The sequence below is a fragment of the Aristolochia californica genome, unplaced genomic scaffold, assembly GCF_029961685.1.
Source record: "Aristolochia californica isolate CCGP_79_NKW_82.1479 unplaced genomic scaffold, dmAriCali1.0.hap1 SCAF_7, whole genome shotgun sequence".
NCBI classification, from domain to species: Eukaryota; Viridiplantae; Streptophyta; class Magnoliopsida; order Piperales; family Aristolochiaceae; genus Aristolochia; species Aristolochia californica.
In genome coordinates this window covers 6,121,466-6,182,413 of record NW_027182268.1, presented here as the reverse complement: position 1 = coordinate 6,182,413, position 60,948 = coordinate 6,121,466, and the positions used below count along the sequence as shown (strand labels likewise).

Sequence of the window (60,948 nt, the reverse complement as noted above, 5' to 3'; positions counted from 1 at the left end):
TCAAGGAAATTAAAACTGAATCCAAAAGGTGAAAGTCTGGAAATTGAGATAAGGTTTGTATAAAAAAATGGAACATAGAATACCCTTTCAAGGTCTAATACAAAGTCAATATTGAAGACAAATCTGTAAGTTCTGTCCACCTCCACATGTGAACCCATCTTGTTTCCTGAATAGATGGAGCATTTACTTGGCGTCGGATTTCGTTGGTTCAAGAAACCCTGCATGGTGTTGGCAACATGGATTGTAGTACCATAATCAATCCACCAAGTGTTATAAGAAGTATGAGTCATATTAGATTCAAAACGCACTAAGGATAAGATTTCCTTTATTTTCAAGTCAATGCTTGAACTTGGGACAAGTTTTCTTTATATGTTCTTTTTTCTTGCAGAAGAAACATTTGACATCGCCCTTATATTTTTTATCAAGAGGTTCCTCTTCCTTTTCTTAAAAAGTTTTTTGCCCCGAGTTGTCAAATGCACACTTTTGATCCTCTCCTGGTTGAACATCCCTTCCTCTTTACACACATGGTCAAAAGTTTATTAATTGACCATTTTCCTTATGTGTATTATAAGATATTTTGAAGGGTGCATATTCATATGAAAGTGAGTTATGGATGAAGTGGACCAAAAATGACTCGGACATCTCAATCTCCTTCGATTTCAATCTTGCGGCCATATCCCACATTTGCATGATGTGGTCACGCACACCCTTGGTGCCAGTAAATTTCATAGAACACACTTGAGTTATCAGGGTGTCTGCTAATGCCTTATCGGAAGTCTCAAATTGTTCTTGAATAGCTTGAAAATATTCCTTTGAATGGATCCACATATACTTTTCCGAATATGAGACTTAATAAACATCAAACTTAATCGATTGGATCGCTCCCAAAGTTCAAATGATGTTTTCTCAATTTGGGTACTGGATTCTATGGGATTTGGAAGTTCATCCACTCGAAGTACAAGTTAAAGGTCCATGCACCCCTATAACAAGAGCATTTTCTCCTTCCATTCAATATAATTCTCTCCATTCATAGGAATAATAGAGGAATCAGAGTTTGGGACAAACAAAGTTTGAAGAACTGCAAAATAGACAACAAGCTTACTAAACAATTAATGAAGCAATTTTTTTTTTGAATGTTTACCCATGTAAATAATTCAAACAAATTAATCAACGTATCATTATAATCTTTCCTGTGAGCTTAGATTATAACACATATGTGATTTATGTTTCTTTACAATGGGATCCCGAAAATGTTTTTGTAAAGGAATATTCTAGGCCTGTGGGCAACTAATTATTTTTTAAAATATTTCTTTCCCATCTTGTTTAATCACGTAAATATAACATTTACCCTGTGGGGTTAAATTATTATATCTTCATGATTAATCACAATTTTTTATGTCATTAACTTTATGTGACTAAACTTAATGTCACTAGATATTTTCATAATCAATAATGATGGGGCAATTACTCAATTATTCAAATGTATACCAAAAATATGACATAAAAAATAATTGACTAAAATTTATGTCAATTATTAATTCCTTATATTTAGGTTAATTTAAAATATGCATAAAACCTAAATAATTCTTTTTCAAAATTAAAAATTTGACAAAATATGCACAGTAACTATATGTGCATGCACAATTATGTAATTCATATGAATTAAAGGAGAAAGTGCATAAAATAGATATATTGAAATTTAACTTTATATTATGTGTATCAAATGAAAACACAAAAAGGCCAATGGGCCTAATGGTCACTGGGGCCATATCTATAGCAATCGCGTGTAGAGGGAAGTTCAATGGTGACCACCGTCGACCCCCCGCCAGACGTCGGCCTACGTCGTTGGCGTCGTTGGCACACCCCGCGCTGATGAGTGCTACCCTTTCGTCACAGAGGCTCGAGAACCTTCGTCGGCCTCTATCAACAACTCAATGCTGGCTTACGATGGCGACGTCGGCTGACGCACAACACCCACACTGACCTCCAATGCATGATTCCCATGTGTGAACCCTTGGCCAACGTGTGCAGAGAACACCGTCAATGCTCTGGCACTCATACGACTCGATCGGGATTGTCAGAGAATGCATAAACTGGCGCTCCCAACCTGGTTTCGTTCTTCCAAAAACCTTCCTAATGTTGGCGCTTACAACGTCGGTCGGCTTCGTAGCGCAGACACCGAAGAATGTACACACAGAGCATTGCTTTATTTTCTCAATGGAAATGAAGAAATGATCGAAGAGTAAAGCTCTAATACAAAATGTAAGACTTCATATGAACTTCTAAACATCACAAAATTCATAAACTTAAACAGAAACTTACCTCCCGTCATGGCGATCAATTTTTGGCGATGATCGGAACGTCCCTTCTATTTAAGAGGCTTGTTAATGGCAACATCCAGGCATCCTTATCTAAACTAGGTTGTAACTGCTACTAGTTACAACCGACGACCACCATCCACCAAGGGAAACCACTCAACGAATGGGTCAGTTATGGAAATTGACTTACACGATATAGTATCTTTTAGGGTATGTTTGGAACCCCTAGAAAAGAAAGAAAATAAGAATTTGACCATTATTATTCCCAAAAGTAGTTACTGAAAATGAGATAATGATAAAATTCTTATTTATTTTGGAATAATAATGGTCAAATTCTTATTTTCTTTTCTTTTCAATGGGGTTCCAAACAGACCCTTAAGGAATTATACATGAAAGAGACCCACTCCTATACCTGTCTAAAGAAAAGGGTGGTAAAAGTTGATTCAATCATTCTATAGAATAATAGGCCAAACTCAATTGAGCATGCTTGTTAGTCGGTTCAATCGATGAACAATCAACAAGCTCATTATTCCTTCCATAAGGTGCCTACGATTCACACAACTCGATATCATCAACTAGCTTCTAAGGCAAAACGTAATAGGGTCTTTAAAAAAGAGTATTTAAAATTAATCATGTAATTTAGAGGATATTAATAATCTTGTTATCGAATTGGGTTCCACTAGACTTGTTTATGTAGCTAGGTCTTACAACTTAAAAACCAGAGAGGGGTAAAACCCAACTAACTTAATTGGGTTTTGCAATTAAGCTAACAAATTTGTTAATTTGATTATTCAGCTACAAAGTTAGGGAGTAAAGGAGAAGGGAGGTGAAGTGCTCGTATTCAATCAGATCTGAATAGTCAATGAAATTTTTTTAAGATATATTTAAAATATTTTTTAATTATTATTATTTTATATATTTAAAATTTCTTTGAGAAATATCTTTAAGAAAACTTTTTAGATTTTTATTACTCTTAATTACCCATTATTATATTTAAATTATTTAAATAAATAAATATAAATGTATACATTTTCTCTCCATTTTGTGTAAAATAAAAAATTATCTACGATTTTGTTTTATGAATTATTTAAAAATAATAAAATTTACGTATATTTCTTCTGTATATAAGACGCTGAGAATGAGGACACGGATGTATTTTCAATGGAAGTGAGGGGCATTCTCTTTCCGTCACCTGCTTTTGAAGATTGAGTGCGTTTCCGCGTCTTAATTGGCAGTTAGTGGCCGCCTCTCCCATTCTCCTGATATAATTTTCCTGGTTTTTTGTTCTCTCGCTCTTTGAAAGCCTCGTCCATTTCAGATCTCGGTTTTTTTTCTCACCAATGGCGACTGTTTCACCTTTGGCGAAGTATAAGCTTGTTTTCTTGGGGGATCAGTCCGTTGGTAAGACCAGCATCATCACTCGATTCATGTACGATAAATTCGACACATCGTATCAGGTAATTATCCGTTTTCATTTTTTTTCCTTATTCATTTCGATTGCTTTGGTGGAGATCCAAAGTCTTTTTCTACGATTGATCATTCGGAAGAGTTTTTTGGTTTGTGCATGAGATTCTATGGTTTACTCTATTTCCAATTTGCTCTTATCTTTAGATCTTCAGCATAGGATGCTTGAAACAGGAGTTCGTGGACCATGGCATGGATTTTAGTCCGCGTTTCCCTTTATTCTTTTTTGTAACTTCTCAACGTATTGCTATCTTCTACTGATTATTTTTCAAAAGAAGGAGTATCTATTGATCTACTCCGTTCTTTTCCGTAATGTCCTGTTCATTTGATTTATCGGTTTTTTCCTGATTTGCATCATCATTTGATTTATCTATGTCAATCACTTCGTACGTTCAAATAATAGTTTAATTTATTTGACTTACGTTTTCTACGAGACGATGATAGAAAATCATTGGATTTCATTGGAAAATTATGATCTAATCGAGATTCTAGCACAACATTTTTTAATGGTACTATATCATTAATATATGGTTTTGATTTTTGACGTGTCCAATGAATGAATGCTGGTCAGATTTGTTCTGCATCTCCTAGATTGTCTGTGTATAACTATATATTTGGAAGGAAACCAAAATTGAACCTTGTAATAGTGAATGGAATGAAGTTGTACGAGTTCTAGTTAACTCAAAAGGTAAATGCATGTATTAGTTTATCTATTGATGCAAATAAGCATATGGCTTTTACATGCCATTACTAATTTCTTTTTTAACATTGAATTGCCAAACCTTTATGCCCCAGAATGTTGATTTAGTGAAGAATGTGCACATTAGAAGCCGATGTTGTTTGTGTCAGACATAATTGGATTTTCATCAGTCTATGAATATTTAATGATTATTCAACATATTCAGAACTCTGAGCTGAGTTGCTGGAGTTGAAGGTTTTGCATGTCACTGAATTATGAACGATCAGCTTTATAAACAATCTGACTTCTTGTTTGTCACTGTAGTGGATGAGTTTGAAGTTAGTTGCAGTATATTTAGAATGAAAAATACTGACACATTTGGCTAGAAAAGTGGATAATGCATGATTATGTTATAAGAGCACAGAGATGGATTTAACTCCACCCACTCTTCATACTTTTGTGATCTACTTATATAGGCTGCATAAAAAGAATAACAATAAAGCCCTGCTTGTTACCCTGTGTAAAATCTCCATAAAGAACTGGATGTGTTTGTCTATTTATAAGATCCAGAACTGGTAAGTTCTGCCTGTGCCTTTTTCTTGGAAAGTTTGACGTGATGAGAACAAAGAAGCAAAGAGAAATAGGCAGAGCTGTGGCCAGAGGTTAAGAACAAGATTATTGCAGCCAAACACCGTGGCTTAAACACATTTTTCTCTTTGGGTAGAACCTGATTCTACCATTTGGCTGTTGGACATATTAATGGGTGGAAATGCCTGTTAGGTTACGTTTGACATTTTTTGTCATCAAAGACATACACACACAGAAAATACATTTTGGGGCAGAACTTTAATGCTACTCTTTGGCTGTTGGGCTTATTGATGAGCCAAAATACCTTTCAGATCACAATTAATGTTGTTCATCATTTGAGCAGGCTACTATTGGCATCGATTTTCTATCAAAGACAATGTACCTGGAAGATCGAACGGTTCGTTTGCAGCTTTGGTAGGGTATCTATTTCCTGTTCCTTTTTCTATGTTTTTTTCTAATTTAAATGCTTATGGAAACTGTTGATTATGTAAAGCACACTGACAGAGAACTTCAGTTGGAGTTTTATTTTTTTTTAAACACCTATCATGGTTATACTTAAATTACTATATATGCTTTTGAACAGAAGATGATAATCATAGTGGCAAGACTACATGCTACTGCCTTGCGTAAATATTTGTGATTAATGGTGCATTTTCCCTTTCATGTGATTCTTTTTTTTTTCAAATGTCCATTGTATGTGTTTCTTACGATGTCATAATTACTTGAGAGGTGTTAAACTTTCATATTCTTCTATGCTTGCTAATGCAAATGATTTAGTAGGTTTATGCTTCTTTTGACACTTTTTAAGAAAACTCAAACACCAAACTTGTTGGTGACAAAAAAATTCAGGGATACTGCTGGACAGGAGAGGTTTAGAAGTCTCATTCCTAGTTATATCAGAGATTCTTCTGTTGCAGTGATTGTCTTTGATGTTGCAAGTAAGTGGTTTTTTTGTTTTCTTTAATCATTTTGTTTCATTTATGAGTGTTTTCAACTATATGCTGAAAAATACTAAAACAGTGTTCATGCGACCATTAATGAATGAATGAGAATTGAAATTGTGCACAGATTGATGCTTTTGACGACCTTATGTATTGAACAACCAGACTACAACATTCTGATTTTAATATTTTGCTTGACATGGTGCAGATCGACAGTCATTTTTGAATACTTCCAAATGGATTGAGGAAGTACGCACAGAACGTGGGAGTGATGTTATTATTGTGTTGGTTGGAAACAAAACAGATCTTGTGGATAAGAGGTGACAAGGATTGATTTTTCCTTTTTCCTTTTTTTACATGTTTCATTTACCATCTAATCATAATGATATTTTTGGCCCTGTTATGGTTTTCATATAGGCAAGTTTCAATAGAGGAAGGGGATGCAAAGGCCCGTGATTTTGGTGTTATGTTCATCGAGACCAGTGCTAAAGCAGGATTCAACATCAAGGTGAATGATGTTTGATTCTATTCTCCCTCTTTCTCTGGTTCCTGATCTACTCTACCAGTGCCTTTTTAACATTTTTACTGTGGAAATGTCCAGCCACTCTTCCGTAAGATAGCTGCTGCCTTGCCCGGGATGGAGACCCTCTCATCTACAAAACAGGAAGATATGGTCGACGTCAATCTCAAACCCACAGTGAACGCCTCGCAGACAGAGCAGCAATCTGGCGTATGTAGTTGCTAAACATGAACAAATTGAGTCCTTTTTAATCCATCTCAATACCAATAGAAAAGGTGAGTCTGCAGTAGCTGCTCAAGATGTGACGACATAGCGGATTCTACAAAATGGGTTATTTCCTCGAAACATGTTTAGTTGTAATACGAAGCCTTTTTATCATGGTATAAAGTATCGATTTTTTCGTTTATTGATTCATTTTTAAGTGGATGTATCTGTTAGTTAATTTTTATTTTTATTTCTCTGTGAATCTCTTAACGCATTTAAATGGAGGCTAAGAAGAACGAGAATAACAGTTCTCCAATCAAATCAAGGTTCTAGCATCGAGAAAACTGAGAATTACCCAAAACCCTAGCTTCAGCTCCATAGCAATTTACCCACACCCCAGTTCAGATTCTGAAGCAAACCAAAACCACCTTGAAACCTTAAGGTTTTCCGACTTTGGGTTCTATGCTCCATTGCTTAGTCTTCACTAAAATCTCCTAAAACCCTAAACCCCTAAATCCAAAACTCCCCATAATGGCAAAGTGTAAAAGAAAAATATTTCTCTTCAAAAAGCAAAACCAACTAATACACAAACCAAATCAAAACAGATAGTAGATATACCAAAGAGAACATAAATCCTATCTCTATTTCAAACCTCGTCTTCATGAAGCAACATATTGGGGACCCCCCTATTGATCGGGAACTTCTGGTCTCCAGACAAATCAGTACTCCTTCCTTGACACGAAACTCCAACAATGCATGGTGAATTTTTTTCAAGAAATAGTCAGAATTGAGCATAGAAGGCTCAGTGTCATCTGGCAGCCCACAACAGCCTCTTTTGGCCTCTTTCTCCACAAAATTTTCGATTTCAAGACGAAGAGGGATGCCATTAGAGATGCCTTTGATGTAACTTTGCCTCTTTCTCAACAAAATTTTCGATTTCAATACAAAGAGGGATGCCATTAGAGATGCCTTTGATGTTACATGACAGCATGTTGTGAGTCAGGACCCTCATTTCGCTGCTCCATAGGAAAACTATTATAAATTACTTAAAATAAACATAAACCCGTCACAAAATTTTCCAAAATTGCCCTCTTTCTTAAAATGGTGGTCCTTGCGGATTCACACGGGATTCCATGTGCCCCATGCTACCCGGGTCAGAGCATAAGCTAGTGAGGTTTTCGGCTAAATGTGGCAAAAAGAAGAGAAATCCATGGACCGAACCCATAGGAACTACGAGATCACCCCAATGGATTGGTGTGGTTCCTCTACGCCTAGGACACAAGAATATCGAACCAGGAACCAAGAAAGGCATATAAGCAATGAAAACAAAAAACAGATTGTACTTTCCTGTCATAGAGAAACACTGGGAAGCTATAATAGAATATATAATTCCAAGAACAAATTAATAAAAGCACGAATATTTTTGTATTCCTATGGATATGGAACAGACTGTTTGAATCAATTTAGGGTGATTTGGAACAAGACTACAAAGTAAGTTAGATATCCAAGAGTATCTCATGCATAAATTATTGCAGGTTTCTCGATTCTAGTCTAAGAATCTTTTTCCTCTGCCAAGTTCAAAAGAAATTGCAACAGAGCAAACGTTGTGGTCATAGCATACAGGTTGGCTTTCACAAATCTTAAATCTCGTTGGCAATCCCAGCTTAATTCTACTGATATCATCAAACAAAGGAACAATATCAATGTGAACTGGTGGCCTAATGACTTCTGGTCGAGCTGTCTTGAGCATGAGAACTTCAAGATAGAACAAAAGATACTAGCTGAAGCGTTCCTCTCTACCTCAAAGTTGCATAGAAGAATGTTAACATTTATCTGAAACATAACCAGAGTCTTTCTCTATAACGTAGGGAGTCAAAATCCCCCTCTCTACTCTCTTCTTTCTTCTAAATTTCTAATACTGGTGAGATTAAAAAGAAATCAGGAATAAAAAGTGAAGAACTCATGTGAAATTGAAGGAAAGCTTCTCTGATAGGTCGTCACTCATCGCCGGAGCCACTCTAATCGTCACCGAAATCCTTGCACTGGACGATGACATCGAATAAAAAAAAACACAAAAAGAAGGGAAACCAAAGAACAGAGAAACACTTACCTGATTCAGAGAAGATTTCGATGCTGCACGTCCATAGTCGCTAAGGAGTCGTTGTTCAATCTATGGAAGATCGTCGCCGGGAAGATTCAGATTCCAGTGGAGGGAGAACGGGGGAGAATGACGGTAGGAACGAAAAAATCGAAACAAACCTAACCTCCTGATCCCATACATGTTTGTTTGTTTTTTTTCCTGCATTAAGACCGGCCGATTTACACAGTTCGGCAATTTAAGCCGGTTTTCAGTCTCCCTCTGCCCTCTTATATTACCACCAAATTACCCGGACAGCGTTTCGGTTCCCATCGAAACTGATTCATTCGATCAGTTTAGTCTGAGTTTTATAACACTGCTTGTAACAGAGATGACCACCCAATGTAATTTTTGTCTCTTTTTTGGACCTGAAAAAAGTAAGTCAATCAGTCCAGTTTGCCTCTCCATTCAATTTGTGAACCAGACTGACCTGACCAGACCAGCTCATCATCAAATGGAACAATTTTCCCACAATCACCTCCTCTCTAACAATGACTTCTTCACCGGTGCCAAACAAAAAGGAGGATCTCTCCCTCATGGAAGAATCTTAAAATGAGGTAAAAGCCCAAGAGACCCCTCAATGAGTTACCATATGAAATCATACAACATGAACCTCGGTCAACCAGGTTTAACAACAACCCATCACCTCATAGGGTCAGTTTTCACAATACTGCATTATACCCTATTACTCATATATTATGCAAAACCAAAATATAGGATCCAAAAATTATATTTCCAAATACAAGATTGTCACATTTAAGTGCTACCCATGTACCTATTGATACATTCCAACACGCCAGGCCTTGCCTTCAAGCACAACATAAAATGGGTAAGGCAGGACAAGAAAGTCTTCAAGTCTTTACTACCAGCAAATCTGCTTTCACAGTTCAGAAAAGAAACAGTTATAACTTCTGACAAGAACAGAAGGTTGAAGCTCAATTCGGAGAGTTAACAAAATAGGCTCTTGATTTCCCCAGAAGGGAGCACTTGCATTTCTGTTGTAAAATATTCAATAAGTGAAGAATACAAAGGTAATGTCTTTGAAACTCCCAACACCATTTACACTCTTTCTTATTGTTGAAAAAAACATTAGGGTAGTGCTTCCTTCGACACCATCCCATCCTGTACATGAACATCACCTGAAAATCTCCACATCTCATCTCACTGACCATGATCACTGAGAGCTCTCCATATAAAAGAAGAAATGAAAATGAGGAAAAGTGAGGAAAAAACACCCACCATGACAGAAACCCAATCAGCCCCCTTCAACTCTTGTTATCTTGGCTCTCGTAGAACAAGATATAGCCATGATCCGTGTTACTAGAGTACTCCTGTGCAGACCCAAAAAATGTCTGCACGGCCGACTCATCAATCATTTCCACGTTTTCATCGTCAAAAAAGAGCCAGTGGTTATGGCTTTTCACTAAGCTAACATAGTGACCATGGTTTGGTCCACTGCCTACATGGACAACCACTGCAAAGAGAGAGTACTCGGACTCAGCATCTTCCATGGTGTTGGTCAGCTTCAGTTCTAAAGGAAACACAACTCGGTACGATAGTTTCTTGTAACGACCAAGCTGCTCTATATATTTGAAACGCTTCAGATGAATGACTAAGATGTAAGGAGGTTTCTTTATCTTCATCCTCTTCTGCGCTTCTTGTAAACTGCCATTGCAGAAATATGACCCATCACAAAAATGACAACAGTCAATTAATTAGAAATCATAGGTGGCATGATGCAAGAAAACAATATAGTGGAAAACCGAGGCGAAAAATTGTTTTTCCATACACAAAGTAGAAAAAAAAAACACTGAAAATCATGAATGGCAGTAAGCATGGACAACTATGCTCATATTTGCAGAGACAGAGAGAGAAATTAACCTGCAACACTTGTCACAGAAGAATTTATCCTCAGCATTCAAAGTCTCAGTAGAACTGAAGTTCTTAAGGCAGCTGGTGATCGAGCTATTTTGTTCGATGTCAAGGCTCAAATCTAGAAATGTTTCATCCCGTGCTGTCACTGTTTCACAGCGTAAGCATCTTGTTTCATTGGTCAGTATACCCTGCAATTAAACAACATGAACATCCTACTATAAAAAAATGATAACAAAATTATCAGAAAAGAAAGAGTGTAGTCATATCATGTAGGTAAGATGCATTTTGAATTTAAGAAAATACAGTAGTCAAACCTGAAAATTTTTGTGAACCCACGTAACTAGTGGCTCCTTTGGTGTTCCATTAGCCACTGCAGCACGAGACCCATTTGGAACCTTTTCTGGTGAGGAGATCTCTGGGGAACTTTTTGCAGCGTTGTTCTCTTTCTCCAGGATATCAACAAGCTCATTGAGTAGGAAGTTCAAAAATTCATGAGCATCCTGCCAAGAAAAAGGGAAGGTAAAAAAGGGAGATTGATGGGGACACCGGTATGCCTATTGGGCCCCAGTGGACCCACCATTTATGGTTAAAAAAAATTTATTTTATCTTTTTAGAGATCTTATCTATTTTGAATTTTAATTTTTAATTTTAACTTTAGTTTATCTTTTATGATTTTATTGGATTTGATCAGATAGTGATCTTATCTATTTTGAATTTTAAATTTAAATTTTACTTATTTATAGGCTGTAACAAGATGTTGAATGGTGTTTTAATGATGAATTATTAAAATCTCCCTCCCCTTTCTTCTTCTTCTTCCCATTCTTTCTTCTCTAATCTTCTTCTTCTAAATTATTCTTCTCAATTCTCTAATTTCTATTGCCCAATTCTTCTCCTTTCTCTCTATTTTCTTCCTTTCTCTTTCTAATTCCAGCAATTAACCGATATCCGATACGACAAATACAATTCGTGCCTCGTCCCGCATCAATTTGGTATCAGAGTCCTCTTTGCCTTTTTCTTTCTTCTCTCTTCCCACAACCCCCAATTACCATCGAAGCACTTCCCCCCAAATCAGAGAGAAGATTCTAGCCTTCGTCGTTCCAATTCAGATCCGACACTTCAAATACCAGCTAGAATCGATGTCATCAACTGTCGCTGATAGAGAAGTCTACAAGCTTTAATCTATCGTCCAACTTTCCCGTCGTCGATTCTTCCCACCTTCACCGTTCCAATTCAGATCCGACACTTCAGATACCAGCTAGAATCGATGTCATCAACCGTCACTGATAGAGAAGACTACAAGCTTTACTCTATCGTTTTCCCGTCACCGGCTGTCCGACCTCCTTCACATTGCCAACGCCACCCAACCTGTCACAACCTCCACATTGTTGCCAAATCCACGAAATACAGTTGACATCGGGAACCGACTGTTGCCAGCCTGCTTGCGACCCATTTGAACCCCTCAACATAGTCGACACCAACATCGACTGTTCAAGGCTGAAAATGTTGCAGAAAGATTATCCGTCAACCCATTTTCGCCGCCCGAAGGTTCTGACACCTTTTCCCCCGGCACCGAAACACCTTCCTCCCTTTGCACATTTTTCGTTGATTCTGAACTTCATCCCTGCGTCAACTCCGCCGAACACCGCGTTGAACGTCCCCCCATTTGCAATTTTTTGTTTACATTCAAATAAATCCAAGACCCCATTTAAATATGCCCATCGGCCCCAATGGGGTCAAGTTCTCCAATAGTGAGAGAATTGATGGGGACACCAATATGCCCATCGGGCCCCAATGGACCTACCAATTATGGTTGAAATTATTTTTATTTTATCTTATCCGATTTTAATCAGATAGTGATCTTATCTATTTTGAATTATAAATTTAGTTATTTATAAGCTTTGACAGGATGTTGAATGGAGTTTTGATGATGAATTATTTAAATCTCCATGTTTCTGGTCTCTCCCTCTCTCCCTCCCCATTCTTCTTCTTTCTCCCATTTTTCTTTCTTCTCTATTCTTCTTCTTCTAAATTATTCTTTTCAATTCTCCTATTTCTCATTCCCATTCTTCTCCTTTCTCTCTATTTTCTTCTTTTCTCTTTCTAATTCCAGCAATTAACCGATATCCAATATGACAATTACAATTCATGCCTCGTTCCGCATCAGAGATAGAAGCAAGTTAAAAAAAAAAAAAACAGCTCAGGATGGCTCTAAAACATCAGCAATGCAACTCTATTTTGCTTCAAGAAGGAAAAAATGCAGCTTCTTTCTTTCCAAATCACATAGGGAATATGTACATTTACTATGTTATAGACTGACAAACAGAATTTCTCTCTCTGTTTATATATAATTATTGTTCAACAATATTGTCTTTCTGAAAGTACATTTTTCTATCCTTTGTGAGAAAACAATAGTAGAATAGAGATGTCTACCATTTGAAGACAATGAGATATGAGTTTCCATCAAGGAAAAAGTGACAGAAAGGTCACCAAAAGGAAAACCACAGGCAAACTCCTGCAGAAATTAAGGCCAAGACATGACATGATCAATCACAAAGCTAGGACAAGACAAACACAGATCATCATACCAAAAATTATCAGGTGATGAACATCCAGAGGCTTCTAATATTAATTACGTAAAATTAACCTCATAGCTGCATTGCATCAGCCAGTAATGTTTCTGTGATCTTTCTTCAGTAGAAATGCCACAGTCAGGCAGTCAAATATAGTGCTGTAACTCTAGTAATACTTGCCCCAATCTTATAAGTGTTAGGTCAGGGGCTTTTCAAATCAGGGATTTACAATCAGGAATAAATTTCATATAAAGTTTGGGTTGACCATTCAGCTTAACCACACCCCAGTGTGTACCTAAAAAACCAGTATTGCATGTATGCAACAGTATAATAACCATTGCAAAATGACTAGCTAAAGTTAGAAGACCTTTTACCCAACTTAATAACCACAAGATTTTTCCTAACATTAATCTATGAAATTATTCTCACTAACACTCCATCTCAAGTTCTCGCCTAAACAAACAGATAATGGGAATGAGACATGGATAATGCAAGCAGGATACAAACTAAACAGGGCATGAACTAGACTTAACAGAACAGATGTCCCACTCTAGCACTATACTGAAGTCAGAGTGTGGCCCATCCTGAAATGACTAGCCGAAACTCCCAACTAATAACCACAGGATTTTTCCTAACATCAACCTATATAGGATCATTCCATTAACAAATAAACAGCTCAGCTCAGATAACAATCTCACATTCAGAAATCAGTATGTTCAGTACAGTCTGAAAAATATGAAGTCATAACCAGGTTCATCCCATCATGATGTCAGGTAGCATTAGATGTTGGGGTTACAGTCCTTTATCATGCAATAGCAGAGTCAATTACAGTCTGCTAGGCTCAATCAAACCCCTAGTTAGACACATAGGCATCCACAAGCAACTAACTTATAATGTTTGACAAAAATATATCATGGTAAGGCAGTTGAACTCCCCAAAAAGTTTTTCAACTCTTTTAGATAAGCTTATTGGTATCTCTAATGGTCCCATATCTTACCATTCTTTTACAGAAATGAGCTAAAAAATAAACCTTGAGAGCAATGTTAGCTAAAAATATTGCGCAAACCCAACCTAACCTCATAAACCTTCTGGACTCTTGTGCACAAACTTATGTACTCTTTGTGTGTTTATGGCTTTTTGGCCTTATGTGCCATGACCTAGGATGGGTTCATCTCTCCCACATTCTTTTGAGGCAAAAGTACCACCATGTGTGTTTAGCAATTTAGTGCTCTGGTTGCCCAGAAGAACAACCCCATCTTTCCGTGCAATACAAGTCAATCACAGATAGATAGATATACCTGGTGCATGTAACTACGAAAGAGCTCGTTTTGTTTCTTCACTCTTTGTACAAAACGCTTAGGAGCAATGACACCAGTTTTCTTCTTCTGTGAACTTATCTGCATACAATGACAAGAAATATTTGTTGGCTATAAATTATGTGTCAATGTGTATAGAGACTGACATGAAATTAATGGACTGTGACTTTCCTAAACTGTACAAAAATGTACCACACAGATAAAGAGAGGTCAAAGGAATCATCCCCCAAACATTCAGAATCCCAGACAAACCAATTCTTAACTTGGTAGCAGCAAAAACTCCAGAAACTTTCCACATAATTCAACAAAGCAAAGTATCTTAATGTTCGGTTCAGAGAATTGAGATGTTTCAGAATGTTAAAGCCTCCTCAACTAAAATCTTTAAAAAAAAGATAGTTCGAATTTAAAAGTTTAAATCTTGGCCAGGTTGACTGGCACCTAACTAAAATTTTGACAAGCAGAAAACTTAGCTAGAATTCCTGCAAGAATTTCCACATAGCTAGAAATGCAAGAATTTCCAAATAGATAAAAATCTTCACCAAACGTACATAACTTTTTTGTTGTACCATTTATAAAAGTAAAGCAGTAAACACCTCAAAACATGAAAATCTTTGCTAAAACTCTTTGAGTTGAACAGACTGAAATCACCAAAGGTCCAGCAGAATCTCTTACAAAGGCAAAAAAATATGATATTTAACTGTAGACCAGGCAATATGAGGAAAGCATCAATCAAGGTGGTCCCAAGCTATATTATGAAAATATTTTCAGAAAATCTCACAAGCAACTGCACTGTAATACCATCACTTTGCAAAAAACAAAACATCTAAATATATCATAGAACCATAAGGTTGCTTTACTTCCAATTATTTACTAATTAAGACCTCATACAGCTGAGGATTGGACCTTTGGCTCAATGGTCACATGGGGGCATCTCTAGTTAGAGATTTTGAATTCAAGTCTCACCAGGAGTATAAAAAAAATAAAGAAATCTGAGCTACCAGACCACTAGTACCATATTAAAATCAGTAAAAAAATTCAAGAAATCTTTTTTTTGTTATGATTATTTAATTTCTTACACAGACAACCAAATACTCAATACTGGTGAGACTTGAACCCCTAGAGTTGAACAGTGAAACCAATCCATTCCACCCACCCTTCAACTTCAACACCCCCCTCCCTCCCCTCTTTTCCCCTTCCACCTGGTACCATTGAGCTAAAGGCTCAATCCACAAGCTATTAGAAAAAAAAATCTCAACTACAAAATGGTTTAATCACCAAATGTGAAGGAAGTTGCCTCTGATGACTAAGCAGTTAGGTGACAAGCAAGATGGAACCTCTCAATTTCTTCTTGCTAGGGATTTGTCCCTTGTTTCTTTTTAATTCTTTTTGTTAATATATACATCCTTTCAAAAAAAAAAAAAAAAGTGAGATGGAACAATAAGAATGAATAAAAACTTCATCTCGCCACAACACAACCTGTACATACAATTTTCGATACTTACAAATAATTGATACTGGGAAGATAAGTAACTGGCAGAGGAACCAGCAAGGACCAACTGCACCAACCAAGTAGAGCAAATAGGTAGTATGCTAACTTCTTGTCTGCAACTATTTCCTCCAAAAGTCTACAGCACCATATAATGCATGACCCTTTTGTGTCTTCATTAAAATGACAGTCCCTTTTGATTTTGTTATGAAACTTAAAAAAAGGCAAAGACAACAAAATGCTTGAAAAAGAGAATTTTTTTTAAAAACAATGGATCTTTCTAATCATTTAAAAAGGAAAAAAATAAAAAAATAAAAAACTGATTTCAAAATCCAATAGTCCCATGAAAAAACAACTGAAGCCTCATAGATTTCTTTTCAATGTCTACTCTATTTGCAATGTTTAATTAGTAACCATGCTAGGTGCTGAAGAAAGGGAGTTAGTGATTGTGTGGCACATTACTTTCCAGAAAGACAACAGATGCTCATTTACCAAAAACATTAACTTTCGAAGTATTGAGAGAAGCTTTATACAACATTAAGAAAAAGCTCAACAGTCATAAAACCCTATAGGATGATAAAATCTAGTAACTTAAACTTGAAATATCTCAGACAACCGACTGACCTGTCTGAGTCACAAGTAGCAAACATTTTTTTTAATCTTGAAAGGCAACGACAACTCATATGTGTCACCCAAATAATTCAGTTTCAGTAGTAGTTGATTTTTGGCCTGTGAGGTCCACCAGATAAAGCCGAAATCCAAACACACATGGTAAAATCAGGGGTTCAGACCATTTAGTTCAGACATTTTAAGATACTCTTGCTAACAAAACAACCCTGGCTACAGCAATTCCTTTGGAACAGAGCTGAGTAAAACATAAACTAAATATTGGCCAGACGTGGGGTATTCTGTTCTTGAAACAAGGAAAGATTACTAAAGCCATAAATATAAAGGAGCAAAAGGGAGAAGTATACAGAGTCAGCAAATCAAAATAGAGCTGTATACAGATGCCTCAGAATTCGGTACTCAATGACACTTTTATTTAAGCGTGTAACAGTCTAACAGAGTGAAGCATAACTGATACAGAAGATTACATGGCCTCACCTATTATGCATGTAAAAGTTATATGTCAAGCTGCAAGTCAAATTTTAATTTCAGTGCCAATGGCATCTCAGAGCATACATTGCTCACCCAAGAGCATAAGAGGGTCATCTGCCATTGTCACTGTTTGGCCAGCAGCAACTGAGGATTTTTCAAGGCATGGAAATCCTAAAAGGATTGCATAAATGAGAGAGACTCACCCACCATGACAAGTTTTTAAGTAATTATCTTTTAAAAAATTTCAAGATCCCTTTATGGAACTTCTAAATCCTCTAGTAATAGAAAAGTAAATTTGTAGATTTGAATCTGAAAGACCCAACTAAATCCAGCATTTCAACAATATTAATAAAAGAATTCCTGACTAAATGTCAATATACATGTGCAGCCAAGGTTTTCTGGTATCATTGCCCTAACCAACAAATTGGTAGACCATTGCAAGCACAGTGATTGAAAGCGGGACCAATTAAGAAACAATAACAGTTTTCTACTTTGAATTTAGAACCGTGGTTCGAATGGAACAGAGTGCACCAATAGAGAAAAGGAAGTGCATGAAATTATCAGAAAATCCAGGGGAAGCAGTCTCAATTGCATCAGTTATGAGCTATTAATACTAGATATACAAAGAATGTCTGAAAAAGATAGGAAAAGAAAAAGGCTCAAAATAAAGCATGCCTTCTAAGGCTACCAACAAATAATGACATGTTATAGTACCTACTTGCAAAATAATATCCTTGCTCTTGATACTTTTTGGACATTACAGACTGTTGAATGTCTCTTGAGATGTCTCACAAAAAAAGACTGTCCAACATCCAAATGAGATATCATACTCATACAAAAATCAAGGTGGTACACGAGTTCACAAGCTTTAAGACTCTGCCACAAGGCATGGATTCTCTTCTGACTGTCTAGCATAAAGTGATTTCCTAAAATAACGCCGGGTATCAATCCAATCCACACACACTTGCATTCAAGGTAACCACAGTTGAGATTTGAACCCAAAACCCCCATTAGGAAAAGCCCTAACTTCACAGACGAACCCCCAACTTAAGAGGGATTCAAAAAACTAAAGATAAAGGTAATAGAGTTAATCAAAAGCATTATGTCTTCTACCTGACTGAAAAGATCTGCTAAGCATGTCAAAAGGTTTTCTTCTGCATCTGCAACATTCTTGTTATTTGCATAATACTCCAGTAACTGTTCCCGGAAAGGGACACAAAAATAGAGAGCCTGGTGTCCAATAAGAAAAAACAAAAAAATAAAAATCTGTAATATAAAGAGAATCAGAATATAGGCCAAACATAACTTAAAAAGTACCAAACGACCTCAAGGGTCGTAGCACAATATAGTCAAGTTAACAATGAGATAGACATAATTTTGAAAATAAAGAAAAAAGCCTCCTGTTTTCGGAGGCTTCTAAAATTTTGACCTATGTGAATGAAATGCCCGCAGACCATGAGAAGAGGCATAGCTCAAGGCAAGTATAACATATAATTCAACTAAAGTTTGTTGCTAGTACATGCTAGCCCTTTGGGTCCGTGCTACAAAAATGGATGATCCCAACATCTCCAATGATAAGCCAAAGATAATGCCTTTCTAATAGACAATTTTGTTCACAAAGAAAACATTAGGTCCAAAAGAAAAGTGAACAAGTTGCAGTTTAACCATGCAAAAATAGCAGTCATGATTATTCAAAAAATAAAAGAGTCATGAAGTAACAATATCTCTTTTAAAAGTCACATCAGAGTATTCAGTGCATCCCAGGATAACACATAAACACCGAAAAAGAGTCTGCAAATTGATAATACTCTAACAGAACTCGTCCAAATTCACAGGACCAGCTAGCCACAACTTAGGTAACGCTGCTGAATTGTCCACTAAAAAAATCACTACCACCGGTGGCCGCAGTCACGAACCAACAAATCAACGGAATATCTCCTAAAGCATAACAAACAGGAAATACAAAGAGAAAAACGAGCAGAAACGATATATCAAAAAGAGTAGTTTTACGTTCCTGTGGCTCAGTAGCTCATGTATACTGATGTGAGCCAATTTCACATCAAAACTCACTACCATAGTTAATTGTTTAAACGAGATGTAGAATGAAATAGAACACCAAGCGGACCTTGATCAAAACAAAATCATAACACAGCTAATCACATTTAAGAAAACAGAATAAACAAAGAAGAAAAACCGAACAGATTAAAAACTACATGAAGGAGATCCATCACCGACAACGAAACAACCTAGAAATACGAACTTCAATAAAATTCCGGTCAACAAAACAGAAGGAAAACGCGAGAACAGGGAAATCGACAATCAAACCAACGGATTGGAACCACACCTGCAGAACGCTGTTGCAATAGCACGTATTACCAAAATTCTCCAACCCGAAATACCTCTCGCCTTCGGGAAACTGGTCACCGAGCGCTTTCTCGAGTTTTGAGCCCGCGGCTCCCATGACCATAAACAACGTCAGAAGAGCACGAGAAAGAATCGATTTCCCTCAGCAGCAGCGAGTACCATTCACCATGAAACCAGAGACAGACATCCCTCGCCGTTTCAGATTGGGGTTTTAGGGTTTCAGTATGAGCAAATCAACAATGGGAGTCGGGCGGAGGAAGAGAGAGATTTGGCCGTGACGGAAAGAAACGGTGAGTTGAGAAATGGAATTGAAGAGAAATATTACCAACGGCGAGAGATGACCTGCCTGCCTTCGTCTTTCACCGGCATCGTTGACTATATACGTATGCGCATACATGTACAAGGTTTGTATTGTCACAGATCACATAACCAAAACATAAGACTACGAATGCTAATACGTATAAGTATGAGTATTTTAGCCTTGGGCCTTATCAGGCGATACATCTACATGTGAGATTAGTCAATAAAGCCCGATCTTACTAATTAGGTTTTTATTCCAAATATAACTCTTAGGTTAGGTTCACTCGTACTAGGAACTCGGTCCAATTGAACCTAATTTGTGCCTAGTCCAATAAGCCGACAAAAAAAATAAAAAACGATAAGCAATGTCAAACACTAGTGGAGACATTTATAATTAATATTTGGTGAACATTGAATAAGCATAAGATAATTATAGTTTTTTTTTCCTTATTTGAGTTTTATTTTTCCAAACTGAATATCCAATTAATTGATTTTTTAAAAAACTAATTAACATGACATTGTAGTTAGGAAATAATCAAATATTTTTAAAAATTTTAAAACCCCACATACCATAAAAAATCCAATTAATGACAAAAAAATTATTTTCTCCTTTGTTAAAAATCGTTTAAATATGGTTTATCAAACAATCAAAATTCTTAATTTGACCTCATTAAAATGGAATTTTTTTAATATAATTTTTATATCCAAAATATTTTATGAAAAATTCTTACCCTTCCTATATATCTTTATCTAGTTAATAAATAAAATAAAATAAATGAAACTAATATTTCATTTAACTATAGTTTATTATTTGGCCTCTTCTTAAATGAAAATGTTTATATTTAATTTACTTGATTATGTATATTTATCATGAAAATTATAAATAGATTATTTCTAAAAAAATAGAAGAAAGTCGGTAAAACGATATCATTTTTCATTAGTAGGGTCATATGGAGAATCTGTGATTAGATTTAGAGATATTTTAATAAGTTTATTTTTAATACTTCAATCATTAACATTTTAAACAAAAAAAACATATATGATAAATAAATAAATAATGTAAGTAGATTTTATTAAAATGAAATTCAATAAATGGTTTAATTAGGTAGATAAAATTTATGAAGAAATATTTTTAACATTTATCCAAAATTCTTTATTAGGTTCTTATTGAAACTTTTTTAGTCGTATTATGTGAGATAAGAACTTAAATCATAAACCTTCATTTTTTATTTCAATTGAATTTTTAAATTCAATTTTAAAGATAAGTTATACATGCCCATGGCATAATTTGTTTTGCATAAAATAAAATTGAATTCATTATAGTTTTATAATTAAGTGTACTAACTTTCTATGTATCAATAATTAATATATTTAATTTACATGGTGCATCAACATTTGATTGTTTGAGAGAAAATAAAGAAATTTATTTAAAATACAAGTAAAACAATATGATGCCCTGCCTCTTTGTCACCTCGTCGTCACATTGCCCTGCAACCTTGCCTCACCTCGCCTGATTCCCTTCCGCCCCGCCTCGCCTCTTCCCCTTTCCCCCTCCTCCTATATACATGCACATGCACACATACACATACACATATAATTATGTATATATAAGTTATAAAATATAAATTTTAAATAAAACCCTTATATACTTCATAATCTTAAATATTACATTTTGGATATTATAGTAAAATAGTGTAATTTAAAATTAATAAAAAATAATTATAACTATAGAGAAAAAAATAAAATAACTATTTAGTTGTAATCCTTATTTTGAGAAGTTTTCTCTTGTGTTATGTGTTTTCATCATGCAAAATAAGGGGAGGGATCAAGTTCCCTACTTTCCATTGAAGTGGAGAAATAATCCACTCGCCCGGTCCAACTCGGTTTTTCATAGACCCCGGTCGAGCCTTGATCCCGGCTTGGAACCCCCTGGCTGGTACTATGTAGATTTCTAGAGGATTCGGACCCGAAGCAAATGGCAAATGATTTCGCCCAGTCGCTCTTTAATCGTGTTCAAAAGAAGTGAAACGGGGAAGCGTTATCCACAACAGAGAGGATGTTGGGCCTTCTGTACGTAGCTCCGCCTTCGAGCATTTCTCTTTCTTCCTCGAAAAACATCACTTCGATTCAAAAGTCCTCTTTTCACGGAGCTCGAATTCAGCAGGTCTGCCCTCTACGAATACCTTCTCTGCGGAAAAATGCTCCCGTGGCATCAGTGGTAATGATGGCGAAGAGAGAAGAAGAGCTGACAGAAATTCGTGCTAAAACTACCGAAGAAATCAACGAAGAGGTAATTGATCTCAAAGGGGAGCTCTTCATGCTTCGCTTGCAGAAGTCGGCACGGAATGAGTTCAAGAGCAGCGAGTTTGGACGTATGCGGAAGAGGGTACGAGTTTCTGCTCATATACTAATTTTCTCCGTATTTTTTTTTTACATTTTAAGTGGATGTTCCGGTTTCGTCTGTTTCCCTATTGACACTGCTATGGTTTCAATTATTTAGTTGCATTTTTAGAGGCTGATGCTCGAAATTTCTCGTTTGGTGCATTGCTACTGTTTGATATTAAAAAAGGTTGGCGAGCCTGATTAATAACTGAAACTTATAATGAGTCATTGTTAATTTCTTTGTCCATCGATAATATAATATCATATGGTTAGCTTCTGCAAATGGTAATTTGATTTAGACTTCCTTCAAAAAGAGTATATAAAAGAAACAAATATCAGAAAAATTAAAACGAGATAATTTTGTCTATCTGGGGTCGCCTCAGTCCTTGATTATCTGTCCTGCCTAAATACGGAGGTCATGTTCTTGACGATTGCTTCTAATCACATCCTTCATTAGAAATGTCTAGTTAATGCCTTTAGAGAAGAGTTTGTATTTTACAGTAGGTGCTAGGAATTGGCTGGCCTCGTATGATTCATGGGCAAATTTAGAGTATGAAGCTGAGCTGTTGAAGTTATGGCTGAGAAATTAATCGAATTAGGGTCTTAAGTCACTTCATCGAAGAACAGATTGGCAAGAAAGATTGCCGAAACAAAACTAAGATCCTAAAATGGCAGGTGGCTCGAGGAAATCAGCTAATTTCCTTGAAAGAATGCTGGCCAAAAGGCAATTTTAGGCAAAAATAACATAAGTGCATGACACGAGAAGAGAAACATAATTGATCAAAGTCTGCTGGGTTTTGAGGAGCAGGGGTGGGCATGTAGGTAGTAGCTCTGGGTTTTCATAGATAGTAAATTAGAAAGAAGAATCTGGTAATATGCTGTGTTGCCAAACACTTATGAATTTTTGAGGTGGGCGGCAATACTGATACAATTATTTATCGGGTTTTAACATTTTTTTACTATCCGTTCTATCAGTTATGTATGCACCTAATATGTCACCAATATGCAAAATGTATGAGCATATTGTAGTGAAACTTAGGAGTTCTAATGTGGTAGCTGGCACCAATAAGGGTGCCCCTCATTTTCTAACCTTTCCTGTTTTTGGTGAAAATGGAGATTATCACTGTACTTCAACCAAACTAGAGCCTCAAAGCAACTATGAGAAGTAATTTTAGTTTTCTGATGTTATTATCCTTGCCATTTAGATTGAGATTACATCACTGGTGCTTAGTTTATCATGGTTTTCTGTAGGAGTACCTAATGACTCTTATCTTGTTTACTAAAATAACAGAAGGAAAATGAGTATATGAGGCTGTTAAATGGTTGTTTATGCTACCTTTTTTTTTATTTGTAATGCCAAGCACTGAGTGTTTTTTTTTTCTCTCTGTAGGTTGCTCGACTTCTGACTGTAAAAAGGGAAAGGGAAATTGAACAAGGTATTGGCAAACGGCTTTCAAGGAAGCTTGATCGAAAGTGGAAGAGAGGCATTGTGGTCAGGCCACCTCCATCTTTGAGGAAAATGCAAGAGGAGGAAAAGGCTGCTGAGGCAGGAAAATCAGCTTGAACCGGTTAAACTCTTAGGGTGCATTTTGCTCTGTATTTGTAGAAAATAGATTTCTGTGGTTTTGATCTTGTTTAATGATTCATCCTCTCTTGCTCTCAATCTTTCTTCTTGCCAAATGATTGTTTTGTGCTGTAGCCTGCTTCAGGGTTTTCTCTCTTCACTCTAGTTTGATTTGATTTAAGTGATTGCAGTTAAGTTGGGTATCGTGCATTCATAAGGTGTAGGCACTTGGAATATCAAATGTTTGATAAATAGAAGTACCCAATCACAGATGTTATTCAATTGTTTACGTAATTAAGAGTAGTCACAGTACAAAGTCAAATATTTGATTTGTCCATATCAGAAAGAAAACCTAGTCTGTATCATCCCACTAAGCACTCAAAAATTTAGCACATAGGGGTGGGTGTCTTGGCGAGAAGTTTTTTGATTTTTTAAATGGCCAGACACCTGAGATGTCTTGGCTATGAACTCCAAAATGCCCTGGATTTTTTTTCTATCCTCATACGTTTTGAAAAACAGAAGCATTCAATCTGATTTAATGGCTTGATTCTTGATTCTGCGTTGCTTATTAGCATATTTTGTAGTTGTGTTCCTATACCTAGTTTGTTGGTAACTGGTAATGGAGCCTCGATAATAGTGGTGGGCATATGGGCAAACAATGTATCTTGTTTAAACTGAAATGTTCATCGTGGTGACCAGGGATGACCAGGGTTTTCTATCTCGCTGAATTGACTCCTGGCTCAACCGGATTTACTTGGATTTCAGTGACCAGGGATGACCAGGGTTTTCTATCTCGCTGAATTGACTCCTGGCTCAACCGGATTTACTTGGATTTCAGAGGGGGCAGGTTAGGTTAGGGGTTGACTGGTCTTAATCTGGTTACCGGATTCATGAGTCCTGATTCAACTCAGGTAACCTTAACCTGGGTTTTCTAGAGTTTGAGTTGGTCCCCTAGTGCAGGTAAAAAGACCCTGATGCTGATTGGGACTAATTTTCTGGTAGATGAAAAAACACAATAGTATGGCATCTTAGCATTGATCTGTGCCCCAGTCTGAAAGAGCTTCTGGAGCATAACCAATTTAGCATTTAGCAATGGATGAACATTGTAAAGACAAATCATCACTGAAGTGAACTTGATTATAACACTTTTCACCATTACACAAGATTAGTCCCTGCCAAACCGAACTTACAGAACAGGAATACATCAACCGATTCATTCTTTACAATGGAAGTCGTACCATCAAGCAGCTAACGGGAATGGCTTAGTTGGTTATGAACTTCCACCATTTGTACAAACCAAAACTATAGATAGTAGTGTACAAAACTAGTCTCCCTGGATATAGTTTAAACCTGCACAAGAGTAAGCCATTTTAAAAACTCCAAGCAACAGCTTTGGGTTTCACAATCTCAAATGAAAAACAGGGTAGAACCCTAAAATAAATTCAGATACTGAAAGAAGTATTCAAGCATCCATGTTAATAAGGGGGTTTTGCTTTTATGTCAGAGTCATGCTATGCTCTCAGTAACACCAAATATTGGTTTCAGACAGAATTTGCTCATGTTTGATTGAAGTTTTTCCTAAACAAAGCTTTGGTTCTTCAATGTAGTTAAGAATTTATGTCTTTTAGGGAAGATTTGTTAAACTTGGGTCTATCTCTATCCCAAATGAGTAACAAAAGTTGGAATTTTTTTTTCCAACTAGTAATCAAATGATTTTTTTAACATTAAATTATGTGGGATTATTTCCACTGATGCTTGTTCCATGTTTATAACAAATTACTGATAATGAGTGTGAGACATAAACAACAAAAATATGGGGCAAAAAGAATAAGGCATGAACTGATCCAACATAATAGATGTACTGCTTTGATATCATAGTAAAGTTGAGTTCTGATCCATCATAACACGATTAGTCAAAAAGGAGTTCTTTTTTATTAGCTAAACAAGAACGAAGTTTTTTTTCCAACTAGCAAGCATAAAATTTTTTCATGACATTAACGTCTATGAGATTATGCCCATTAACAAGTTTTTTTAAGCAGAACCTAACTGCCCTTTATGAGTACGCAGACAGCAGAGCTTGGACATAAATGCTTGAGCTGGAAAGCTTTATATTGAACAACCAAAAATACAGGTGAGCCGAGTACAGCTACCCATCTGACACTCTTTACTCCATCATAATCTTTTGCTATCACCCATCCCACCACATTTAATGATAGGGTCCATCTGTTTCAAAGAAAGTAAATTTACACCCTTGAATCAACCAAATTCTTCGATATCTCATAGTAATTTTTCGTTCATTTTTTGGTGGGCAAAGAGACTCACCGGCAAGAGAAGTTCGAGCCAAGTTTTGAATTTATTCCGGAGGTGGTTCATCTATTTCCAGTGTAAAAACGATCAAAAGCTCCTCAACATAGAGGCTGGAAGCACTGATTTAAGCAGTTATTGGAGCTTAAACTACAAAACTGATCTAGAAGATTATCTGGGTAAGAAGATTTTTAGATTTCTCCTATCTGTTGAATTTAATTGTTTGATTATCCTGCTTTGGACTCCTTGAGTGTGCCCTTTAAATCAATTCAGCAATAGACGTTCCAAGAACTCAAATCACAGTTCCGTAATGATCGCCAAGCTCCACCAAGCTATGTTTCAGACTCAAGAGTAAGACTTTCAAATGATTTTTCACCGCCATGAGTGACTAGAATTGTTTCGCTCCAACCAAAGAACAAGGTACTTCACCAAGAAAGTAGATAGAATTCGCACCTTATGGCAGTAGAATTTCCAACTGAATTTCTGTTCCTTTTATCGAACGGCAAAGGCGAAAACCACTCTTTGAAATCCCTATCGAAGAATTCCCAATCCGGCAAAACAACCCCCGCGATCGCAAGGAGGCCGAAGACGTAAGTGGCAAACATCTTCTTCAACGAGAAAGTGCAGAAGCCGACGAGCACCACCAGGGCAGCAAGGAAAACGAGCGATGAGCGGAGGACTGCATCGCTTCCCATGAAATCTCGTCGGAAGGTCCTTCCCGAGAAGGAAGAGTGGATAAAAATCGTTGTATTAGGTTTTCATCATCTCTAACATCATTCTTATCTGGAGATCGGAGCAGAAGCAGAGAATGATTGATCCCTTTCCATTGCCACGCATTCAATGTCCCTGACGTCGGTCAACTACCTCTTTAACGCCGGTCGGTTCTGAATATACCCTGGCGTAAACGAAGCGGGAAGGTTCCGGTGCGAGGATTTGAGCGCTACTGGGCTGTGGGCTTTTTATTGGACTTAAACATAATTACATTGGACAGCCCAATAGGTCTTCTTGGTTGGGTACTTTTGTAGGTGTGGGTCAGGTTAAATTCAGAACAGACAACAGACCGGAGGGTTCGTTGCCCTTCTCTTCCTCTCTTTGAAGGAGGTGGCTATTCCATAAATGAGTAGGAGGGGAATGGCCTTCCACCATCTTCTATTAGGAGGAGGAGGGCCTTCAGGCTCCTTTCCTTCTGAGCAAGAACAAAGAATACTCTCTTCTATTTTTTAAATAATAATTTAATAAAATTTATTAAAAATAACATAATTAATTACTTTTTATTTAAAATAGCATGTTTGTACTTTAATTTTATTTTACTTGAATGAAAAAATATTTCATATACATATTGTTATATATTATTAAGGTTGAACTACTTAAACACTAAAAAGCAATGACTCTTTTAATAAGTTTAACTAATGAGTAGTCATTATTATAAAATATTTAATTAAATCAAAAATAACTTAAAGTAACATATTTATTTAGTGAATATAATTTAAAAACTCTTGATTAAATTTATTTTTAAATAAATCAAAATGAACTATTTAATTGATTGAATTATTATATAGTGTGAAATTTATATTATTTAGATAGTAACAATGTTTAATAAATTGACTAATAATAATGTATTTATTTATAAAATATTTAATTATTTTTAGATATTTTATTGTTTTAATTGAGATATTTTTATTTTGATAATCTATTATTCATTTCAATTGTTACATTAATTGTAGAATTCCAGTAGTTACATTGACATAAACTCTAGAATTCTATATTATAAAAATATTTACTCTAAAATCTTATATCCTAGGTACGAATTTTTAGTAAAATAATTCTATTATAACACTTCTAAATACGCCCGACACCTCCTTGAGTTTCTAATTTAGCTATGAAAATATATATAAAAATCAAAGAGTCAGGTATTTGTACATAATTTAAATTTTAATGTTGGAAAGTATTGTCTTGAGAATTTGAACATAAGTGGAGATCTTTGTAATGAGTTGGTTCTTGATCTACAATGCATGTTAGTCTAACATTCCCTTGCAAGCTTAGTTGAAAAATTAGTTGAAGGATAAGCTTGGCCAGAGTTAAGTATTGTAAGGCTTTGATTAGAACCTACAAGCTAACAAAACTCAAGCTAAGAAATCTAACAAAATTATATTTATTGCATTTTAGATGTGTTTCCTTTAGGTGACTCTCTTACAAAGTCTATAAGGAAGAGTCGACAAATCCGATACAGAGCTAAAATGAAGACTCAAATCACATTGAAGAAGAACCTTGGAGAGAAATGAAGTTTTGAAGACCTAGAGTTTAGGCACAATAGAAAAATCTCAAGAACTCTAACAATGTAAAGAAATTAGCTATCAAGTTTTTGAACCTTCGATATGAATTTGTTTTTGGGGCATAAGACATGCAAAATATCTCCAAAATCATGTTTTCAAAGCTCATTCAAATACTTTGGAATACTTCATTCATTTAGAATTGGCTTAAATCATGCTTTGCATTTCACTATACACACTCTAAAACAACATGATCAATAACCTCTACAAGGATCGATCAAATAGAGGTAGCAAATTGTAAGCATAAAGGTTTGATTGATCAACCATTGTAAGCATGATCGATCATACAGAATGTTGCAGGTAGAAGTTATAAAGTTTGATCAAGCAACCTATGTATGGCATGATTGATCGATCGAAGATAAGTCAAGCTAGTGTATAAAGACTTGATGGGTCATCCCACTACAAAAGCATAAAAAACTCACTTTGATAAATAGTATGATCGATCATAAGGCCAGAGGAACTCCAAAATGTAGCCGTTGGAGGTCGATTGATCGATAAATGGAAATGTATGATCGATCAACATGCTATGCCACTTTTTGAATAACACCGCAAAATGGCTAGTTTTGCTAAGAATCATATAATTAGAGATCTCAACTTGCCCCTTAGTCTTTTTTCAACATTTGCGGCAAATGTACTCACTCAAAATGATTTTCAAATGCAAATTTTGAATCTTATCCATTTGCAAGACTAATTAAAGATTTTAAGCCAAATCCTTCAAAACTCTTGCATTTTCTTGGAATCTATAGTTGCTCCAAGGCTCCAAAATCATTTCTAGTGAATGGCTCTCTCAAGAGATGGTGCAAGTTTTTAATTTTATTTTTGTATTTTCACTTTTCTTCAAAGAATTTTTCTAGAGCCTTTCAGTCTAGAAGGAAATTCCTACTAGAGCTAAAATATAGTTGTATAAAATCTCTATGTGAGAGATTTGATAAGTGTAATTGGGTATTATACTTAACTTAAAGAGAGTCACAACCTCTTTTATAATTTCAACTAATAGAGCATATTAATTAATGAAATTTTCTTGAGCAATAGTTATTGGGCGGTGATTACGACAACTAAAACAACGTAAATAAAAAATTTGACCTCCTTATGATGTATGAAAGATATGAAAGACTTTGAGTAGTATTGATGTAAACATGTTATTTTTTTTTTGTCTTTTATCTCCACCTGTTAGAGTGAAGGAAATGCTTGTAATTTCTCACTTTTTGATCTTATATAAATATGTGTAATGGAGAAGATTAGGATATTGATTCACAACCCTAATCCCCTCACTTTCCTTCACGTGCTCTCTTTCTTCTTCTCCAACTCGTCGACCTCTTTCCTTTTTCCCTCTTCCTCCTCTCTTCTTCTCTCCCACTTCTTCTTTTCTTCCCTCCTCACCTCGTGTTACAAGTTTAACCATCATGAAAATTCACCTAGCACTTAAATCTAAAATTTTATTCTCAATTCACCCCCTTTTGAGAAGCCACTTAGGCCAACAATCTCGTGGAACTGTTTTATCTTTTTCTTTCTTATTTTTGAAAATTTCATTTAATGCTCTCTGAAGAAGTGACATTTCTTTGAATTAATATTGTTCTTCATGCTTAAATCGTAAGAAATAGAGTTGAATCGCAACCCATTGAGTTGAGCTAGTTAAGGCTTAAGCTCAACTAGCCTGATTTGGCTAATGAGTTTGACTAGAGACTTGAGCTTTTAGACTAAAAACATGTTGAGCTTGAGCTCACTGGTGCTCCCTTCCAACTTTATTTTTCCTACCCAGAAGCTCCATATTGGGACAATGAACACCTCCCTCCCCAATAGAAAAGAAGCCTACAAACACTATTCATGCTGCTCATCAAGTGGATGTCATAAGCTATTATAAACTGATCAAAATCTATGTAAACTGGATCCAAGATCACCATGGTTTCATACTTTTTAACATTTACCAAATAATCTTTGTAGAGTAAGTAGTTGATTAGTCTTATATGTTTCTATCATGAACTACAACTTCATGCTGCAATTATGATGAAGTTGATGAGGGTGAGGACGATCGGGAAAGGATGATCACTAATTAGATAAACTAATTAATCTAACAAAAAATTTCACGTGTGAAATCCCTTCTCTCCCTAACTTCTTCTCTCTTTCTCTCATGTATGGAAGATTCCATGAGAGGTTCTACTCCTCCTCCTTCTCGTACGTTATACTTATGTATACAAAAAAATTAGTCTTCAGTGAGAACTCTGGGTTTCAAAATCTAAATTGAGTTTTGAGCTTATTTTTCTTCTCATTTTGATTCATCTTTTTTTTTTTTTTAAATTTTGTTCTTTCCGTAAGCTAGGTATCTGCAAATTTTTAAGCCACAAATTTATATACCTTTTCAATGTTAAAGAAGTCCCACATAGATTAGTGAGTATAACGGTATTGAGTATATTAGATGAAAAAAAAGGCATTCTAACTTGGCTAGTCATTTCAAATTGTTTCAAAGCAGGTATTCATAGTCTCACATGAATTAGTGAGTACAAAGATCTTGGGTTTATCAGATGAAAAATAAGTTTTCTAACTTGGTTCGTCATTTTGGGATAGACCTTGGACCCAATTTCACATCCAATAGTAAACTTCCTTTGCTTGTTACCATGTTCAGGTGGCAAGGAATCTTCACCAGGACAACCCTTTGACCAATGTTTTTATGACCATCATAAGACTGACTTCTTGGATCTATTGTCGACATATACACAAATGGGAAGAGAGACACAGAAAGAGAAGGGCTTTACATGTATTCCAATGAAACATGCATAAGAAGCCATGGTCATGTATCATCTAAAGCAGCCTTATGGACAAGTAAATAAAGAGTACTTTAATGTCAATGAGAATAATTGAGTTCACTTATGAAAAATACCATAACCTAAACTTGACTTGCTCAAAGAACAAGTGACTAAACTAATTGTTCCCCACAACACTCAGAAATTCTTGGTGGTCACCTAAATTTCGTTTACCATAGTAGAACCCTTAAGTTTTTTTTTTTTTTTTTTTTTTTATAGATGAATCAATGCATATCATGTATTGAACTATATTGGCCTGCCTAAAACAAAGAATTATTAAAATCCAAAATCTCTCCAACACATTGACCATGTCTAGGCACTTGTAGCATATACCATTGATTCAATTTCATGTCATTGTGTTTTGAAAATCTTGATTAGAGAGCTTCCCAACCCACCACACCTTACATATTTCTCTATTATTTAATCATATTACAATCTCAATACCATGACATATGAAACGTTATGAAGTATCCAACAACCAGGGGAGCAGATTAGGTGGTAATTTCTCCTTTTTTTCTCATTGGCAAAGAGAATACCTACCAACATCACCTTTTCTTCATTACTTTGACATCCATGACTCATTTGACTTTAGTGAAGCTTTCCCATTATGAGCCTTAAAATGGATTTAACTTTCTAATCCCAGGTTTGTAAATCTCTACCCAGTAAGATTGTGCCAATTGTGACATTTTTTTTTTCTTTTTCAATGTGTTTGGAAGTTGGGGTTGAATTTTGGCCTAATGGGTCAGTTATTCTGGAGGTCCACAGTCAATCCCTTGTTAGAAAAGAAATCAATTCAACCACTCATGAGGAAATTTTTGTTTCATATCATTGTTATTCATCTTCTTGTTTAAGTATGAGTTTCTCTCAAGATCAAACGGAGAGTAGTGATGACTTTTGTCTTGAGCTTTCACCACATATTTGCTTGAATGACTTGGCTGCTGTTGATGTTAATTGGTTATTAATAAGGATTTGGCTGGTTTTGTTCTGGTTATTGCTTTAATTAATATTTGATCTCCCCTGTCATGGAGAACCCCTCTGCATCACCCATTTGACATGATTGCTTAGGTCAACTCTCTATCTGCATATCACTAAGTCCCCCCCTCCCCCTTCCTCTCTCTCTCTCTCTCTCTCTCAATTCATCTTCCATTTTTAAAAACCAGTTGAGAAGTCCACTAAATGAGCTTCGTACAACCCTACAGAAATTTAATCTACGTCTCAGTCTCATTCAATATTGATCAATTTTCTCAGAACAAGTACTCTTATTTGCTGCAGGAAAACACAGCAAGTAGAACTCACCTTATCTGGTTTTTACCCTTCCGACACAGAAAGCATTTCTGCTCCAAATACTAACAAAATCGTGATGGGTCCAAGTTCTAGAAAGTAGAAAAGTTGTTTTCTTTTTTCGTTTCATAATGTCATTACTGAAAATTACAGTTTAGCAAAGAAAGAGGAGAACAAATAGGACACTCAAACTGCTTGTCAAGGTCAAGACTCCATAGAGAAACAGATTACCTTCTTTTAGCTTGATCTTGGATTCATCAGATGAAATATGCTTACGGTTTGTGGCAGAAATCTCCCAAAAAAACTAGTTTCAGCGAGTTGCAGAACCTTGACAGAAGAAATTGAAACAACTTATCCAGACTAAATTTTTATAATACAGAGCCTCAAGCAAAAAAAGGATCCTACTCACAGGCTGCTAAGTCTAGAGAGAGAAAGAGAGCTTGCATAGAAAGTATCTACCAACATATGACATATTCTTGTAGATTTCTCTTCATATAAAGGAGTGTATTATGTACACATAATGCATATGTGTACGTGCTATATACACAGAGCGTATAGAAGGTCAAACAGAAAAAAAAAGTGAAATAATTCACAGTAAAACTGGGTGCAGTGCGAAGAGTTTTAAACAGTATCTGTTTAAGCAAGTTCATGAATGAAGGGTTCCTCGAGCAAGAGCTCAGGCCAGAAGGAGGAGGCACCTCCGCCATAGCTGGAAGTACTGCAAGCGTCCCCAGAGTTGTTGACTGAATTCTCTCCGATCAGTGATGGATTCACCAATGGCGATCTGGGAGTGGTCTCCCCCGGGCTGAAGCCTGTAAAATTGGACTCTTGGTTCATCTCATTGCTCATGGGTGGCTGATAGTTGCAGGAAAAGTGAAGGTCTTGTAAAGGAATGCATGGGATCTGGTCATTGGGTAATGGACATGGAACAACTCCGAGGGAAGAAGAGGTGGCGGCATTTTCGAACGGGGAAGAGCTCATCAAAATGGAGTCTTTGGGTGAAGGAATTGACGAGTTGTAAAGATTCATGGCGTCCAAATTTGTCATACTGCTAATGTTATTGGTAGTAGTGTGGTTACTTGTCACTGAGGCAGCTGACTGGAGAAGATAGTGTAGGTACTGAACCTTGGCCAATTGAATGACTTCCTGTAGTTTAATGGCTTGTTCTTCCCAAGGATGCTGATCCATCACCTCTCTCAGATTGGCCAGAGAAATCAGGTGAGGCAGGCTAGCAAAGAGGTCAGTTCGAGGCCGATGAGTCATTGGATCGAAACCCATTTGGATTAACTTCTTTTTGAGGTGGGTGTTCCAGAAATTTTTTATTTCGTTATCAGTTCTGCCGGGGAGATGGGTTGCAATGGCTGACCACCTGGTAATGACAGACAAAAGTTGAAAAGATCAAACTCAGTCATATATCCACACAAACAGACGATTTATAACCTTCTGAAACACTTCAAACATCTTTAAGTTCGTTGAATTACTTGTTCCCGAGGATGGAATGGAGATTGAGAATCGTCTGTTCTTCTTCTGCGCAGAATTTTCCCCTCTTGATATCTGGTCGCAAGTAGTTCGTCCATCTCAACCTGCAACTCTTGCCGCACCTGTTAAGCCCTGCAATATGCAGATTAAGACTTCAATAAGACAGACAGCAGACAGTCTGTAACACGGAAATGAAAATATAAACCAAAATACACGAAAGATGCAGAACGTTTGTATGTTATTGCAATAATTCTCTATACCAGCAAGCTTAGGGAGAGCTCTCCAGCTGCCATGGCCATGCTTCTGAATGTATTGGACGAGTTTCTGGTCCTCTTCCGGCGTCCAGGGACCTTTCTTGAGCCCATTTTCATCGCAGCAGGGGGATCTACCCATACTATTCTTTCCTAAAAGAAGTGACTGCTTCCTTTGAACCCCACTTCACTACCAAAACAGACTTCATGTCGTATTTATACACACCCATGTTCCATTCTTTATTTCTTTTTTTAAAGTTTCAGAAGAAAGCGTCTGATGGCTCCTGTCCATCGCACAAGTTTCCAATCACTGCCCTCGTCTTCCTGCAATTGTCAAAGCCTTCTTCATTTCATGGAGTTTTTCCTCTTCAATTCGTTTCAAATCAGCGTGGGTCCTTTTCCTTTAATAAAAGAAGGACATTTCTGCTGCATCCTGCTGTTCAAACTCGTACCTCTGTTAAAAGAGAGAATTAATCTCTGGTAAGTGATCAATTCCTGTCAAGTAATTTTAGCAAAAAATATAAACAATCTGTCATTATTTGGAAGGGCTTAAACTGAATGTCTACAATGATTGTAGCTGGGATACGATTATCTAATTTAAAAGGAAACGGATCACCACTGTCTCCTTCTTCCAGACCCATCAATTACTATCGTAAAAACTCTTAAAGAGACACTGTGTTCGTAACTTGGTTCTATGATTTCTATTGAGAGGATAAAGGCGGCAGCCGGAGGGAATCCTAGTGGCAAAGTGGTCCTCTGAGAAACAAAACCGTTCTGGCTGTCATCTTTGTATCCAGAAGGACGGGAGGAGAAGGTGAGAGAGAAAGCTCGGTGAGGACGTAAGCGTTTAACTACGCGTGTCACACGATGCCCGGACGGAGATATCAAACCCATGCACGCAATTTCGTCACCCTTGAATTTTCCAAGTTACGTCGGCCCCCCTTTCATGGCTCTCTCTTCGTTTTAACTCAAACCCTAGACTCCAAGCACTTACAGACACAGACACTTCTTTAATTAACCCCTTTTTACGTGCTCAAATTCAATATTTAGCTCGAAGGTCACCGACGGGAAAATCCAACAGAGGTTTTGGATTGGATTCAGTAACAGAATTAATCCCAGAAAACTCGAACGCTAATAATAAATAATAGCTCGTAAGTAAATGGATAAGGAGATTGGAACAGCATAACTAGTTCTAAAACAGAGAGCCAGATGGGTCATGTTTTAGCGTTAAAAATCAAAACAAAGTTAAGATTAAAAAACCAATTCGGTTTCTCTGTTTCTAATACGTGAGCCTCGTCGAAAAAAAAAAAAGTCTTTTCAGCCGCATCAGCCGCAGTACTGCAGATAATCAAAGCAGATACGCTATTCAGTAGAATTTCTTACTCACGGTTACTTCAGCAACTGTAGAAAACCCTAAATTCTTCATGACTCATCCATCGTCAAACCTGTTATTTTCTTCTCTCATTTACCATCAATCATTCATGACATGGCGAAATCTTCGAGTTTCATGTTTGGGGTTAGTAAATCGAACCTTAGCTTAACATAAATAGACCTAAGCTTTATGGGAAAAAAAATCTAAGGGGTAATGGTCTCTTTCCACGTGGGTGTGACGGGCTTCCCACCCTAACCAACTGCGATTCTCATAGGTGAAGGCCATTTATATTTATTCATCAAATCCCTGTTTGAAGAGAAGATCAAGCCACCTCATGCTTCACATTCTCTATATTAGATGTCACAAAAAAAAAAATGGTGGACCTCTTGGTTAAGTTAATGATGCATTTAGTGGACTAAGACTAGCTGACGTAGTTAATCTTTGGCAGTTGATCACGATCGACAATGGGTTTGATCGTGTTCGATCGTGTTTGTCAATTTTGTCGGCTTGGTAGCCATTGGATTTAGGTGGGGGATGGGTGTCTCATTGAGATGGTAGAGACGAAATGATACACCCAGTTATTAAATAATGTTATGGGGTACATGTAACATCGAATTTTCACTATACCAAAGGGGCCGAGATTTGTACAACAGAGGATGTGACATTTTTGACCTACAGGGATGGTTAGAGGGGAAGTTGGTGCAGCCGTCGCCCTAAATCTCCTCTACCCTTGTAAACTTGGAGACATTCTTCCTTTTTCTCTTTCATGGCTGACGCACTTCTTCTTCTGCAACCAAACCCAACACAGGGTCGCAATGCTGTGATGTTGAGGCCTTTGTTGTTGTCTCGGGAGCTTCATGGAATGCGTCAACGGCATTCGTTGGTGGCTTGTCTCTTCCCTTTTGTCGTTCATTGGGGTGGAATTGGCTGCAATGCATTTAGGAGCTACGGGACAGAGCCCGTAAATTGAAAGAAGCCTGTCTGAGCCTTCATGAAACGCCTTTTGTAATAATTTTGCACGATCAAAGTTTAACTACCAAGACAGCGATAGTCTTCCATTTTAATCTGGGAAAAAAATGCTTTGCCTTGTAGCTCACGGCCTGTTTAAATCTTTTTCATTAATGGGGAAACTTTTTCTCAGTTCTCTTCCATCATTTTCTTCATTCAAAGTGGCCCGCTCAATTAAACGCTTACAGCAAGCAGTCCGGAGTACAGAATACTTCTAAGAAGAAATAAATCTAACACTTGGTCCGTGAAAGTTTGAGTGACTCCAGCGTAGATTTTTTGAAAACCCAGTTTCCAGTGTTCGCAGTGGCAGCTATTACCTTACCTTGTCTTTCAAGCTTCGTCCCCGACATATCGAAAACTTAAACGGTTTTTATACGTGTCATCTCAATGGCAACATTGAATCAAAACAAGAGGAAGAAGGTTTTCTGGTTCATCCCAATTTTCCCTGGTACTTACCTCATTTGCTGCAGATGCAAGTTTTTCAGCCGACAGAAGGGAGAATTAAGAAAAACCCAAGTCAGCACCTTCTTTACGAAAGGAAACGATTTTTCTTTCAGTGAAATTTGAAGAGTTGCTTGTTCAACCAAGCTTCCTTGTCTGGTGGACCAACTAAAAAAAAAACCCTTTTGAGGGATAAAAAAAATACAGTCATAGCTGATTCGGGATGTCACTGAGCTTATGATATTGTTTTAAAAGTCAGCTAACAACTAATTTTCTTGTCACCTTGGGTTTCCAACAAAATGAATCGTATAATCCATGTTTCTATCCATGATCATGGCCTTTAAACTGTTCTTTTATGTCTCTTTAATCCCATACCAGAGGGAGACCATGATGAAGAGGGAAAGATATTGACTATAAGGAGAAGCAAGGCTTGATCGTTCAGTAATGTAAATAGATTTATGTTAAATGGATAGCCATGATTCTGTCTCCTACTGCTACGTGACTTTTAGGAATCTAGAGGCTTTTTTCTTCTTCTTCGATCAGTGAAAAACTAGAAAAGCTCAAGTTTTCTACGTATTTGTTGGCATGGAGAGTCTCCTCACAAGCTTCAAGAAGACAGGGATAAAAAAATTCCAGTATAGTTGTCTAATTCTAAGTACATCACTTTCTTCCACATTTTCAATACACAATAAGCCCTTCCCCATGACAACTTGAGGCATCTTTCTGCAGGGTAATAGAAAAACTTCTAACCAGTTTTAAATTTCTGCAACATTTTGTTTCTTCAAATTGCATGACTAAAATATTCTCTCTCCTTCCCCTTCTCCCTGAACATTTCCATTACATAATATTCTAACTAAACTACTCCAAGAGGGTACCAAAGACAATATCCTATACACGTGAGGCGTAGTTCTCTGTGTATTTTAAGGATTACTTCCCTTTTCAGGGAGTGAATAAATACATATAAAAATGAAGCTGTAGGCCCTCTGAATCTATGCTAAGTTCATCATATCTTTGCAATTTCAATGATAATGACTGTGTTTAAGCGAGATGTTTTCTCTTCCAATGGCTCTGAACCAGGTGTTCCACCCTCACGTGGGACTGATCATGGTTTATTCATCTCTTACCATGGTATATAATACTCTATATATTTGTTTATTTGCACCCAGATACGAACACTCTGGCTCTATCCACTATGGGTTTAATCGCAGGTATCATTGCTTATACTAATGGCGATCAAACACAAGAAGAAGACTATTGTCGCAGAAAAAATAAAAAAAAAGAACCTTTCCAGTTGGTGGGGAGAGAGAGACCCACTAACAACAACAACACGTACGTGAATTGTTTGAAGATTTGTCCCTGAGAAGGGTACTTATCAAATATGTCTCATTTGTGAGGTATTATTCTCCTTAAAGTCATGTACATCACTTGATTGTTGGAGTAACCCTATTTATTCATTTTCTTTCCTTCTGTTATCATTTCTGTATGTAATTAAGTTAGAGAGAGAAAGGGTGGGTAAGAAGACACCCTATGTATGCAAAGAAATTCAATTTTCTTAGTAGTCAGAGATTAAGATCAATTTTGAGAGAAGGAATCCGGTCAGCTTTGGTCGATTGTAAAGGGTATGTTACAATCAATCTTATTCTACTTCAATGGCAATACCTTCAATTGGTTAGTTTTCGTTTATTTACTAAAGGTTTCAGTTAAAAAAACTAAACCTCACTCTTCATTAGCTACAAGAAATAGCAATTGCTTGAGTTGGAAAAGTTGCTGACAAAATTCCCCTGAGAACAAAAAAATCAGTTTCATGGCAAGTGAGCTTATTGGTTATTAGTTAAGGGTTTCTGGAGAAAACCCAGAAGCATTGCTTCAGTTGCTTCTAGAACCAGTTATTTAACTTGCTATTCATCTTGAATGACTCAAATAGTCCACCAATTAATCTTCAATCAATGACTATCCAAAACCAAGAATCCTTGAAGATCAAGCTTCACTTCTAATCAAGAATCATAAATAAAATCAAGGGCAAGAGATCTTGTGAAGAAAAAACAAAAAAGAAAAGAACAAGAGTTAAATCAAAGGATCTCAGTCAATGCTCAAACCAAACAAAAAGAAGAACAAAGAGAGAAATGTTATGTTCAGTAGTTTGCCTTGGTGAGAGTTTTCTCAACCGTTATGCCCAACATTCTGGACAAAGATAATTATTTACTCCAGTATGTGAAATTTTCAGTCTTTTTTTAATCTAGTTCATGAGCAGCAATGCTTACGCATGACAAAATTTGCACGCTACATCCTCATATCTTTGTTGGCTCAACTACCACTGAAGAGTACCCAAAGACCCTAGTCTTGGGGTACTGAGAAGATAGCTTGATTGATTATTTGACATGAATTAGATGAGGCTATAATATAATAAACATTTTGATTTCAGTATTATTACATTCTTGCTGTTGTTTAGATCTGATGGTATTGAGGTTGACTAAGACAAATAGAACAGGTAAAGAAATTGATGACATTAAAATGAGTTCAAACTTCAACAAATCAACTGGTTCTGCTAGTTAATTACACTTCTAAACATGTCTACTCCGGTTTAGCTACACGGTTTATCATGTATCGGTCTTAATTCTCCGTTTATCATGTTTTCAGTGTTTAGAAGAACATGCTAAGGTATCAATATCAGTAAGCAGCAATAGTCTTGAGTCACTGAGATTTTGTCATGTATCGGTCTTAATTGCCAGGATTTTGACTAAGAAAAAAGTGGTAAGAACACTTGAGCATGCAAATGATTCCCTTCTAATAAAACCAAGGAATAAAACAAACCAAGATCAATGATTTGGTCTCCAAACAATTGAGGTGTTCTCTAACAAAGATTCTAAATCCTGGCAATGGCTGGAGATAATGAATTAAAAATAATTTGGTCTAAGATTCTGATTACTGACTTTATCAATACTGATTCATGAAAGTTTAAATTAATGAACTTCCACACATGTATAATATTCATCCATAATCAACTTGTTATCATCAAATTTGGGACGAAACGTTATGAACAAGGACCATTAGGCTTTTCAAAGAATCAATTATATCTCTAAGGTGTAATTTATTGCAATTTAATTTCCCTAATGCAAAGCCAACAACTTCAATGGGGTGCACTTGGAATTGATTAATAAATACAGATGGAAAGGGAAGTAGTGTGCATATGTAAACAACATTCAAAAAAAAAAAAAAAAAAGGATTGCAGCAAGTGGAATCAGGTGGATAACATTTAAGATTTCATTGGAGATGAAGATAAGTGCAAATGCCACTATTGGTAGTAAGAAATAAGTGGAAATTATAAGGAGATGAAGATGACTGGATCAAATAGTTCTGGGATTTTTTACATCAACAATTGTCACCACAATTTCTCATTTAAAATGGGTGTTTAAAGAGATAAAGAGGCTCCTAGATAGCTGTTTTAGATATGAAGAGAAAACTAAAGCTCACTCTTCATTATTGGTAATGTGTTAACTTCTCATTGGTTATCGTTGTTGGCCCAAAAGATTTTCATGATGTTAATTTTGATGATGACCAATAATTAAGAACTAATTAAGAAATATGAATGACCGAATTTGATAAAAAATATTAGAAAAAATGGTAGATCAATTGTCCAATCAGATTATACTCTACCGAATGATGCATACAAAAATTCGAGTGGCAGCCTCTAAAATTTGCAAATGTTGTCTAACTGCCTATCAACGCCCAAGTCAAATGATAGGAGGGAGAATGGGCTTGACTGTTTTCTTTATAAAAGCATGAAGATTGGAAGAGGAGACCACGGGGAAGGCCGACTTATCGAATTGCATATGACTAGGGGTGGCATCGAGCCGAGCCTAGCCCGAACCTGCTTATGTTCGAGTCGAACTTGATTTAAACATTTTGAACTCGAGCTCGAACCAAGCCCAGGCTCGAGCCTAAAATTGTTATCGAGCTCGAGCCCAATAATTTTAACCCAGTTCGAGCCGAGCTCGAGCTTCAACATTCATTTAAAACTTTTTAAAAAGATACATGTCTAGGGTTCGAGCTCCAACATACTTTTAAAACTTTAAAAAAAAACATGTCAAATAAATTGTATATAAAATTATGCTTACATTTTACATAAAATTGGGCATACATTTTACATAAAATTAGGCATGACCTCTACATAAAATTGGGCATGACCTCTACTTAAAATTGGGTATAAGGGTGACATCGAATCCAAATGAGTCTTAACCTTCCTATGTTTGAGCCGAACATGATTTAAATATTTCGAACTCGAGATTGAGGCGACCCTAACCTCAAGGCTAAAATTATAATCGAGCCCAAGCATAATAATTTTAACCGAGTTCGAGTTTAACCTACATTTAATACTCTAGATAAAATATATGTCAAATAAATTATATATAAAATTATGCATATATTTAAAAAAAATGATAGGGAGGTTCAGGATTGAATCTCGATAATGGATTAGAATGCACCAATATTAATTTTTTTTACCCCAAATGTTGTCTAGATTATTTTGTAATTTTTGAATCTGGCCATAAATTTAATATGACCTCCTTAGTGACCCTGGTTGAAAATTCCTATGATACATATTTCCAAAAAGTCCTTTCAATAAAATCCTATTACATGTAGTGACTTACTAGAAATTTACAAGAAATATTTTAAAATTTTCTTAGGAAACTTAAATGGACCTCTTATTGCCTCTTCTAGGAAAATAAATAAAAATTAATAATCAATCTAATATATTACTATACTTATTGATAAATTTTTAATCAAATAAAATATCAAACACAAAATTGCTATAAAAATTTCCTAATGCTAAAAGTATTACAACATCAACTGTCAAATACTTATTCAAAAATTTTCTATACAGTTTTCTAGCCCATCTTGGCAAGAAAATCTTACTTAGAAAATTATATGATTTTTTAAAAAGAATTTTCAATTAGAAAAATGTTTCCAAAAAACATGAGGCATTAATAGTCCCTAGAACCATATTTCTACTAAAAATGTATTTTCAACATTTTTTGAAAAAAATACTAATAGTCCCTAGGAATGTATTTCTACTAAAATGTCTTTTCAATTTCTTCAAGAGTCATGAGGAAGAGACAACTGGAGTTTAAGAAAGAGTTTTTTTTCTCACTTGTTTATGATCTTGCACGTGTGAAATCGTTTTCGCGCGCAGGGGGGGGGGGGGAATTATTTTCCCCTTTTAACTTAGGTCTTTGGTTTTTGGTTTTCTCTATTAAGATGATGCCGAAGGAAGGGGTCTAGCGGCGCAGGACCTGCCATTGGGGATGACGACGACGATGGAAATAGAGGCGAAGGTAGATGAGGGGAGGAAGAAATTGAAGGAAGAAAATGGAACCAAGTGGCGAAGGCGGCTGACGAGCAGCTGTTGACGGTGACAACAACGGATGAAGGGGCTCGGCGGTGACGAGAGGAGGAAGAATTTCCCCCCCCTTGCTCTCACTCTCCCGCTCCTGAGTCCCCGACTCTCGAACCCGTTAATGAGGCATCTCGCAAGTTTTCGAACCGAACCATGGTTCGATCGAGCTCGTTTCGTTAACACAAACAAGCTTTATCTGGATCTCAAACTTGGTTTGAGATTCAGATAAATTGAATTGAACCGAGACAGAACCGAGCCGAGCTCGAGCCGCTCGCGAACCAGCTCGGTTCGATGCCACCCCTACATATGACTAGATGATAGTAAAGAAAAACATCTATTAAGGGTCATTTGCCCAAGCAACTAAATGACCCATGCAATGAAGGTCAAAGGGAAACTTGAAGCTTTAAAGAGAGTCATTGGACCGGATTTGCCTCGTCCGAACTCCATGAGAGAGAAAAGGCACCGCAAGCATCCAATCAACCAGTCATGCAGATGACTTAAAGAAATAAAGAAAACACAGATTATGGAGATTATCTAATTGGACCCTAATTGATCAAACAATATTATCAAAGACAAAATTTTGAAAATGCTGCAGATATTCGATTCATCCATCATAGGACACCATAATATGCAAGTGATCTATCTACTTATTTAATAGCTCAAATCATAAATTTACAATATTTTTTGAAGCTTTGTAATCAATTTGGCTGACTTTTATAAAATGAGAAAGTGCCATTTTCAAGGAGAAACGATTCACACTAGTTTTTAGACTCTTTAATATTATTTTTAAACAGTTTTTTCATGCTCCACATGAAGTATGACCAATTTCTATAGTGAAATGAATATTCTCACACACTCTTTGCATTTCCTTTATAATTTGTGATTTTAGAAAAGTATTAAACCTGGAGCACTTCAAAAGATTTAAATATTTGTGTTTTTAATTTGAGTCCATTTGCCTACTTAGTAGTTTTGATATAAATTTGGCCCGGATGTATTTTGAAATCATCTTGCTTTGTTTAGAAGTTTTTGATTTTGAGTCTACAGTAATATATTTCAATTAAAGGGCAAATCCCACAACCTTTTGAACTCTGTTTTTTTTTTTTTTTTTTTGTAAATATCACTCTACTCTATTTTGAAATCATTCATTTCAGATTGAATCATTTAGTTAATTGTGGCAGAATCATCTACGAGTGGGTGTATTTTTGTGTGTGCTTATTAATATTGTACTATGTGCTTGATTTAAGAGGCTTTGAGTTTAACTGAAAAGCAAGTGTTCCTTTTTGTGTTGTAAATCAATAAAGACCTGGATAAGCTTATTGGTAATTATTGTTGAAAATCCATATTCAGAGTCTTGGTGCCTCTTACCTAGTAGTTGTTGGCCTTAAGAATAATGTGTTAAGTAGGTGTTCTAGTTGGACCTTTGGAGTTTGTTATTGTAGATGTCATTTGCCGAATTCATATTAATTCTGAGGTGCAAATTGTTAAGTTGTGGAGCCAAATCAACGCCCAACGTTGAGTCGGTTCATGATATATTAACTGTTGTTTTATGAAGGGTAGTTTAGAAATTTTAATTTTGTATTGTCGTTGCTCTAGTTTCCTCTTTATATTTGGGGCACCGCTATTAGGGTTTTATCATCCAAGGAGTATCAGTTGCGGCCGAGAGATGTTAGAGAAAAATAATACTTGTAAGTGTATACAATCTCTTTGGTAAACTATTTCATCTTCATAGTGGATTACTGCAGCGGTGAAAGACAGAACGTAGTCCTACTTTGAGGTGAACTTGTATAAATCTTGTTGTGTTTTTTTCGTTCTTACTTTTTCCTTCTTTTGCGTTTATTATTATTGCTATCGTTAGTTTGGAATTAGGGCGTTTAATTCCTAACACAAATACCTAGGAGTAGCAATTTGAGACAATGTATACTTGTGAACCTCTATAAAAATACACGTGAATTTTGGAATGCTTGGTTTATTGTTTTATTACTTTTAGTTTAAAAGATTAGCCAAATTTTTTGATAAACCTATTCAACCCCTCTTTACATTTATCCTTGTGGATCTAACAAGTGTTATCAAAGTAAGTATACTCTGATTTGGTTGGTCACAGATGGAATATCAAAGATCCTACAATATGGCTGACCCTATTCATTCCCAAACCTTTGTCACTAGCCTATCTGTCTTTAAATCACCACAATTAGATGGAAACAAGTATACATATTAGAAATATAGAATGAAGCGCTTCAATGTTTCTTACCTTGAAGCCACACAACCTCCTTAGTTGCTTCAATGGCAACTACATATTCAACATTAGGGGTATATAATGCAATTGTGTTCTGCTATATAGATTTTCAACTAAAAAGGACCACTTGGAAAGACAAACAATAAATTTGTCATGGACCTCCATTTATCCAATTCCCTTGCTTAAATAGAAACTACATAACCATCCACAATACATCATATGCTCCTACCATACGAAATAACTAAATCTCCTTTTAGATAATGGAAGATCCATTTTAAAATATTCAAATTCTATTTACCAGGATCAACCTTATCATATCTATTTACCACACTCACTACATGTGACAAATCAGGTATAATACATTAAAGCATTCCACAACATTAGATTATGATACCTTAAGCATGTCACTCCTTTCTATGTCGGTTTTTGGACATTACAAATTTGACAACTTAAAATTGTTGTGCTAATGGAGTACTTACAAGTTTAGCTCCTTCATGTTGGACCCAGCTAAAGCTTACTCGAGTATCCTTTCTAAGGCAACCACAACTTCCAATATTTATTGCTCCTATATCTTCATACTGTAGGATTTCCTTTGCTTCACCTAAACATTCCATGTCAAATTCCATGCTTAGCTCTTGGTTCTACTTGTTAACGTTATTCAAATCTTTAAAAACAATAAATATATCTTTAACATATAATTTCAATGGAATAATATAACCATCATGAAGAAATTAAAAATAGACACATACATCATACATACTCTTGTGAAAGCCATGACTAACCATGAAAGTGTCAAACCACATATACCCTTAACTTGGCGATTGTTTAAGGCCGTAAAAAAAATCTTTGAACTTGCACACAAGCTTCTTTGTACCCTTAAAACACAATTTTTCTGGTTGTGCCATATAAACCTCCCCATCTAACTCATCATGGAGAAAAGTGATTTTAACATCTAAATGTTCAAGTTCCATTTCATACATTGTTTCAATCGGAAGTAAGACCTGACTAGGTATTTTACCACTGGAAAAATAAAAAACTTGATGAAATCTACACCTTCACTCTACGCATATATATCCTTTAGCTAAAATTTGTGATTGTGTATAATAGTTGTTCTGCCTTAATGAAGCCCTTTTCTTTCTATAAACATATTTATAACCATTAGCCTTTTTCCTTTTGGGAAGATCTTCCTACTCCCAATTTTGATTCTTTTGAAGATATTTCATCTCTTCTCTCATAGCATTCAACCATTCATTGCTATCTTTAGCTTTTATTCCTTCAATAAATGTGGTTGGATCAACCCATACCCACGGTCAAAGCAAAAGAAACCAGATTCTCAAACCCAATGTGAACTGGAAGGCTTACATTTTCTTCCCTTCCCCTTAACAATACAATAGGGTTCATCATCAAGTATTGTTCATCCCAAGCTTCACTTGAAAAAAATATAAGTATGCAACTTAATTAATGGCATCTTTCTCATCTTCATTGTCAAACACTGCTTAGTTGGAAATACTACCATCCCTGTCACCTGGGGGTTGCATACTAATATCTTTCTTTTTCTTTTTTACTTTCCAACTCACCTCGATAGTAGCCTAACCATTCTTTTCTTCTTTCACTTCATTTTGTACACCTTTTAATAGAGAAATTTAATCAAATACTTCATCAATATTAGTTTCAATTTCTTTGAGTTTGGGTTCCACGATCTAAGACTTTCAACTCCCTTCTCATATCCCAAAAAATTATAATGCTTGGATTTCAACTCAACTTTTGGCCTAAACATCCTGCACACGAACTTAAGCAACAAATCCAAATATTTTTATATTATAATAATCAATAATCATGCCTTAAATTCAACAATTGTGGAAAGTGGCTTATTAAAGACATAACAAGTTGTATTTACTGCCTCCGCTCAAAACACGTCAAAGCTACAAGTAATCTCATATACGTTACCCTTTCTAGCGTTATATTCATTGTTTCAACTACATTTTGTTGAGAAGTCCTTGGAGTAGTGAAATGATGCACCATTTGTTTTTAAAAAAATATATGTAGATCCCATTCAAGTGAACTCACAACCATCGTTAGTTCTCTAACACTTTACATTCTTATCGATATGCTTTTCTATTTTTACTTCTCACTCCTCAAACCTCGAAAAAAAATTGGATTTTTGCTTCATATAATATATACAAAGTTTCCTTGAAAAATCATCTATAAATGAGAAAAAATACTTTGCCCCTCTCATAAATACCACTGAAGCTTATTCCCTATAAACATTTTACACATTGCATTATCCCTCATACGGATTGTACCACCATTATATGCAACAAAAATGCTGAACCAACTCCTATGGTGACAAATATGATAAAAAGAACCAAAATCAAGAATCCAATTATCAGAGAAAGAATCCATATTTGTTGCGATAGAAAAAAAACATCTCTATTATCCTTTAAATTCGAAGCCACAATAGCTTGGTCCACATCTTGCTCCTTTTGGTATTCAAGACATTTTAGATATTGCTTTCTCACAAGCCCTTTTTCGTTTGCAAAAATAATAGTATTTTGTCTTTTTTCTCTTGGATTGTTAAACTTATTGGTCTAGTAGATTTGACCATACAATTGATTCTTGAGATGCAATTTTGTTTTTAAGACGTCCAATTTATTTGTATTGACCTTCGTCTGCCAAACACAACCTAGTGATGCTTATCGCCTTCATCTCCAATTCCTCCCATGCATCATATTTTGTTAAAGGCAATTTCTTTCCCCCCCCCAATGTTTTAAATATTCTCATCTACACTAAAATGTCCTTCAGTACCATATGATGCCACATTCTAAAATTCACTTTTCCATCAAATTGCTCAATATCAATATACGTCAATGACGATATCTATGCAAATCACCACACTTCGGCTCCTACACAAACAATTTCAAGAACACCTTATGTACAACTCATTACTCTGATACCTATTGTTGGAGTATTTTGAGGCATGAGTGCATGTTCCGTTTAATTACTTCTTTCTCACTTTTGTTGGTGAGGTTAGATATGTTTTCATAATCATCCAAAATATCTACTTGCACTCTAAGAAAAACATAGTGAGAAGAAGATCATGAAAATAAAAATTAGAAACAAAAAAAATCTCTAAGTAGACAAATATTGAGGCATCCTATTGATTAAAACTTTATATTTTTTAAATTACAAAAGTTTCATTAAGAAGAGTTGGTTACAAAACAAAGAAGGGACACTCATGCCCCTGTGTAAAGACATTCAACATATTAAGACATAATGGGAAATTCCAAACTTAGTCAACATCTTCACTAAATGATTGATAGAGCAAGGAACATGGTTCCAAGATACTACAAGTTAAAATGATAATTAATGATCTTATCATAAACATGTCAAAGCTGCCAGACAGGAGGAAAAGAAGGTCTAGAAAGCCATGAGCATTGAGATAACCACTAAACAATCCCTTTCCACAATAAGAGAATCGACATAATGATGAACAAATAAATAAATAACTTCACATATTTTATACAAGTAGATTGTAATTTTTTACTTTGAATAATGTTTTAACTTCTCATTAGTTGTCATTTTTTCTTTCAAGTTGCATAACCAAGCTACCAGTAGTATCCGAAAAAAAATGGCAATGGTAATAACTTTGTGCTAGGATCTTAATTTTGGTAAAATATGAATATTCTAGTATATTGTAATAACCTTTTTTCTAGTTCAATAATAAGTTTCACATACAGATAAAGGTGTCCCTTACTTTTAACTTACACTTAAAAATTTACCTAGAATTAAATCAGATTTAGGCCTGACTTACTATTTAGAAGATCTAGTTAGATTTATTTTCAATTGATTAGATTAGCCTTTAGAACTCCTTTGGATAATATAGTGTGTGAAAACCAACCAATGACGAGTTTGGCCCGAGTTTGGATAAGACAACAGATTTGACTATTATTCGAAGAGGCTCTTCAAACACAAATTACTATCTTTAAACATGGATGAATTATCTAAATCATGCTAAACAAAAGAAAGAAATAAAGATATAGTAACATTAAATATGAAATAATAACATGTTAAAAAAATAAAGATATAGTAACATTAGATATGAAATAATATCAAGTTTATAGAGAGCAAAAAGTACATCAAATCATAGAAAACTATACTTCATAGGCTTGAATTGGATCAAATATGCATGGAATCCCAATTTTTTTTTTTTCAATTGATCAGATTTGGACTTGAAACCCCTTTTAAACAAGATAAAACATATTCAAACATTTTTGGCAAACCTAATCACCTTGAATATGAGCTTATTGACAAATCGACTTCGAACTTGGGATGAACATATAGTAAAGATGTGAATATATGAACCATAAGAAAATATACCACACATGCCCTTACTCAGAATAGTTTGAAAATGGAAAGATTTTTTTAAACTGTTTTTTTTAAAGTAAAACTAAGGCTGTTTTGATAAACCTCCTCCATCTAAGAAAAAAAACAGTATTAAGACCTTTTTGTTTGGTTGAGAGAGGCTAAGTTGTCAATTTAATGTATTTCACATTTTATCAAATGGTCGGGTGGGTGGTCCCAGGAAACTGGAAGTATTCAGATGGAGTGTGTTCTGAGAAGACTAAGAAAAGAGAGTCGAAGGAGCACTCATTGGGTAGAACTTTAGGCCCTTATCTCCACCCAAACTCTGCAGCCTCTCTAGTGTCACCATGTGGGAATTCTTGGATTGAGTTCAAGTTGGGAAGGGACAAGCTTTGTTCCTTCTGGCCAACATAGAACTTTAGGCCCTTATCTCCACCCAAACTCTGCAGCCTCTCTAGTGTCACCATGTGGGAATTCTTGGATTGGGTTCAAGTTGGGATGGTACAAGCTTTGTTCCTTCTGGCCAACATAGAGCTTTCTAGACACAGACCTTTGCCTCTTGTTCTCTTTCTTCCAATCTTCGTTTTTTAAGACCTTTTCAAGATTCACTCCTTGTAAACTCCAGTTCTCTCTCTCTCCCTATTGAGATGGAGTGTGGTTCGAGAAGACTAAGAAAAGAGAGTCAGTCATTGGGTAGAACTTCAGTCCCTTATCTCCACCCAAACTCTGCAGCCTCTCTAGTGTCACCATGTGGGAATTATTGGATTGGGTTGGAGTTGGGAAGGGACAAGCTTTGTTCCTTCTGGCCTACATAGAGCTTTCTAGACACAGGCCCTTGCCTATTTTTCTCTTTCTTTCACTCTTCGGTTTTTAAGGCCTTTTCAAGATTCACTTCTTGTAACTCCATTTCTCTCTCTCTCACTATTCAGATGGAGTGTGGTTTCGAGAAGACTAAGAAAAGAGAGTCAAAGGAGCAGTCATTGGGTAGAACTTCAGTCCCTTACCTCCACCCAAAATCTGCAGCCTCTCTAGTGTCACCATGTGGGAATTATTGGATTGGGTTGGAGTTGGGAAGGGACAACCTTTGTTCCTTCTGACCAACATAGAGCTTTCCAGATACTGGTCCTAGCCTATTTTATCTTTCTTTCACTCCGTTTTTTAAGACCTTTTCAAGATTCACTCCTTGTGAATAGTATCTAAATCGTCTCTCTCATGGGATAGATTGTGAGTTGGTGCTCTCTTTCCTTCATCGTTCTCTCTCTCTCTCTCTCTCTCGACAACAGAATGAACTTGTTCAATGAACTTGAGAATAATATCTAAATCGTCTCTATCACAGGATAGATCGTGAGTCAGGGCTCTCTTCCCTTCATCGTTATCTATAGTCTGGAGGTCACTGTGCTCTGAAACTTCTAGTAGTAGCAGTAAGTCAAATTTAAGACATCTTTACCACCCTGAAGCATGCTTTATTTTACTTCTGCTTTTGTATTTTTGCAGTAAAAACTTTCATTTTTCTCTTTGTTTGCTTTCTACAGAAATTAATAAAGAATTAAGAAAAATAATGGAGAGATGACTTTTTGATGTCTGCTTGAATGAATCTTTTCTTCTAAACTGGTGTTTGACATCTATTAGGCTGACCTAATTCTTTTCTCTTTTCTTTTAGACAATGGTACCCATTTTAACTTATATAATCACAAACTAATACTGATGCTAATTTCAAAGAAAGATTTTGCATATACATCTTGTCGTTGACAGTAGATAACAATTAGATCTCGTTTGCAAAAAAAAAAAAAATTCTTCAAAAATAACCTTCCCTAGTATGTTCTAGGGACACAAAAAGTTAGATAAATAAATTCTTTCTGACCTGTATAAATTATGACAGAACTGTCTGCATATTGGGCCACCGGAAACAATCCCAGAACAAAATTTTATACATCTTGACTGCAACTAGAAGGATGTGCAGTTTCTAGCACTACCTGTGTTATCCCCATCTTATGTAACAGCGACCTATTGATGCTGCAACAAGGAGTATCAGAGAAAGAATGAACAAGATTAAATGAGCTGCCTTTTTCAAGTTCTGGGGGTTTGCTTGAGCCAATTCAAGCTCTCTTGTCTAGCTTGATATGCCAGCTGAAAGTGGCTTGAGCTCTGCTTGCTTGGTGATGTTACTGAGGCCCCTGTTGGACAAGCTTAAGATTCAATCTGATTTTAAATTGAGCTCTTGAAACTTGTGGTTTCAGACCTCAAAAGTCACTGGTAATTTCAAGTTCAAATCTACCGGAAGAATAAGAAATGAGTGCACTTAACTCAAGTTCTTTTTGTCTTCCCTACACAAGAAAATGATTCACTTGGTGGAGAGGGATCAGTTACAGATACAGAAGGTTATTCATTTGTTGACGTGGAAGGATGGGAAGCAAGATGACTGAAATCTAAGGTACCCCAAATACTTCGCTGTTCCAAGCTGGACAAGTCTTATAACTTACAGTGACTTGGTTTTGGGACGACATCAATGATTCATCAGGGCATTTCGATCTGTTCTGCAGTTTTAGAAGCTCATTTCTTAGGGGAAAGCTACAATGACCACAGGATGGGAAGAGAAATCACAAGAAGGTAAGAGCAGTTTCCCTATATGAAAAGGTTCCACCTGAAACCTTTGTTTGTCCACTCATGAAGCCTCTGGAAATGAGATGGTGAAATGCTAATGTAAGAAAATACGTCTAGGAGTATTTTGGTTATTTTACCCCATGAGTATTTTGATAATTTTACCACATCAGAGGTTAATTTTCTTTATGTAATCTTATTTTACATATTAAATTATATCAGTGGTTAAATTTTCATGTATATAATGTGTGTAGTTAAGGAGATATAAGTAGATTCAGATTTATTAAGTGTATAGGGGCATTTTTATAATTTATAACTAAAAAAACTTATTTCGTGCACAGTTTCCAACAAAGCCTTTTCAAACTCTTCAAAAAATTCTTTTCCTTCTTTCTCCTTTTCTTTTAATTTTTTCTTTTTCCTTCACCCAAATTTTGATTTTTACATGATATCAAAGCAGTAGATCATTGCAGAGAGTATTCTACTACAAATTTTTGCCATTTTTGAAAGGACAACCTACTGGAAGGAGAAAAATTACAAGTTTTTTATGCTAGTTCATCAAAGTTAAAAAAAATTCTTCTTTTCTCTGCCATAACCTTGGGGTTATTGGTCTTTATGAATCATTGAAGGATTCCTTACAGATTGTTCTAGAGGTAGAGGTAGAGGTATGGTAAGTGAGAAAGGAAGTGTGTACATTGTGGCTAGGGGTGGCATCAAGCCGAGCTGAGCTGAGCCGAGCCCGAACCTGCCTATGTTCGAGTCGGACTTGATTTAAATATTTAAAATTGAGCTCGAGCCGAGTTGAGCCTTGAGCCCAATAATTTTAACCGAGTTCGAGCTCCAACATACATTTAAAATTTTTCAAAAAATACATGTCAAATAAATTATATATAAAATTATTGTAACACAAAAGAAGATGCAGAACAACAGAAAAACACAACTTGGAATAGTTCAATACACATCACTCCGAATAACCAATTCGCCATTGACATGCATGGAATTGAACAAACAGTTAAAAACAACTCAAAAAGAAAATTTCATGAGGGATAATATAATCTAAACCTTGCATTTCTTTAAAAAAACGCTTCTTTTCACAGTATCCATCGTAGAATTTGTAAAGTTAAAACAGAAATCACACTAAAAACCTAATAACCCAATTTGTAGTAGATTAAAATATTGCCCATTGAAACACAATCTCAACAAAACTGACTTTCCCGTACAATTTAGTTCGTAACTTGTCTGCCCATACCTTTAACAAAACTAGTGGACATCAGTAGCTTCTTGCACAACCTCCAGTTGATTGACACAAAACAGTTTGGCAATTTCCGCACACCACAACTGTCTGAGAATGGCTGAAGACATTCGTTCTGCAACCAATAAGACCACCACCAAAAAACTAAAAATAAAATTATCTTTCTATTACAACAAAAACGAAAAATGAGGAAAGATAAGATCACTTCAACACCAAGTTATGTCTCTTCAGGAGAAAAACAAACATTATACTTAGATAGGAAATAAATATTTTGAAAGATAGAAATAGAGCAATCTCTGTATTTGAATAAATGAATTGCACAAACAAAAAGAAAAATTCACAAGAAGACTCACATGTTGAAGCATCCTTGATATTTCACATCCTAAAATCCAAAAAAAAAAAAACAAAAAAAAGTCAGCGCCTAATCAATCACAAGAAAATTAAAAATAAGAACAAAAATTACCATGAAAAAAGAGTTCGGACTCTACACAAGACACTTTAGCTTATGCCTCCTTTTCTTGAGCTCAGTAGGAGGATTAAGTAGATTGGTGTCATTTGGAAGCACCTAAACACTATAGCAACTAAAAAATAAGCGCTATATAATCAAAAGCCCAAGTTAAAAGTACTCCAACAGAACCAATCTAACTATCATATAACAATAAAAACAAAATCAAGGCTGGCAAATAAATAAATCGAAAGAAAAGAACGGGTCTATAGTGCAAAAAGCCCTAAAAGTAGATTCCAGTGAGCCCAAAAAGATAAGATGCGACTCCTCAGCAAACAAAGCAAAAAAAAAAAAAAAAAATCAACTCACCATTTTTGTTGAAAGTCTCTAGTATAGAAAACCCTAGCAGCGGTACTCTTCTTAGAGGTAAGAGCTAAAGGTAGACCTCTACTAAAAACATAAAAATCAATAGTGGGGGAGAGGTAGAGAGCCATTATCTTTGAGAAATGAGTAGGAAGGAGCTCCTAAAATAGCATCAACATGAGGTGTTTGTCCGATCGAAGATAAATAATGGAATACAGAAGATAAAAATGAAAAAAAAAATTAGTATTAGGTCGGCGACGAAAAAAAACCTAGGAGATTAAGAATAAAACAACTTACCTCTTTCCGTCACTTCCGTCGGTGAGGAAGAAGTTCTTTAGAAGAAATCGAAGAGGAAGACCATCAAAGAGGAAGAAATCGAAGAGGAAAAAATTGGAGACTGAGACTGAGAGTAAATAATCGGAGACTAAGGCTAAAAGTAAGGAATCGAAGAAAGAGAATGAGGAATAAGAAGACAAAATCCCCTCATTTTCGCTGAATCGTTGCCTGACGAACGCAGTTTCTCTATTCCCCTGATTCCCGCCGAGAGAACGAAAGCCAAAGAGACAAAATTGAAGAGTCGACCTCCTCCTCCTGCTCCAGACTCCCTGAGTCCTAGGCCCTCGTTAAGTTAATGAGTTGGTTCACGAGCTTTCAAATAGAACCATGGTTCGGTCAAGCTCGGCTCGTTAACTTAAACGAGTCTTACCTGGATCTCGTCTTGGGTTCTTGACTTAGAAGCCTCCAAACATATGTCTGGTATGTTGTCATTGTTTTATTATTTGAAGGAGTCTCTGTGTCAAACATGTTAATCTTACAGATGGTTCTACCTCTCATGTTCAAGGAGTAGGCAATGTTACTCTTGTTTCCTTTTTGTCTCCTCAGTCAACGCTTTTTGTTCCCAACTTTCCTCTAAATTTGTTGTCGGTTAGTCAGTTAGCTTGATCCATGAGTTGTTCTCATTGTGTTTTTAAGGATCTCGCAACAATGAAGATGATTGGTTCCACTCGTGAGAGAGATAGACTATACTACCTGGAGAACCATCAACAAAATAGTATTCAGGTGTTACATACCGCAAATTCTCCTTTACAGTGGCACTTGCGACTAAGTCATCTATCTACAGCAAAACTGACTTGAGTCTTTCTAGACTTTCCTTCAAGTTCTTCTTTTCAGTGCGAGTCGTGTCAACTGGGCAAGCATCACAGAAGTTCGTTTCCAATCTCGTCTCATAAAAACAACCATCTATTTGAGATTGCACACTTAGACGTCTAGGGTCGTTGTCCTGTGACTAGTCAGTTTGGTCATAGGTATTTTATTTCTTTTATCGATGATTTTAGTAGGTGTACTTGGATTTACCTTGTTAAGGAAAAAATTGAGGCCTTTGATGTGTTCAAAATTTTCTTCAATGAAATAAAAAATCAGTTTGCTACTTCGCTTCGTGTCTTACATACTAATAATGGCCTTGACTTCATGAGTCATAAATTCCAGGTCTTTTGTCAAGAACATGGAATTGTTCATCAAACATTGTGTGTCTTTACCCCTCAGCAAAATTGCGTCATTGAACGTAATAATCGCCATTTACTAGAGGTAGCCAGGACAATGATGATACATATGCATGTGCCCAAGTCTTATTGGGTGTTGTTGTTCTTACAACATGTTTCTTGGTTAATAGAATGCCTTCGTCTATGTTAGAAAGAAAAAATATTAGGAATTAGATGCCCTAATTCCAAACTAATGAGAACAATAATAATAAATGTGGAAGAAGGAAAAAAACAAGCACGAAAAAGCACAACAAGATTTATATAGGTTCACCTAAAGGTGAGACTAGGTCCTGTTTTTCGCCACTACAATAATCCACTATGAAGATGAAATACTTTATAAAAAAAATCACACATTTATAGGTGTTTCTCTCTAACCTCTCAGGCTGCAACTCGAGATGCTCCTTGGTATAAGATGATAAAACCTTAATAGCGGTGCCCCTCAATTATAAAAAAAAAATTATGGCAACCATATTACAAGAGTAAAATTCTCAAATTACCCTTAATGAAATAACAATTAATATATCGTGGACCAGGCGAGGACTCCGCCCTCTACACCCCCAGGAGGGAGGGCGGTGTGGTGACCTGACCGTGCAGGTTGATTCATGACCAATTCAGCATAAGGCGTTAATTAGGCTCCTCAACTTAACAAAAATCCCTATGCATGTTTTTTGTTGTTCATACCATTATGTGTTATTTAGCTGTGCGTGTTTGGATGTGTCTGTTTTGCTCATATATTTGGGTATTCCAAGGATAAGTTATCTCCTTGAGTAGTTAAGTATGTATTTTTTGGGTACTCTCCTACACAGAAGGGGTACAAATATTTTTGTCTGTCCACTAGAAAAAACATTTGTATCTGCTGATGCTACTTTCTTTGAGCATGTACTAATTTTTTCATCTGTGTCTTTACCTTTTGATCATGTTGTCTCACCTAAACCGACACCAGTTGTCCCTATACAAGTTGATGAGCCCGTAGGACCATCACAAGTTGCCACTATTGAGAAACTATTACAGGTATATAAATGGCGAAAAGAAGTATCACCACTGATTCTCTCACTGAACCATGACTTTACTTCGTCTCAAGATCCTATAGGTAATGATCTACATCTTCCTATTGCACTCAGGAAGGGTGTCATAAAAGGTAAAAGTACACAATATTTGTTATCTCAGTTTGTATCTTTTTGTTCCTTATCTGGCGCAGGAGGCTATCTTGTCTCTTCATTAGAAACGAACTATGAATGTTGAAATGGATGCGTTGATAGGTCGGGACACTTGATAATTGTGTAATCTTCCATCTAGGGCCAAAGTTGTTGGTTGTCGTTGGGTTTATATTATCAAGTATAATGTAGACGGATCTATTGAGCGGTATAAAGTTCGGTTGGTTGCAAAGGGATATACTCAAACCTTTGGTATTGATGTGTTTGAAACCTTTTCGTATGCTCTCAATTGCATTGAATCAGGGGAGGTCCCTATATCAGTTAGACATTAAAAACGCCTTCATATATGGTGATTTGGAAGAAGGGTTATATATGGAGCAATTTCTACGATATGTTGCTCAGGGGGAGACACATAAAGTATGCAAATTTAAGAAGGTGATTTATGGGTTGAAGCAGAGTCCACGTGCTTGGTTTGAAAAATTCAGTCAAGTTGTGGTATATATGGGGTTCTCGAGGAATCATTATGATCACTCCTTGTTTGTATTGAAGAGGTCCTCTGAAATTGTGGTGTTTTTGGTTTATGTGGATGCCATTATATTATCTGGGAGTGATATTTTTGGTATAAAGGATACCAAGTCTCGTTTGTTTACACATTTTCAAACTAAACACTTAGGACCGTTGAAATACTTTCTGAACATTGAAGAGGCAAAAAGTAAAAGTGTTGTGATGACACGACATAAGGATGTCACGGATATGCTTCAAGAATATAGTCTATTGGGAGTCAAGGCAATTGATACCCCAATGGAAGTTATGATGAACAAAGTGATGAATTAAATGACAAAACACAGTATCAAAGGTTAGTGAAACAGTTGATTTATGCAATGGTTACTAGAGCTGACATTTCTTTTGTAGTAATTGTAGTTAGCCAGTTTATGGTACGTCCTCGAAAAATACAGTTAGAAATTGCACAAAGAATTTTGAGGTATTTGAAAGGAGCATCAGGAAAAATGTTCTTTTCTTTAGACCTAACAATCATATGAAGATAGAGGCTTTCTCTGATGTATAATATGCAAGGTCCAAACTGGACAAAAATCAACCTTCGGATATCGTATCTTCCTAGGAGGAAATTTGGTTTCTTGAAGTAGCAAAAAACAAAATGTTGTATCCCGATCTAGTGTAGAAGCTGAATACAGGGTGATGGTTCACATAGTAAGCGAGTTGATGTGGGTTAGGTCAGTCTTACGAAAGAGAGGAAATTGAAAAATTATCATTCTTTTGAGAATTTTCGTAACCTTTTTTGAGAATGTTACACGTTCACTTTTCCAATAAAAAAGAGAACATCTTGATTTACAAGTATATACTGTTAAACTACAGTTTAAGGGGGTAAATGGAAAACACTAAGATATGGTTGCAGATTTGTTGGGGAACAAAGAAAGGCATCTAATCCTTCAAAGATCAAAGCAAGAAGATATACATGATAAGGGAAAGGATAAGGAGGACGGTCCCCTGAAGAGCTAATGAACACGTGAAGCCAGAGAAGCAATGGAGGTCCCTTCGGGGAGATCTCACTCCCAACACCCAGCAAGGATGTCTGCTCCAGCAGTCAAAGAGATACATAATGCATCTGTCTTTCTCATCTGAACCCCGCAATGTGAACACCGACAAGAGTGCACCATGAGCACCTACAGTGGTACAATTAGAAATTATTTTGCCTTGAAAGAGTGGCATCTTGAGCATTGCAAAAAGAACAGTCCTTTACAGGAGAAGTGAGAAAGAAATCCTGCCAGAAAATCGTATTAAGTATTCTAGGTGTCCGAAGAAATTAGCTTCTGTATCTTGACAGAGCAGAAACTGTGCTATTTTTTTCTTTTTTGTGATTCTAGGAATTAACAATCCACGAAAGCCACCCTTCCACATAGCAGCAGCTTTCACGATTTAGTGTGCCGTTTTTCTCAGATCGCATTAGGGCGAGAATAGTATGACCCATCTTGCAATTTGAAAAGGAACTCCACTAGTTGAACGATAAAGGTAATATTCGGCAATCCACAGTCGAATTGTTTTGGTCGAAATTTTTCTATTTTGATGATGCTACATTGAGTTCTTCAGCTACTTCGATATTGAGTGTGCTCTCAAATCAAGCTTTTCATTTTAGTTCTTCCCAATTAACCAGTCACAGAATATCTGGAGAGTTGACAGACACAAAAGGGAGTATGCGAGGAGGGAAAGAGAAGAAAATGGAACAATCAGCTGAACAGTCGCAAGTTGCAGTCCCCACCTTGTCGGGTAGATGAGTACGAAGAGCAAGCCGCAGTCGGCCCCCATATTGTCAATGCGAAGAAAGAGGGTGCGTTTTGCTTAGGATTTTGTCGTATAGGAAAGGAGAAAACGTCACTAATAAAGTTGTGGCAGTCAGATGTCCATCTCATTGTGTGGCTCTGCTTTCTCTCATTTTTTATTAACAACTTTCCTAACTTTTGGCAGATAAATGCTGCAACTGGGAGTTGGGACCATAGTCAAAAGTATATCAAGCACAGCAAAGAATAGATAATCGCCATCGTAACCAACGGAAACGAGAAGAGAGACTCCTGAACCTCAGAATCCATCAGACGCATCATCCAAACACTCCAGGTGAAATAAGCTTGATACCTCCGGTTTGTTAACATACATGGCAGTGGGCAAAAACCGGAGGCGTTTCCTTTATGGTTGGTTAAAGAAGATCGAAGTCAAGTGGTTTGCTCAGTGAGGTCTAGATTCTGGATATTCTCTATGCAGTCTGTAGTATTAGCTTCAGTGATTATTATTTCTCTGCCTTGTTTTTGAGCTTTGGAGAAGCGCCTCTTGCGCTGCTTGAGCAAATGCCCTCTCAGTCTTGCATTCCACGCCGCACAAAGCCGATTAGATAAGGGGCACATGCAAATTACCAGGCTCAGATCTTCGTGCCCGTTTCGTGAATATAAAAAAGGTAATTAACAGAAAATTCAGCTCCTTGTCCCCAAGATTCTGAAGCCACTGAACCACTCTGCTTTTAATGCTCAAGAGCATAAAAAAGGAAAAGAAAAAGGCTATAACGTCCTTTTGGATAGTAAAGGTCCTTCTAGTCTACCTCCTTTCCTGTATGGTATCTGATCCAGAATAAGTGTTAGAGTAACACTTTTTATTTTCTTTGTTTTCAGTGTAGATGATGCTGTATTACCGAGAGTAGTGCCTGTACAGACAGAATGAGTGCCAGTGGTGGTTGTAGTATAGTTTGGTTTAGGAGGGATCTGAGGGTTGAAGATAACCCTGCACTTGCAGCTGGAGTAAGAGCAGGAGCTGTGGTTGCAGTGTTTATCTGGGCACCTGAAGAAGAAGGACATTATTATCCCGGGAGAGTCTCAAGGTGGTGGCTGAAACAGAGTTTACAGCATCTTGACAGTTCTTTGAGAAGTCTTGGCACGGCTTTAGTCACCAAAAGATCTACAGATAGTCTTTCTCCTCTTGTTGATATTGTTAAGTCTACCGGGGCAACTCAACTCTTTTTCAACCACCTCTATGGTCAGTTCGTTTATTATGCTTCTATAACTCTCTGCCTTTGTTTCTGAAACTTTTGTGTAAGGATGATTGATAGTAAAAACTCAAACTTAAAACTCTCTTTTAGTCGTGTCATTTGTGGATTCAATTTAACTCTTATCTCTACAAATTCAGTGGATCAAACTTAATCCCTATATTTTTTCAAAAAAAAAACTTAATCCCTATATTGAGTTGACTTTGAGTTCGTCTTTCTGAGGTTATTCTGCTTTTGATTCATGATTTGGAGGTAAGTCTGCTAGTCCTATGGAGATGGATTGGATTTTTTTTGGGTCTGGTACTGGGGGATCATTTCCGAAACTCTTCAGTTTGGTAATCTTTAAACTGTTTTAGAAGTGGTATTGTCGTGAAACCAGCACAGTTTTAGATGGATTAATATAGGGTTCAAGATATGGCCCTCTGTGACAATTTTTATTAATTATTTTTTATTATTTCCATGCTTGTTTTCAGAAACAGTGACATGGCTATTAACCATTCTTTGTTAGCTGTTCCTTAAACAGCTTTCGGTTTTCTACAGCTGTCAAAGTGGGCAGTATACAGGCTATTTAGGATTTCTTGATTTGCATTTGATGGGAACCTTTCTCATTCTGATTCTGATATAACTTGTAGCTTTCTTGTTTGTTGGAAAATCTATATACTTTTAAAATTTGGCAAGTTCTGCGTCATTATGTGTTATTTGTCCATTGGTTTTATGAGATCTATCTGATGTGGGAAAGGCCTTCATTGTGAACATGAGCATTTTGTCAGTTTTTGACCTATTGCTCTTGAGACCTATGCTTAATTGGTGAAGAAGATTATTGGATAAACATTTGTTAGAGAAATGCAAGTTGACTTATGCTTCTCAAATTTGAGAACGTTAACTCTTTTGTCATATAATTTCTTTTACGTATTTAATATTTCAGAATCAGTTGAGGTTCATAACTTGGAGCTACCTACTTGGAATTGGGATTAACAGAGAATCTTCTTGGCTCTTAGAT

General features: G+C 36.2%; 6 protein-coding genes and 1 long non-coding RNA gene across 8 annotated transcripts in view; 4 read left to right on the top strand and 3 right to left on the bottom strand.

Moving 5' to 3' along the window:
- The first annotated feature begins 3,569 nt into the window (after nucleotides 1–3,569).
- Nucleotides 3,570–6,916, top strand: LOC137936598 (ras-related protein RABH1e-like). Its single transcript, XM_068781378.1, has 6 exons — nucleotides 3,570–3,775; nucleotides 5,393–5,463; nucleotides 5,899–5,987; nucleotides 6,199–6,310; nucleotides 6,408–6,498; nucleotides 6,592–6,916. The coding sequence occupies exons 1-6, from the start codon at nucleotides 3,659–3,661 to the stop codon at nucleotides 6,733–6,735; spliced, it is 624 nt and encodes a 207-aa protein (XP_068637479.1). The 5' UTR covers nucleotides 3,570–3,658; the 3' UTR covers nucleotides 6,736–6,916.
- A 2,903-nt stretch (nucleotides 6,917–9,819) lies between these two features.
- Nucleotides 9,820–19,877, bottom strand: LOC137936478 (ubiquitin carboxyl-terminal hydrolase 3). Its single transcript, XM_068781187.1, has 6 exons — nucleotides 19,541–19,877; nucleotides 18,310–18,426; nucleotides 14,595–14,693; nucleotides 11,041–11,226; nucleotides 10,733–10,914; nucleotides 9,820–10,516 (listed from the first exon to the last, which is right to left on the bottom strand). Exons 1-6 carry the CDS (start codon nucleotides 19,661–19,663, stop codon nucleotides 10,117–10,119), a joined length of 1,107 nt encoding a protein of 368 aa, XP_068637288.1. The 5' UTR covers nucleotides 19,664–19,877; the 3' UTR covers nucleotides 9,820–10,116.
- Nucleotides 19,878–21,850: 1,973 nt separating this feature from the next.
- LOC137937073 (large ribosomal subunit protein uL29c) lies at nucleotides 21,851–24,014 on the top strand. The gene is made up of 2 exons (XM_068782116.1): nucleotides 21,851–22,246; nucleotides 23,633–24,014. Exons 1-2 carry the CDS (start codon nucleotides 21,917–21,919, stop codon nucleotides 23,804–23,806), a joined length of 504 nt encoding a protein of 167 aa, XP_068638217.1. The 5' UTR covers nucleotides 21,851–21,916; the 3' UTR covers nucleotides 23,807–24,014.
- Nucleotides 24,015–24,931: 917 nt separating this feature from the next.
- LOC137937583 (signal peptidase complex-like protein DTM1) lies at nucleotides 24,932–26,805 on the bottom strand. Its single transcript, XM_068782678.1, has 2 exons — nucleotides 26,564–26,805; nucleotides 24,932–25,156 (listed from the first exon to the last, which is right to left on the bottom strand). The coding sequence occupies exons 1-2, from the start codon at nucleotides 26,803–26,805 to the stop codon at nucleotides 25,069–25,071; spliced, it is 330 nt and encodes a 109-aa protein (XP_068638779.1). The 3' UTR covers nucleotides 24,932–25,068.
- LOC137937584 (uncharacterized) lies at nucleotides 26,100–26,705 on the top strand. Its single transcript, XR_011109624.1, has 3 exons — nucleotides 26,100–26,289; nucleotides 26,384–26,530; nucleotides 26,619–26,705. It is a non-coding gene; the product is annotated as an uncharacterized lncRNA (long non-coding RNA).
- A 6,350-nt stretch (nucleotides 26,806–33,155) lies between the features above and the next one.
- On the bottom strand, nucleotides 33,156–34,391 carry LOC137936150 (transcription factor MYB93-like). The gene is made up of 3 exons (XM_068780707.1): nucleotides 34,259–34,391; nucleotides 34,001–34,130; nucleotides 33,156–33,888 (listed from the first exon to the last, which is right to left on the bottom strand). The coding sequence occupies exons 1-3, from the start codon at nucleotides 34,389–34,391 to the stop codon at nucleotides 33,156–33,158; spliced, it is 996 nt and encodes a 331-aa protein (XP_068636808.1).
- A 24,546-nt stretch (nucleotides 34,392–58,937) lies between these two features.
- The window catches only part of LOC137936591 (cryptochrome-1-like), a 6,699-nt gene continuing 4,688 nt past the window's right edge, over nucleotides 58,938–60,948 (top strand). For both annotated transcript variants that reach the window (XM_068781366.1, XM_068781369.1), the window contains exons 1-2: nucleotides 58,938–59,366; nucleotides 59,578–59,938. In XM_068781366.1, the coding sequence (XP_068637467.1) occupies nucleotides 59,623–59,938 (316 nt within the window). In that variant the 5' untranslated portion in view covers nucleotides 58,938–59,366; nucleotides 59,578–59,622. The remainder of the gene's footprint in view (nucleotides 59,367–59,577; nucleotides 59,939–60,948) is intronic.

What these genes read in the sequence shown, in the direction of transcription:
- LOC137936598 (XM_068781378.1), top strand. Translation starts at nt 3,659, where the DNA reads ATGGCGACTGTTTCACCTTTGGCGAAGTATAAGCTTGTTTTCTTGGGG. An exon ending in ACGGTTCGTTTGCAGCTTTG is followed by an intron (nt 5,464 to 5,898) that starts GTAGGGTATCTA and finishes AAAAAAATTCAG; the next exon opens with GGATACTGCTGGACAGGAGA. An exon ending in ACAGATCTTGTGGATAAGAG is followed by an intron (nt 6,311 to 6,407) that starts GTGACAAGGATT and finishes GTTTTCATATAG; the next exon opens with GCAAGTTTCAATAGAGGAAG.
- LOC137936478 (XM_068781187.1), bottom strand. Translation starts at nt 19,663, where the DNA reads ATGGTCATGGGAGCCGCGGGCTCAAAACTCGAGAAAGCGCTCGGTGAC. An exon ending in TAGCAGATCTTTTCAGTCAG is followed by an intron (nt 14,694 to 18,309) that starts GTAGAAGACATA and finishes CATTGTATGCAG; the next exon opens with ATAAGTTCACAGAAGAAGAA. An exon ending in TTCGTAGTTACATGCACCAG is followed by an intron (nt 11,227 to 14,594) that starts GTATATCTATCT and finishes TTTTCTTGGCAG; the next exon opens with GATGCTCATGAATTTTTGAA.
- LOC137937073 (XM_068782116.1), top strand. Translation starts at nt 21,917, where the DNA reads ATGTTGGGCCTTCTGTACGTAGCTCCGCCTTCGAGCATTTCTCTTTCT. An exon ending in TTGGACGTATGCGGAAGAGG is followed by an intron (nt 22,247 to 23,632) that starts GTACGAGTTTCT and finishes TTCTCTCTGTAG; the next exon opens with GTTGCTCGACTTCTGACTGT.
- LOC137937583 (XM_068782678.1), bottom strand. Translation starts at nt 26,805, where the DNA reads ATGGGAAGCGATGCAGTCCTCCGCTCATCGCTCGTTTTCCTTGCTGCC. An exon ending in GGAAATTCTACTGCCATAAG is followed by an intron (nt 25,157 to 26,563) that starts GTGCGAATTCTA and finishes ACTCTTGTGCAG; the next exon opens with GTTTAAACTATATCCAGGGA.
- LOC137936150 (XM_068780707.1), bottom strand. Translation starts at nt 34,391, where the DNA reads ATGGGTAGATCCCCCTGCTGCGATGAAAATGGGCTCAAGAAAGGTCCC. An exon ending in AGCTCTCCCTAAGCTTGCTG is followed by an intron (nt 34,131 to 34,258) that starts GTATAGAGAATT and finishes TGCATATTGCAG; the next exon opens with GGCTTAACAGGTGCGGCAAG. An exon ending in CATTCCATCCTCGGGAACAA is followed by an intron (nt 33,889 to 34,000) that starts GTAATTCAACGA and finishes TGTCATTACCAG; the next exon opens with GTGGTCAGCCATTGCAACCC.